The sequence below is a fragment of the Dendrobates tinctorius genome, unplaced genomic scaffold, assembly GCF_039654945.1.
Source record: "Dendrobates tinctorius isolate UK_male_01 unplaced genomic scaffold, ASM3965494v1 ptg000158l, whole genome shotgun sequence".
Lineage (NCBI taxonomy): Eukaryota > Metazoa > Chordata > Amphibia > Anura > Dendrobatidae > Dendrobates > Dendrobates tinctorius.
The window spans coordinates 12,790,502-12,862,590 of NW_027361825.1; the positions used below are offsets into that span (position 1 = coordinate 12,790,502).

General features: G+C 44.8%; 1 protein-coding gene across 1 annotated transcript; it reads left to right on the plus strand.

Annotated features, from left to right (window-relative positions):
* The first annotated feature begins 9,240 nt into the window (after positions 1 to 9,240).
* Positions 9,241 to 51,715, plus strand: SAPCD1 (suppressor APC domain containing 1). The gene is made up of 6 exons (XM_073548982.1): positions 9,241 to 10,286; positions 14,388 to 14,509; positions 49,105 to 49,239; positions 49,390 to 49,488; positions 50,146 to 50,229; positions 51,165 to 51,715. Exons 1-6 carry the CDS (start codon positions 9,914 to 9,916, stop codon positions 51,267 to 51,269), a joined length of 918 nt encoding a protein of 305 aa, XP_073405083.1. The 5' UTR covers positions 9,241 to 9,913; the 3' UTR covers positions 51,270 to 51,715.
* The last annotated feature ends 20,374 nt before the right edge of the window (positions 51,716 to 72,089 follow it).

Genomic DNA, 72,089 nt, shown 5'->3' on the forward strand with positions numbered 1-72,089 from the left:
TTAGCGGCCCAGTTTTGGTCGAGGGATGGTTTTTAAGTAGTGGATGTATGATGGCATGCTTAAATGAGGAGGGAAAGATACCAGAAGAGAGAGAGGTTGAATATTTTAGTTAGGTGAGGGGTGACAGCAGGGGAAAGGGACTGGAGTAGATGTGACGGAAATGGGTCACTGGTGCAAGTGGTTGGGCGAGAAGATGCAAGGAGCCTGCTTACTTCTTCTTCTGTGACTGGTTCAAAATCAGAGAGTAAGCTAGATGCAGTGGGGGAGGGAGGACAGTGCATGGTATGAGGTGGTTGGGAGATAATTTCCTGTCGGATCTGGTCAATTTTTTCTTTGAAGTAATTGGCCAGATCGTCAGCTCGGAGCTCCGTGGTTGGGGCCTGTACTCATGGGTTGAGTAGAGAATGAAAAGTGTCAAAGAGACGTTTAAGGTCATTGGACAGTGAGGTGATTAGGGTGTTGAAATAGGCTTGTTTTGAGAGGTGAAGGACAGTATTGTATGTTCTAAGCATAAACTTATAATGAATGAAATCTTCGCGTAGATTGGATTTTCTCCACAGACGTTCGACGCACCTGGAGCACCGCTGCAGGAAACGTGTTTGCAGGGTGTGCCAGGGTTGTCGCCATCTGTGTTGTGGTGTTCTATGTATAGGAGGTGCAAATTCATCCAGGGCACTTTGAAGTGTTTCATTGTAATGCTTCAATGCAGAATTTGGTAAGCTTGATGTGTATTGCAGGCAGTGAACCCAGAAGCAGATTATGTACCATATTTTGCGGATTATAAGATGCACCGGACCATAAGAGACACTCCAAATTTTGGATGGAAAATAGGAAAACATTTTTTTAAATAAAATAGTAATTGAATTCACAACCTTCAACATTACAGCCAGGAGATAAAGCAGCTGATCCACAATCTCTGGTGATGTAATGTGGAGAATTTTGTGTTCTTGATCTATATTGCAGGCTCTGACTCCACAGGCAGATTATACTGATACATCTCTACGCAGAAGAGTATTTTTATGTCTCTGTATTCTAGAAGGAGAATAAAAGATTTTTTTATCCTATAAAATTGCTAAAAAATAATGAAAAACACTGAAAATATTGTAATTTTTTTAGCGCTTTTTAAAAACAATAATGAACATCACAAATTAGCAAATAACCGACATATTTGGGGTCCCTGTAATTGTAGTGACCTGTACACCACAGTAATTACATTATTTAAGGGGTAAGTTACATAAAAAAGCGGTAAACTACGTAAAAAAAATGGCTCAATTGATAATTTTTCTCTATTAAACCCTTAAAAAACGAATAAAAATGTAACGCTGACGCTGTGATCCCATGCATTTTTTCTGCACCTTTTGTTTCTGCAGATGTCCGCACCGCACAGCGCAATAACTATCTTTTCTGATAATTGGGTGTTTGCTACATTTCTTTTTTGTGTGTTCCCCCATATTTAAAGTGTTTTTCAGGAAGAGGTGAAAAAGCGTTTTTAATGCTTTTCTAATGCTACAGAAAAGCTTTAAGTCTGCGCTTAAAAATCCAACGGCGTTTTTTCAGAAGAAGAAGAGAATTAAAAAAACACCAAAACCGCAGAATTCAGCAGCATCTTTTTTGGCGATCTGATAAGCACGGCAGCTTGTGATAAATGTATCATTGGGGATCCTAGCAATATTCCATTAGATGGGAATACCCCTGTATATTCATTGGTCGGGATTGGGAATAGCCCACACTGCTGACACCCTCAGTTCCAGGCCGCATCGGTGACTTTCTGCCCTCAGTGGTGTTGTGGAGGGAAACAGCTGTTTTGTGAGTTTTTGGGCTGTTTTTACAGAAGCGTCCAAGTGAATGAGGTGTAAATGGAAAATATTCACATTACAGCTATGGGGATTACAGGAGGAGAGAGAAAAGTTTAAGAAATATTTGGGCAGATTTTCCAAATTCCACTTCTCTTTTCCTCTAGAGTCTATTCTCTCACGTGGTTTTTATATTCTGCAGTTTCCCACAGATTTATATTTTCTTTTTTTTTTCATGTTCCTTTATTTTCTATTTAGCTCCCAAGTTACAAAGTACAAGCTGTGTTATTTAGATTTTTTAAGAATATTTTAAAATGTTTTTTTTTTTGGCCCATTGGGGAAACTTGACTTTCTTGATCTTTTACAACTATTGTAAGATTGACCGTCTGGGTGTCCCTGGAGTGCAAACATGGCCATTGCCTTGCAGGGGTTCTGATGGGCAATAGGAGGGGCGCCATGATTAACAATGGCATCTAAGGGGTTAAACTGTTCCAGATCTGAGCTAGAAACTACTTGACTTCCTATTATCCACTGTTCACACACTATATGTCTGCTGTATGATGTGCAGGATTGTTTTATGTCCCTGTCACTCAGATAACAGGGAATTAGAAAGATGCTACAAAGCCTCATCTGCAATATGATTGCAGCTGCACTCCCTGCTGCCTCACAGTACAAAGCCTCATCTGCACTGATTACAGCTGAACCACCTGCTGCCTCACAGTATAAAGCCTCATCTGCACTATGATTGCAGCTGCACCCCCTGCTGCCTCACAATACAAAGCCTCATCTGCACTGATTACAGCTGCAACACCTGCTGCCTCACAGTATGAAGCCTCATCTGCACTGTTTGCAGCTGCACCCCCTGCTGCCTCACAGTATAAGGCTAAGCTCACACGTACCAGAACTCTCGCGGAAATTACCACAAGAATTCTGGAATTCCATTCTGCGGGAAAATCGCATTTTAAATTCCCGCGATTTTCCCCCGTAAAAACTAGCATTTTGCAAGAGTAATTAGCTTGCAGAATTGCTAGCGTTTTCCAAGCGATCTGGAGCATCGCTTGGAGAACTGATTGACAGGTTGGTCACACTCGTCAAACATAGTGTTTGACGAGTGTGACCAACTTTTTACTATTGAGGCCACCTATGCGGCCTCAATAGTAAAAGATAGCATGTAAAAAATAATAATAAAAAAAATATTGTTATTCTCACCTTCCGACGTCCCGTGCTGCCTTCCCGCCTCTCTCCACGCTCCCGGTTCCAGTAGTCCTTTGCGCGAATTACCGCGATGACGTCCGTTCTCGTGGGATCACGACGCCTCGCGGTCATTCGCGATGACCGCGAGACTTCGCGATCCCGCGAGAACGGACGTCATCGCTCGCAAAGGCTGACTGGGAACGAGAGCGTGGAGAGAGGCGGGAAGGCAGCGCGGGACGACGGAAGGTGAGAATAACAATATTTTTTATTTTAAATTCTATTTTTTACAGGGATATGGTACCCAAAGCCCGGAGGACAGTCTCCTCTCCTCCGGACCGTGGGTACCATTTGCAAATGTTCTGCTTACTTTTCGCATGGTGGGCACAGCCACATGCGGAAAGTAAGCAGAACAATGCATTCCTATGGGTGCGGGATCGCCGCGATTCCGCAAAATTAATAAGCATGCTGCGGTTTTTACCGCGAAGCGATTCCGCCGCGGTAAAAACCGCAGCATTAGCACAGCATTGCGGAATCCCATAGGATTGCATGGGATGCTTATTTCTCGCGGCAAAATCGCGTGGTTAAAACCGCCGCGGAAACATGAAAAAAATGCAATGTGTGAACTCAGCCTAAAGCCTCATCTGCACTGATTGCAGCTGCACCCCCTGCTGCCTCACAGTATAAAGCCTCATCTGCACTATGATTTCAGCTGCATCTGCTGCTGCCTCAGAGTATAAAGCCTCATCTGCACTGATTGCAGCTGCATCCCCTGCTACCTCACAGTACAAAGCCTCATCTGCACTGATTACAGCTGCACCACCTGCTGCCTCACAGTATCAAGCCTCATCTGCACTATGATTGCAGCTGCACCCCTTGCTGCCTCACAATACAAAGCCTCATCTGCACTGATTACAGCTGCACCACCTGCTGCCTCACAGTATAAAGCCTCATCTGCACTGATTGCAGCTGCACCCCCTGCTGCCTCACAGTATAAAGCCTCATCTGCACTGATTACAGCTGCACCACCTGCTGCCTCACAGTATAAAGCCTCATCTGCACTGATTGCAGCTGCACCCCCTGCTGCCTCACAGTATAAAGCCTCATCTGCACTGATTGCAGCTGCACCCCCTGCTGCCTCACAGTATAAAGCCTCATCTGCACTATGATTTCAGCTGCATCTGCTGCTGCCTCAGAGTATAAAGCATCATCTGCACTGATTGCAGTTGCATCTGCTGCTGCCTCACAGTACAAAGCCTCATCTGCACTGATTGCTGCTGCACCCCCTGCTGCCTCACAGTATAAAGCCTCATCTGCACTGATTGCAGCTGCATCCCCTGCTACCTCACAGTACAAAGTCTCATCTGCACTATGATTGCAGCTGCACCCCCTGCTGCCTCACAGTACAAAGCCTCATCTGCACTGATTGCTGCCGCACCCCCTGCTGCCTCACAGTATAAAGCCTCATCTGCACTGATTGCAGCTGCATCCCCTGCTGCCTCACATTATAAAGCCTCATCTGCACTTTGATTGCAGCTGCACCCCCTCTGCCTCACATTATAAAGCCTCATCTGCACTGATTGCAGCTGCACCCCTTGCTGCCTCACAGTATAAAGCCTCATCTGCACTATGATTGCAGCTGCATCTACTGCTGCCTCACAGTATAAAACCTCATCTGCACTGATTCCAGCTGCATCCCCTGCTGCCTCACAGTACAAAGCCTCATCTGCACTGATTGCTGCCGCACCCCCTGCTGCCTCACAGTACAAAGCCTCATCTGCACTGATTGCAGCTGCATCCCCTGCTGCCTGACAGTGCAAAGTCTCATCTCCACTATGATTACAGCTGCACCCCCTCTGCCTCACACTATAAAGCCTCGTCTGCACTATGATTGCAGTTGCATCTGCTGCTGCCTCAGAGTATAAAAACTCATCTGCACTGATTGCAACTGCATCCCCTGCTGCCTCACAGTACAAAGTCTCATCTTCACTATGACTGCAGCTACACCCCCGCTGCCTCACAGTATAAAGCCTCATCTGCACTATGATTGCAACTGCATCTGCTTCAGAGTATAAAGCCTCATCTGCATTGATTGCAGCTGCACCCCCTGTTGCCTCACAGTACAAAGCCTCATCTGCACTGATTGCAGCTGCACCCCTTGCTGCCTCACAGTATAAAGCCTCATCTGCACTGATTGCAGCTGCACCCCCTGCTGCCTCACAGTATGAAGCCTCATCTGCACTATGATTGCAGCTGCATTCCCTGCTGCCTCACAGTACAAAGCCTCATCTTCACTATGACAGCAGCTGCATCCCCTGCTGCCTCACTATATGAAGTCTCACCTGCATTGTGACTGCAGCTACATCCCCTGCTGCCACACAGTATAAAGCCTCATCTACACTACGATTGCAGCTGCATCCCATGCTTCCTCTCAGTATAGAGCAGTGTTTCCCAATCTCCAGTCCTCACTGACCTCCAACAGATCATTTACCATATTGTTGCATACATGATACAAAATAAAATGACATAATCTATTCTATTATTTCTAAACACTGTTTTTCGGTGATTCCTTTGTTTTCCCATTCATACTGCACCCACACACACAAATGATACACCATTTGAAAGGTAAACTTGCCCCCATCAGTAAGAAAATAGAACAAACCACACATCCACGATTTGATCACAAAATACAGTTTAAACATTAATTTTCATAAACATGCAGTAAGGAAAAATGACCTGCAGGTGGCACCACAGTACCCCAAAGCACACTACTAACACATTTGTAAACATGCACTGCTTTTTCGCCCCCCACACACACACACGATACACCATTTGAAAGGTAAACTTGCTCCCTTCAGCAGGAAAACAACCAACCAAACAAACCACACATTCACGATTTTATCACTAAATATAGTTTAAACATTTATTTTCATAAACCTGCAGAAAGACACAATGACCTGCAGGTGGCACCTCAACGGGAAGAAATTTTTTGGCCTCTACTTATTAAAACAAGTTATTGGCCTCTTTCACACATCAGTTTTTCGCCGTCAGGAGCGATCCGGCTTTTTTTTGTAAAACCGGATCCTGCAAAATGCAATGCCGGATCCAGTTTTTCCCCATTGACTTGCATTAGCGCCGGATCGCACCGGATGGCATTGCGTTTCGTCCGTTTTTTGCCGGATCCGGCTTCTTGTCTCATTCCGGCGTCTGGAAAAAACGGCTACTGTAACGTTTTTTGTCTCCGGCGAAAAAGCCGGAAGCGCCGGATCTGACGCTTCCGGCTTTTTGCCACAATGAAAGTCTATGGGCGCCGGAATGCGCCGGATCCAGAAAAAGACGGATCCAGCCACCGGATCCGTTTTTTTAAGTCTGCGCATGCTCAGATCCAATTGGCCAGCCCCCAGGAAACAGATATAACCTGCTAGACAGATCCGGCAGAAAAACGGATCCATTTCTACAGTTCTCCAAAATTTATGCCGGATCAGTTTTTTCTAAAAATAGCTGGATCCTGCCTGACGGCAAAAAACTGATGTGTGAAAGTAGCCTTACCAATCTACATATATAAATACTTGTCTATGTTCATCAGCTCATGAAATACATTTACATTTGACCAGCTTGCTTTTGCTGAAATTGCCTGCGCCCCCGATGGCCAATGTGCGAAAATTTTGCACGGGCCAACCTAGCAATTTATATTCTACAGTTGAGAGTTTTTACACGTCCTACTATAATAAAACATAGTAAAGTCTCATAAACTCAAAAACAACATAATAATACCCTTCATCCGGTGTCCTACATTACCACCTGGGATCTTTATTTTCACAGGATATTTGCACGCAGGGAGATTATACATCTGAGAGCTAAACCAACTTGAACTCAAGGCAGCTTTACTTTCTGATATATTTTTGCTTTTCAATTCCTCCCATTTTCAAGATCTCTGCTTACAGTCCATGAATTGTCCACATTCTTTCTTGACCTAACAATACCCATAGCTGAGAATTTGCTGCAATTGCCACCTGTCACTAGGACATACAGTATTATCAGGAGAAGAGAGCTGTAGTGATGATGTGTCATTTGCCATAAATATATATGGGTCGCCCTCCCAGGGCTGTGGGGTACTCGGTACCGGGCCGGTGTCAGGGGGAAAATGTGTCACAGCGGTGGCGGTGACCCGGTCCGTGGCCCTGGGTGCCCAATATCAATGGTGGTGGTGGTTTTTGTGGTTAATGGAATAGTTTGTGACGCCACCTGTGGTGTTTGGCAAGTAAGATGTTAAGCCAACGCTGCTTGCAGATCCGCTGGGACTGATGGTGTGATGCAGCAAAGATGGTGTAGCTCCCCACAGGTGGAGCTGTAGTCCCAGGGCAGTGTAGGTGCAATGGATCTGGAGAAGTGCAGGATGGTTTGGATGCTGGTACCCAGATGTAGAGGTGCTGAAGGTGTTAGCGCACAAATCAATGGAGGACACCAGAGCTGCAGTTTCAAAGCTTTACTCACAGTTCGTGGTACACACTGGTGCCTGCCTCCGCGCCATGTCCTCCGGGGTAAAGACTCAATCAACCTCCCAGGCAAGTCAGGGCTCTTCTCTCCAACACTCCGCCAACATGTACCTTTCCTGAACGACTCCACAAATGTGCCTTGTGGTGTGAAGCACTCCAGTACTTAGTTACCCTGGAGTACCTCCTGTCTAGATGTTCTTAGAACTCTACTTGTATGACAGACAGCTGTAGCCTGCTCGGGGATCCTGGATCCCGGCTCTCTATCCGTGTGTCTGTTGTGTCTCAAGTCTTGGATGGGAGTAGTGCATTTACAGCCAACTACTCCACCGGTGTCTGCTGCAGAACCATAAGTGTCCATACAACCTCGGGGACCGGGCCCCGGCCATGCGCTGAGAACCTATAGGCAGGGTTCCTATCCAACCCACTCCTCCTCTCTGTTCTCTACTCCTTCGTTCCGTACTTGTTTCTCCTTCGTATGGATGCTTAGGTTACAGTTCTACGTCTCTCCACCTTTCTTACTTTCCCGTGCCAGCTGGCTCAGGCCACTGAGGCAGCTGCAGCACTCCTTCCTCCATCCCTTCTTCCAGGGATCCCCACTACTCACTGAGTGGCTTCCTACTCCGCCGACCTTCTGTCAGACTGAACCTGTAATTCTAAGCCTTCCCAATCTTTTATATGAATCTAAACTCCACCCACCTCCCAGCACATCTCGTGTTACGAAGCAAGGACCCACAAAAGGTGCTCTGCTACCCTCTGAGCATGGAGCTGCAATCTGGTCCTTTGCTGAACTATCCTGTGTGCTGGTGCAGGTGTTGGAGTGTGGAAAGGAGCTCCCAACTTTCCAGAATGGTGGGGCACCACACCTTAGGAGAAGGTGCAGTACCTCTGTGGCGACTGAGCCTCAGGGGCGCCACATATACATATTTTTTTACCAGCTGTAAATGGCGCTGTTCTCCTGAATCCGGCGTTTTTTTCTTTTGTTCCTGTGCCTCTCCATTCCTGAGATATGGCCACTTCTTTCTTGTATAATTATCTAGTACTTTTTAGGCAAGTAGGTGTGGTCATCTAGAAAATGCCCACAAAAAGGGTTATGGTCCACTCCCCCTTGGCTAACAAAACTAGATTTATATACTGGAAAAAGAAAGCCATTTCTCAGGAACGGAGAGGCGCAGAAAGAAAAGAAAAACATCACCGGATTCAGGACAACAGCGTCATTTACACTGGGTAGGAAGAATAAATATATATGGCAAGTGATGGAATCACTTTAAACACTCACAGACTGGACACAACTGTAGCAAGCCATGGGAGAAAAATTAGGTCTGTTCATTTTTTTGAGGGGTTAAATTAAAATGGTGTAACCAAAATGCAAAACAGCATTGGACCCAAGTGACTGTATTGTATTTCCAGCTATTTAAGACTGTGTGAGAAGTATGTAAAGTATGCATTGTGTTCGCAGAGTGTTTGCAATGTGTTTTCTCTGCCATCACAAAGTCACATAATTATTACTGAGCCTCGAAAAAAGATGCGGAAGTTGTAACCATCAGAGAAGAGGAGAATGACAGGTGAATTCGGAGAAAACCGGGGCAGAATGGACATGGAGGGACAAAGAGGGGACTGAGACAAAGGGACAGTGAAGTAGGGGGAGGGGAGCGAAAGGACTGAAAGATGAGAAATGTTTCTGATCCCATCTGGTCCAGGGTCCCATGTGTTTAATGAACCCCGTGCACATGTGACAGTCTCTGAAATCACAGGAAGCATCACAAGCTACAAAGAGAAAGAGGTAGAGACTTAGCAAGAATCACAGAGATTATATGGGAAGAGGGAGGGGGAAGAGACAGCAAACTGGCCCATGGACTGACCCAGCAACTGGGCAGAGGAGTAAGGAGAAAGTGCGAGAGACACGCAACCATCATAGCTAATCCTGCAGACGGGGAAAGCAGAGCCAGGAACACAGCTACTGACAGATGAAGAGACTGGCAGGAGACAGAGTGTGAGTAAGAAGAGACAGCTAGAGACAGACTGCAGGGAGATGAGAGCGTATTAGAGACGAGGTCCTGCATCTGTGGGGGAATACGCTGCTTCTAGAGGGCCGACGGGTGGAGCACAGTGTATGGTCATAGCCTTGGGGGGACTTCATGTCATTTATATAAGCAGGGGGTTAGAAATAATGGAAAATGCAGTAATAAGGTGCCTCTAACAACCCGGAGCGGACAGGGATCACAGAGTCACAGAAATAGTCTACATCCAAAATAGAAACAGTATACAAAGAGACCAAAGATCTAAAGACCCTGGACATAAAGGATAGATCTATCGCTTGTCAGAGAAACAGCCTGACATCCAAAATTCGGACAGTAGCCAAAGACAGACAACCATCAGAGACCCAGGACATAAATGATAGATAGGTAGTTTTGATTACGATAACCTCGCATCATCATGAGAGCATCATTTGTGTCCTGCCCTACCTCCCCCCTTTGTCACCCTAGCCCATCTTCTTCCAATGTTGGCCCCTCTCCCCCTGGAGCTTTGGCCCCTGGTTCCGCTGCTTTTCCTTGCCCTTCCCGGGGCTTTCTCCGCAGCCTTCGGATCCTTTACCACATTCTGGAAGAAGAAGGTGGTGGTCGGGTGCACGTGCAGGATATTGAGGGACTTTGGCGAGGACCAAGCATTCTTGCAGGGGTCCCACAGGCTCTTAGAGATGCAACTGCTTCAAGTGGTGGATACCTGAGTTTTCCCAGACTGGTGAAGGGGCTTACCCAAGCGCTGAGAGCAGGAGACCCTCAAAGCACAGCTGCACCAAGGAAGAAGGGTGAGTGTGAGGGATCTGATAGCTATTTCTACCATATTGATCTCTCGTATTTGTCTACATTTATCTTTGAGATTCCTCTCCATCTTCTCATCCATCCACCTGCAGGCCCTCCGTCCCTCTCCTCGCTGTGCCGTCTCTGAGCTGACACTCGTGTATCATAACCCTCCTTAATCTGCTCCATCTGTCCGGGTGTAATCTGTACAATAAAAGAAAAAGGGCTAAGCATGTAGGGGATTATTTCTTCATGTAAAAAATTACTTTACCGGAGCATTGAAGGATTTCTCTATGTGTAGCGGGGGGTCTGACTTCTGTCAATGTCCTGAGAAAGTTTCTGGAATTTGTAATTTCTCCAGTGGGAATGCCATGGGTTACTATGATAAAAAAGATTGTCCCAAAAACAACATATATGACAGTCATGGTTTAGCTGGGTAGCTCGACACTGGGGGGCCCCACTGATCTCATGGGCCAGTGTCACAGAGACTCCTGTATGAATGGAGCAATAGTGAACATGCGTGGTCACTGATCCATTGAAGAGTGGTGGCGGCATCTAGTTATTGACCCACCTATAAATAATCTACCTGCCTGTCTATTTATTTATCTATCATTGATCTATCTGTCTACCTATTATCTTATGTATCTGCAAACTCAATTCTAAAAAAGTTGGGACGCTGTGTAAAATGTAAAGAACGTAAGAATGCGATGATCTGGAAATCTCTACTCACAATATTTTATTAACAACAGGAGACAGATCAGAAGGTGAACGTTGGACATTTCTCCTTTAGGAATTGGTGACCGAGACACATCTAAAAAAAGTTGTGTCTGGGCCGTGTCCATTATTGTGCAGCGCCTCCTCTTCTTTTTACAACTGTCTGTAAAGGTCTGAGAAGTGAGGAAACAATTGCTGCAGCTTTGGAAGAGGATTGTGGTCCCATTCTTATCTGGTGTCGGATACATGTTGCTCCTCAGTTCCGGGTCTTATTTGACGGATTTTTCGTTTCATAATGCACCAGATGTTTTCAACTGGTGAGAGTTCTGAACTGGAGGCAGCCAGATCATCTCCTGAACTCGTCTCCTGCAGAGTCATGCTGTGGTGAAGGATACAGTAAGTGGTTTACCATTGTATTGCTGAAATAAACAAAGTCTTCCCTGAAATAAATGTCATCTGAATGGAGCAGATGTTGTTCTGACATCTTTATATAATGCTTAGCATTGATGGAGTCTTTTATGCTTAAGCTGCTTTTGCCATAGGAACTAATGCGGCCCCAACCATCAGAGATGCAGGAAGTGTGTGTTGATAAAAAGCTGGGTGATCCCTCTCCTCAATAACAAACTGGATGGTCCTTCTCCTCGATAACAAGCAGGGTGGTCCCTCTCCTCAATAAGCTGTATTGTCCCTCTCCTCGATAACAAGCTAGATGGTCCCCCTCCTTGATAACAAGCTGGATGGTCCCTCTCCTTAATAACAAGCTGTATGGTCCCTCTCCTCAATAACAAGCTGGATGGTCCCTCTCCTCGATAACAAGCTGGATGGTCCCTCTCCCTAATAACAAGCTGGGTGGTCCCTCTCGTCTTGAGTCTTAAGGACACAACATCCGTGCTTTCCAAAAAGAATGTTACATTTTGATTCATCAGACTGCAGAACAGTTTTTCATTTTGCCTCTGTCCTTTAGGCCATTTTTGCCCAGAGAAAACGGTAGAGTTTCTAGATTGTGTTGATATTTTGTTTCTTCTTTGCCTGATGGAGATATCACTTGTATTTGTGGATTGTACAGCAAACTGTGTTCACAGACAATGTTTCTGGATGTATTCCGGAGCCTATGCAGTGATTTCCACATCTGAATCATGCCTGTTTCTAATACTGGGCCATATGAGGCCCCATAGATCACGAGCCTTCAATACTGACCTTCGACCTCATCTCTTGTACACATGGATTTCTCCAGAATCTCTGAATTGTTTGATGATATTATATCTTCAGATGGTGGAATATTCAAAGTCTTTGAGATTTTACATTTTTCTAAAATTGTTCCACAATTTGTATATGCTGTATTTCACAAATGGGTGACCTCTGACCATCTTTGCTTCTGAGAGACTCTGCCTCTCTCACATGCTTTTTCTATACAGTCATGGGACTTAGTTTTAAAATCTCCCTCCTGCTGTTTTTCTTTAGCATCACTTACTTTTCCAGCCTTTTCTTATCCATCCTATCTTTTTTGAGATATATTGCTGCATCAATTTCTAATTGCGTTATTATTATTATTATTTATTTATATAGCACCATTGATTCCATGGTGCTGTACATGAGAAGGGGTAACATACAAAGTACAGATATCACTTACAGTAAACAAGCTAACAATCACAGACTGATATAGAGGGGAGAGAGGACCCTGCCCTTTCGGGCTTACATTCTGCAGGATGGTGGGAAAGGAGACAGTAGGTTGGGGGGTTGCAGCAGCTCCAGTGATGGTGAGGTGGTAGCTCCAGTAGTGGTGAGGAGGCAGTGAAGATCATTGCAGGCTGTAACCTTTCCTGAAGAGATGGGTTTTCAGGTTCCGTCTGAAGGATCCGATTGTGGTTGATAGTCGGACATGTTGGGGCAAAGAATTCCAGAGGATGGGGCTATTCGGGAGAAGTCTTGGAGACGATTGGGTGAGGAGCGAATAAGTGTGGAGGAGAGAAGGAGGTCTTGGGAGGACCGGAGATTATGTGAGGGAAGGTATCGGGAGATTAGTTCAGAGATGTATGGGGGAGACAGGTTATAGATGGCCTTGTAGGTCAGTATTAGTAATTTGAATTGGATACGCTGAGGGAATGGGAGCCAGTGAAGAGATTTGCAGAGGGGAGAAGCGGAGGAGTAGCGAGGAGAGATGAATTAGTCGGGCAGCAGAGTTAAGGATGGACTGGAGAAGTGCGAGGGTGTTAGAAGAGAGGCCACAGAAAAGGATGTTGCAGTAGTCGAGGCAGGAGATAATGAGATGATGATGAGCATTTTAGTAGATTGAGGGCTGAGGAAGGGATGGATTCTGGAAATATTTTTGAGCTGGAGGCGGCAGGAGGTGGAGAGAGCTTTGATGTGCGGTTTGAAGGACAGGGCAGAGTCAAGGGTTACTCCGAGGCAGCGGACCTCTGGTACGGGGGGGGAAAGCATGATGTTGTCAATTGTTATAGATAGGTCGGGTGAGGAAGATCTGTGAGATGGGAAAAGATGATCAGTTCAGATTAATTCAGAGTTAATTTTTTCAAATCAGACGTTTAATGTCTAACTTATTCTATGTTCTATTGTGAATAAAATATGGACATAAGAGATTTCAAAATCATTACTTTATTATTTTTCTTTACAATTTACACAGCGGTAAGAATTGGGGTCTTATCTCTATCTGTCTACTTATCTATATATCATCTATCTATTATCTGTCTATCTATTATCTATCTGTCAATTACGGTATCTATCAATAATATACCTATCTATCTATCTTCTATCTATATATCTATTATCTATCTATCATCTATCTATATACTTATTATCTATCATCTATCTACCATCTATCTATTATCTATCTATCTATCATCTATCATTTACCTACTATTATCTATCTATCTATTATTTATCTATTATCTATCTATCTATCTTTCTTTTATCTATCTAGCTATTATCTATCTATCTAAATTTTTAAGGAGATTTTTACTTTTGCATTCAGAAGCAGAAAACTCCTATAGATCTAATACTTCTCACAGATGAGAGTTTGCTACAGTGTAATCCTTTGCTCTCGTCCTAGATGCTCCATATGTGCAGAACGTGCAGGTTTTGTATATAGTCAGACATATATGACGAAGTATGATGATAAAATTACCAGTCCCGGTACCACCGCATCCTAGAGATGAAAATCTGTCTGTACCCAGCCCTGGAGTGAACTCTTAATTTCATCAGAACAGATGCAGGTTCATAAGATGGGAACAGATGGAGAGATCAAAACATTAATTACTGAAAGAGGAATATCAAGCCTCTTATGATAAACGTCCTTCTTAAAAGAACAGCTCTCGGCCTGGTGCCATGGTGGCGGGGGGTGAAAACCCACAAGTAATGCCGTTCTCTCTGTCTGCCAGGGTCTAAGACTGTCACCCGTTCCCAGAGCATCAACAATGACGTTAACTCCACGGTGCGCCTCACACGCCAGGAGCAACGCATACGGCGCCACACGCTGACGAGCGGGATCGATTACAACACGGTAACCAGCAATGCCCATCATTAATGCCCATGTTCCCAGTGTGTTTTGATTATCTAATAAGTGATGTACATACAACAAAAGGGGCCCCACGCAAGAGAAAAGTCTGGAACCCCCATTTTGGTACTCTGTTTGTTTACCCTGTTACAACCTTTCTATGTTCTTATTCTCTAACAATCTGTTCCTCGAGGGATGGCTTATCAGCCAAGCACAAGGAGGATGAGACCAATAAGACTTAGCTTCAGTAGCTGATTGTCTAAATTGATGGTACTGAGTTTATACTACATTAGGATCCAGCAGTCTCTGGGCTCTGGGTGTTCCTCCAGATATAGGGCCAGTCTGTAGACTCAGGTACATGGTCAGTTTCTCGGAGGTGATGATATTGCTCCTCCAGTCACTGATGTACCTCTCCAGGCGCTCGTCTACCATCTTCTTGATTCTGTTTTTGTCAGGCTGCTGTGATTGGTGTTTTGGTCAGGATGGGTTTGGGTGAGCGATTCCGGGAGTCCTGGTTTGTATGGAGCACCTATATGTTGCAGGGCTTTATGGTGATGGGAGCTTGGATTGCTACTCTGTAGGTGAGCCTGGAAGGGCTGTGCCCTCTTTAGAACTGCTAGATGTAGCGGGAATTTGCCAAGCTCAGCCCGGCAGGCACTGTTGGTGGAGCTCCAATGGACCTGGAGAAAGTGTTTACAGAATTCCAGGTGGAACATTTCTATTGGACTGGAATTTCACCTTGACCAGTCTGGGTATGTGTGAGGGCCCCAGACTTCGCTCCGGTCAGGTTTGGGGTGATGATGACATTGAAGATTTTTAGCCAGACCCTCACTGGTGGCTTCTGATGGGAGAGTTTCCTTTAGATTCCATAGAATGTTCTGTAAGCCTCGACTTTAAAGATTTCTATGGTTTGTTTGAAGTTTCCTGATTAATTTCCAGGCCCAGGTAGGTGTATTTGTCCATTCTTGTAAATGCGCAGTTCTTTAGCACAAATGAAGGGTGCTGGGCCGATCTATTATTTATCTATCAGCTATCTACTATCCTACTATCTGTCTCTATATTATCTCTCTCTCTCTTGCTCTCTATCATCACTTTAATAAAGTCCATAAAGACACTTACTAGGGTCACTTATTCCTGGCGGTGACTCTGTAGTTTTCCCTGTTCGCTCTCCCCTGGTTCGCTCAGCTATGTCCTTCTTATACACAGGTGCCATTGCTTGTACACAGTTTTCCATGTGCGGCGGAACATTCTGGACTGTTCTCTGTAGTGTGACGCTTGATCCTTTCCATTTTCTCCTTGTTTTCACCATGGTCCCCCTCATCCCTGAGGCCTGTGTGCGGCACAGAGGGTGGGTGCCGGAGCTGACAGATGAGGGAGGGGTGGGAATGAGCTCTGACTGGGGAGTGTCGGCTCCACGCACATAACTTCTCTATTCACACGGGACGGCTCTTTGGAAGCTCCAGGCGGACAAGTCTGTGCTGCTCCACTGTGGGAGTGGGGAGAGGGGTCACCTGGGGGGACAACACCAAAGCTTCCGCCGGGGGCAGGTGTAGGCACACAGGTAAATAACAGGGGGATGAGGGAGCACAGAGCGGAAAGAGGAGAAGGAAGAACAAAAAGAAGGGAGAGAAGTGGCAACCACACAAAGTCTGTAGAGAGGCGGCGGCTGGGAGGTGCATCCAGGTATATACAGCGGCACGCCTGCAGCTCCGGAGGGAGTGTATACCCACACCCACTGGTGTACAGCTGCCGGGATTGCACATAGGGACATACGTGTATGTGACCGCAGCTCTGTGTGTACGGAGCCCACCGCAGTATACAGACACTTATTACATGTCATCTCCTAACACACCACCTGTATGGCTGCACACGTGGCGTATACCATCCTCATCCTCCCACTGCACGACAGCCGAGAGGCCCTGACCTTCTACCTGTGGGTGAGTCCCTGCGAGTGTCTGGTACGGGTCGGGGGGCAAACTGCAGAGGGGTGTGCGAGATGTCTATCTGTTATGTATCTATTTATTATCTATCTATTGTTTAGCTATTATCTATCTATCTATCTATCTATCTATCTATTATCTATCATATATTTATTTATTATCTATCGATTTGTCTATCTAATCTATCTATTATCTATCTTTTTATCATCCATCTATTATTTATCATCTATCTATTATCTAGCTATTATCTATGTATCATCTATCTATTATCTATCTATCATCCATCTATTTATTATCTATTATCTATCCAATTATCTATTTGTTATCTATCATACATCTATTTATCATCTATCTATTATCTATCTGTTATCTATTTATTATCTATCTATCTATCTATCTATCTATCTATCGATCTATCTATCTATCTATTATCTATCTATCTGTTATCTATCTATTATCTATCTTTCTATCTATCTATCTATTATCTATTGTATCTATTAATTATCTATCTATTATCTATGTATTATCTATGTATCTATTATCTATCTATCTATTATCTATCTATCTGTTATCTATCTATTATCTAACTATCTGTTATCTATCTATTATCTATCTATCTATTATCTATCTATCTATCTATCTATCTATTTATTATCTATCTATCTATTTATTTTCTATCTATCTATCTATTATCTACTGTATCTATTAATTATCTATCTATTATCTATTTATTATCTATCTATGTATCTATTATCTATATATCTATCATCTATCTATCTATCTATCTATCTATTATCTATCTATCTATCTATTTATCTATCTATTATCTATTATCTATCTATTTACTGGTCAACGCAATTTTTCTAGCAAAAGGTTTTAAAACATATTTTAAGTTAGTTTTGGCTGCTGATTATGAATATGAACTCCGTTTTTGGCTATCACAACAGGATTTCGAGATATTTTCAATTTTTGATGAAAATTACTCCTATCGAAGGTTTTTTAATAATAAAAACACGTGATTTTCGGTACTACATTTTGTATATTTTTAATCAAGGAATAACAAAGATTACAAACTCTATGTGCAGCAAATCAAATATACTTACAGAATTAAACTACAAAATATAAAAAGAAATATATATGGCACACAGATGAATGGCAAATGGCAGTTATTTGAACGTTCTTTTCTTGGCTGATCTGTGATGTACAGCTTCTGGGTTGTCTCTCACCAAGCTCCAGCAATAGTCAGCCATCATATGTGAGTCCCATCGGCCTTGATACCGTTCTTCCATTGTTTTAATGTCCTGATGAAAACGCTCCCCTTGTTCCTCGCTCACATCCCCAAGGTTCTCTGGAAAAAAGTCCAAATGGCTGTGTAACTAGTGAATCTTGATACTCATTCTACATCCAAGATTTTGCAGACTCATTAGTAGCTCTTCCACCATCTCTTCATAGTTGTCTGCTTTCTTATTCCCTAGAAAAATCTGCACCACATTACAAAATGCATTCCAAGCTCTTTCTTCTGTCTTATTCATTGATGTGATAAAATTTGGGTCTCTCATAAGTGTTCTTATTTGAGGTCCATCAAATATCCAGCCTTTTTCTTCTCTTCACTAAGGCTAGTTTCACACTAGCGTATCTACACGCAGCGCACGGCGCCGCTAAGCCCCGCCCCCTCCGGTCATCTCCTCCCTACTACCGCACAGCGCTGCATGCGATCTGCGCACCCTATCTTTAGCATAGGGTGCGCTGACCGTGCGCTAGTAGGATTTTTGCGTGTGCTGCACCCTTTTGAAGGTGCGCCGATGTGCTCCGAACACAGCATGTTGCATTTTGGTGCACTCGGCGCACCATCAAAAGTGCACAGTGCACGCAAAAATCCTACTAGCGCATGGCCAGCGCACGGTCTGCACACCCTATGCTAAAGATAGGGTGCGCAGATCGCATGCAGCCGTGTGCAATAGTAGGGAGGATATGACCGGAAGGGGCGGGGCTTAGCGGCGCCGTGCGCTGCGTGTAGATACGCTAGTGTGAAACTAGCCTGAGACCAGGAAAAGTTGAACATATATAGTTAAAGCATTCTTCACTGTGATTGAGAGCTTTGACTTTTTTACTTTCTTATCATAACAAATGGGAATTATGCATGTTCAAAGAAAACAAAGATATTCTCACATTTATTGGGAGACTAAATGAAAACTAAATTTACCTTAGTGAACCGTATAAACCAGCACTTTTCCTACACTACTTATATTTTTCATGGAATTCATGAAAAAGGGCTATATACCTATAGCGGAAAAACGTGATGTGATAAAGAAATTATAAGATCAGATTTGAATTCAGCACCCTCAAATTAGTCTAAAACTGTTCTTAAAGTCCATGCCAGAAATTTTTTTTTTTGTAGACCAATATCTATCTATCTATCTATCTATCTATCTATCTATCTATCTATCTATCTAAATGGAAAAAAATCAGGCAGCACTCCAGTTCAAGGAAAAATTGTGGACTTTAATCCAGCACCAAGTGGTGCAACGTTTCATCCTCACAGCACAGTCTTTGTCAAGTGAACTGGAGCGCTGCCTGATTTTTTTCCATTTATATTTTGTGTTGAACAACTGCATTACTCAGGAAGTATTGCACCCAAAATCTGCTCTAGTTTGTGCTGCTGTCTGTTTTTTCTATCTATCTATCTATTTATCTATCTATCTATCTATCTATCTATCTATCTATTATCTATCTATCTATCTATCTATCTATCTATCTATCTATCTATCTATTATCTATCTATCATCTATCTATCTATCTATCTATCTATCTATCTATCTACTGTATCTATCTATCGATCTCTCCTCTTGTTTCCCATCCTGTCACTTTATTTTCCTGTCTGTCCTTTCATCTCTGACACACGCTGTAAATCAGTTAATCCGATGGGGGTTGTAATAACCCGGTTTGTGGCAGATTCAGTGCCGCCTGCTGTATGTGTCCTCTGATTTATGGTGTCACCCCAGCAGTCGCCTCCCTTCCCCTATAAAATGTCAGATTCTTCTTTTACCGCTGACAGCACCTTACATCTATATCATCATGACTGATAATTAGCGGTGACTGTACTTTATGGAGTGTACGAGCCAGGCTGCACCATCATCATCCTCATCATCATCACACCTGAGTCATGTGTTACTTACTTGTATATACTATCCATCTACTGTATATATTTATTACACACTATTATTACTCTTATATATTCTCCAGAAAGTGCATGGAAATTCCATTATTCATTTTGTATTGAATCACAGACTTGATCCAATGAGAGCAGCGCCGCCCTATCTACTGTAAGATGTTATAGCAACTAAGAATAAAAAAACAGATTCTGAAAAATAGATATATAACTGATGGGATGTTGATGGTGAAGAAAGTAACCTGTCTCCTGGGTATATACTAGGAATTTACTGTCATTACATTTTCTCTATCTATAGATGGAAGTTTATCTGTAGTGAACTTTTTCCTATGATTGTATTTTCCATTGTTAGTTACCACCCCCATCCTGCACAATAACTCCCATCATTCCAGAGGCCTCAACCAACACTTATCATGGAGGATCCTATTAATTTACTAGGGATGAGGCCAAATTGGGGGACAGAAGCAATTTATTACCAATCACAGTTTATCTGCATGAAGGGTCTGATAACACAGAAACACCTACGTCTCACCGGGGTCCGACATTCCTCACTGCTGTGATACTTATGTGTCCAGCCTGACAGATTCCTACTGATACCGCGGCCAAAACACACCTTATATCTATAAACGAAATGCAACAAACACATCACTGCTACATGCACAGTAGATACATTATATGCTGCATGATTAGTACATATAAAGATGTACAGCCAGACAAATAAATATTGAACATGCCACCAATTACTTTAGTAAATATATTTCTAAAGGCGCTATTAAGATGAAATTTCACCATATGTCAGTAACAACCCATCCAAGCCATACAGGCAAAATAAATCATCCATAGAGGTCTGTAAATTAAAGGAGTACTCTGGTGAGATAAAAAAATTCTACTGTCCCTGCCTTCAAATTATAAAGATGAGATGCCCAGTGCAGTTCCATTAACTTTAAAACGCTTGTAGTTCAGTGTGACAGGAGCTGCTCCTCACTGCTCCCCCTCCCGTTTGGGACAATATACCAAGTCATACACCAGTGTTCAGCTACCCACTGTGAGGAACAGCCAGTATGGGAAGAGAATCAGCACTACCAGGAGACTAGGTAATAGTAACAGCATGGCGATGCACTCTGCTGTAATGTCCCTGACGGGAGGAGTGAGCAGTGAAGAGCAGCTGCTGTCATGCTAGTCCCTGATAATGTCTCCCTATCTGCAGTCCGAGGTGGGGGGGCTTGGCCTGCTCACTGCCAGTATCAGCAAGCCTTCTGATAATGTCTCCTTCGCTGCATCATGAGATGAGGGGGCATGGCGGGGACATAGCCTGCCCCCTGGCTTCTAATAGCAGCCAGCCCCGATAATATCTCCTTCGCTGCAGGGCTACTAGCAGGGAACGGGTCATGCATCTTTATAGTTTATGAGGGCAGGGACAGTACGCATTTTTTATCTCCTCAGAGTACCCCTTTAAGTTATGGGTAGTAATGAAAAATGAAATGGGGTAAAAGTATTGAACATATGAAGAAAGAGAGGTGCAAAAACTCCTGGAAAGTCATGACACCAGCTGAAATCTGTCAGTGATTAGAAAACAATCCTGTCACTTAAGGGCCTGTCACACTAAGCGATATCGCTAGCAATATCACTGTAACGTCACTGGTTTTGTGACGTTATAGCGATATCGCTATGTGTGATACTTACCTCCGATCGGCTCCGCCGCTGGTTATCGCTGATCGCGCGAGAACGTCCTGGACCGTTTCTCGTCGTCAGCTTCTTGTGGCGCCGACGAGCGACGCGTGGACGCGGACAGGAGGATGTCAGGATCGCCTCGTCTGACAGGTAAGTAGCCACCCCCGACCCCTGCTATGTCACTGGTGAGATCTGCCTGTGTGGCAGCGCACTAGCAACCACTTAGCGAAGCACCAGCGATCCTGACTGTGTCATATCACTTGTCGGAATTGCTGGTGCATCGCTAAGTGTGACAGATACATTAGTGAAAAATAATATCAGCTAGTTCATCTGATGGCCTATAAAATGGTGTCTCATTATCAAGGTGCCTCACAAAAACATCTCATGATGGGTAAAACCAGGGAGCTGTCTCAAGGCCTTCACAACCTTATTGTTGCAAAACATACTGATGTCATTGGTTACAGAAGAATTTCTAAACTACTGAAGGTTCCAGTGAGCACTGTTGGGGGCCATATTGTGGAAGTGGAAGGAACATAATTTCACCATAACTAGCCACGATCATTTGCTCCCCGCAAGATTTCAGACAGAGGAATGAAAATAATTATCAGAAGAGTTGACCTGTAGTCAGTAACCATCTGTGGAGAGCTATAGCAAGATCTGTAATCAGCTGGTACAATTGTTTCAAAGAAAACTATAAGTAATGCATGTCCAAGCGCATTTACAATATGCTCAACAACATTTAGACAAGGCTGTGAAATACTGTGAGAATATAGTCTGGTCAGATGAGACCAAAATTAAACTCTTTGTATGACATGATACACATCATTTTTGGAGACCAAAAGGCACTACATATCACAACAAAAACACATACCTTTAGTGAAAATTTCAGGTGGGAACATCATGGTGTTGGGATGTTTTTCCAGCATACAGCACTGGCAAACTTCATATAATTGAAAGGATAAATGGATAGATGTACCGATATATTCTTGAGAAAAATCTGCTGCCATCTACCAGGATGATGAAGATGAAGGGAAGGTGGACATATCAGCAAGGCAATGATCCCAAACAAACAGTCAAGAAAACTCTCAATTGGTTTCAGAAAAAGCTGCTAGAAAGGCCGAGCTGATCAACCAGACATGAATCCAATAGAAAATGTATGGAAGAACTAAATCTCAGTTCACAGAATGAGCCCATGGAACCTTCAGGATGTGAAGTGTGTGTGTTTGTGTAAGAATGGGCCAAAATCACACCTGAGCAATATCTGCAACTAGTTTCTCCATAAAAGAGGCGATTTGAATCTCTCATCACCAACAAAGGCTTTTGTACAAAATATTAACTATATTTTCAGTAAGCATGTTTATCCTGGTATTATTTCTCATATAACTTAATTTATGTACATCTAGGGTCTGATTTCTTTGCCTATGTGGATTGGATGGGTTGTTACTGACTTCTTGTAAGAATTTCATGCTAATAGCACCTTCAGAAATAGATTTACTTAGAAAATTAGAGATATGTTCAATACTTATTTCATCCGCTGTACTTACAAGAGCTTCTCACAAAATTAAAATATCATCAAAAAGTTAATTTATTTCATTTCTTCTGTTGGCAGCGGATTATTCAGGATACTCTCCAAGCGTGTGACAACAGAGCTTCTTTATACAAGAACAATCAGTAAAAATATGCTTAATAGATCAGGAATAAATCAGTTGTGTGTCTCTATCTGTGCAGCATCTACAGCAGGCTGTTTCTCTCATACACAGACACAGGATAAACAGGAAATACAGTCACATGCTATCCCTGTGTGAGCCTCTGAGAGTTTTTTGTTCTAACTTTATGAACAGCATACAAATCTAGCAACTAAACGCTCATAGACAGGAATGGAGTTGTTGCACCAAACATATTCCAACACCCCCACTTTACTACATAGTTAGTCCCATTGTGGTTCTGAAGTCCACAAACTTGGCTTTTGATAATGGCTTTGTCATACCATCAGCTATCATCTTGTCAGACTCATAATAAACAAACTCAAGTACACCACGTTCCACTAAGTCACGTAAGTGGTGATGTTTTACATCAATGTGCTTAGTCCTTGCATTAATCTCACTGCTGGCTAGTTTAATGCATCCTTGGTTGTCCTCATAGATAACTGTTGGTTGAGCTAATGGCTTGCTGAAATATTCCAAAAGTTGTTTCAACCAAATTACTTCTTGACTTGCATAAGCAACAGACATATATTCTGCTTCTGTAGAAGATAATGCGACTGACACGTGTTTTCTGCTGGATCTGTGCGGGGCTTTCAGCTGAAAAAGGTATATATAGTGACCTTCTTCTGTTAATGCCACTTCCGTAAAATGCTGGTCTTCTATGTTTAAGTGCCGTGTGCCTTCCCACCCATATGATTGCTGGACTTCTGCACTTCAGTGCTGTGTGCGTGCGCATTCATAATATAGCTGGACTTCCTTATTAAACGCTATGTGCTTACTCTCAAGCTTAGGCCTCATTCACACATCAGTATTTGGTCAGTATTTTTCATCAGGAGTAGACCTAACAGAGAAAAACTATAATTGAAAGACTGACACCTGTTCTGTGTTTTGGAGACACTCCAGGTTTTGGCATACAAATACTGATGAAATACTGATCAAAAATACTGATGTGTGAATGAGGCCTTACTGCTGGACTCCTACGTTTAGTGCCTTGTGCACACCTGCGTCATATTACTGTTGGACTGGTTCATATTAGCGGTCGGGTCCCGCTCTTCAGTTACACTGGACATTTCCATATTGTGCTGTGCATTCATTACTGTTGCAGGAAATGCTCTGTTAGTTTTGCTTTACTTGCATCATTCTATATTGTGCTGTGTTTTCGTTACTATTGCAGGAAGTGCTCTGTTAGTTTTGTTTCTCTCATTAATATACTCATTTGCATTGACTTTGGTCTCAGTTTCGTATTATACCACGCAATCAGATTCCATAGTACCCATATAATTGTTACACATTGCTGGGTAGCATATCTTCTTCTCCTTCCAACTTTTAAGTAGGATGGATCCATTGGTGTTGACGCACCTTTGGCTTCTGACATTCCAAACTGGTTTAGTATTGCAGAAATTTTAGAACTTTTGTTGAGAAGAAAACTCCCATCTTCCTCTCTCTGGATTTCCAAATACTATATCACATTTTCAAGGTCTTTAGTCTCAAATTGCTGGTTGAGAATTTCACCTAGCTTTGCAGTTTCCTTTTCACCTTGATGACACATGATACATCATCTACATATAGGAGAACATACATCCACTCCTTCGCTACATTTTTCGTATACAAACATGGATCAGCTTGAGATCTTTTAAATCCTTCATCCATCAAAACTTTGTTCATTTTTGAGTTCCAAGCTCTTGCCGACTGCATAAGTCCATAGAGAGATTTTTGCATTATACAAACAAAGTGCTCTTCACCCTTTTCAATATAACCCTCAGGTTGCCTCATGTACAACTCTTCTTCAATGTCACCATGTAGGAAGGCTGTTTTGATGTCAAAATGTCTCACTGTCATCTGTTGAACTTCAGCTATGGACATTAAAGTTCTGAATGTGGTTTGCTTCGCAACTGGAGAAAATGTAGCATCATAATGTTCACCATACTTTTGCGAGTACCCATTTGCGACCAATCTTGCCTTCAGCCGGTGAACTTTACCTTCTGAGTCATATTTGTTTTTAAAGACCCACTTACATCCAATAGCTCTTTTTCCTTGTGGTAGCTCAGTAAGCTCCCATGTCTGGAGTTGGTGAAGGGACTCCATCTCCTCATTAGCAGCATTTATCCACTTCTGCTTCTCGTGGACAGGCGGTTTTTGCATCTCTTGCCATGACTGTGGCTCTGGTTCAGGAAATGTTCTGACCATATAAGAAAGGCATCTAGCTGGGATACCTTTGTTTGGCCTTCCTGATCTCCTGACTGGAGGTTGACTTGGTGCTTCTGTGTCTTCCTTGGTGGCTTCGGAGCTTATCCATACTTCACTATAAAGCTAGGAGGGATAGCTAATACTAGAGAAGAGAGAGAGAGGATTCAAAAAGATATAAATAAACTGGAGAAGTGGGCAGCAACTAACAGAATGGTTTTTAACAGGGAGAAATGCAAAGTACTACATCTGAGCAATAAAAATGAAAAAAGCATATATAGAATGGGAGGAATAGGGCTAAGTGACAGCACATGTGAAAAAGACTTGGGTATACTAATAGATCACAGACTGAATATGAGTCAACAGTGTGATGCAGCAGCAAAAAAGGCAAATGCAATTCTAGGATGTATTAACAGAAGCATACAGTCTAGATCACGTGAAGTCATTATTTCCCTCTACTCCTCTTTGGTCAGACCTCATCTGGAATATTGTGTCCAGTTTTGGGCACCACATTTTAAAAAAGACATCAACAAACTGGAGCAAGTTCAGAAAAGAGCGACCAGAATGGTGACCGGTCTGCAAACCCTGTCTTATGAGGAAAGGTTGCAGGATTTGGGAATGTTTAGTTTGCAAAAGAGAAGACTGAGAGGAGACTTAATAGCTGTCTACAAATATCTAAAGGGCTGTCACATTGTAGAAGGATCAACTTTATTCTCATTTGCACAAGGAAAGACTAGAAGCAATGGGATGAAACTGAATGGGAGGAGACACAGATTAGATATTAGAAAAAACATTTTGACAGTTAGAGTAATCAATGTGTGGAACAAGCTGCCACGAGAAGTGGTGAGTTCTCCTTCAATGGAAGTCTTCAAACAGAGGCTGGACAGACATCTGACTGGGATGATTTAGCGAATCCTGCTTTGAGCAGGGGGTTGGACCAGATGGCCCAGGAGGTCCCTTCCAACTCTACCATTCTATGATTCTAAAGAGAAAGGGGACTAAAGCACTCACGATCCAAATAGAAAGTCTGCTGTTTATTAAGCAAAAAAGTTTAAAACTTCATGGCCGGGAGGCTGAAGAAGGGAGTGAGCAAACTCTGATGATGGCCGTTTTGCGCCTATTAGCGCTTCCACGGATCCCTCTTCTCCCCAATACATTGTAGGTGATTCACATAAAACAACATACTTCTTCCACTTTCACAGAGAGTACAATTCTTTCTCTCTGCAATACCATTTTGTTCTGGGTTGTATGGAATGGTAGTCTGGTACACGATTCCATGCTTTTTCAAAATGGTTTGCACCTTACCACTAGTATATTCGGTTCCATTATCTGCACGCAGGGCTTTTGGCATTCATCCAAATTCTTCCAAACACTACAGCAAGATATTCTTCAAGTTTCTGTGGAACTTCATCCTTACTGTGAAGCAGGTAGGCGACAGCATATCTGGAGTAGTCATCAGTAAATGTGAGAAAATATCTCTTCTTGCTAGGAGTTCGAACACTCATTGGACCACAAACATCTGTATGTATCAGATCCAGAGGCTGCGCAGATCTAGTGGTGCTTATTTTAGGAAAGGATTTTCTGGACCTTTTTCCATTAAGACAGCTAGTGCACTTCATCATTTGTCAACATTGGTTGATTTCAATACCATTTGCAAGTTGAGCTAGCTTCCTTACTGCTTCTGGGTCTCTGTGCCCAAGACATCTGTGCCATACATGGATACAGTTCTTATATAGATCTTGTCTAGCACTGTACACTCTTTCTTTGCATTTTAGGTGATAAAGTTCATCTTGAATTTTTCCTTTTGCAAGAGTGTGACTCTTCTTTGAGATGATGTAGCTGTTATCTTTAAAATTAACTACATTCTCCTTTTGCATGAGCTTCTTTACTGACAAAAGATTGCTTTTAAAGCTGGGAACATAGAGAACATCCTTTTTTGGGATCTTTCTGCTTTGTGCTGAGGAAACTGGACAGTGAAGGTAACTGTCTCCTACTCTTTCTGAAGTCCTATAGTGACCATTAGCTAAGATGACCTTTTCTGACTTGCTTTCATTAAGGTCAGAAAAGAAATTCTTGTCATTTGTCATATTACTGCTTGCACCAGCATCTATACACCATATATGCTTTGCAGATGGGGCTGTACTGGCTTTAAATACAGCTTCAGCACATACAAAATCTTCCTTTACAGCTGTTTTAACTGTTTGATGTCTGTTCTGCTTTTTAAGCTGACTCATTCTTGCTTTCCAAATTCTGCAGTCTGCTATAAGGTGTAACAATATGCTTAATAGATCAGGAATAAATCATTAGTGTGTCTCTATCTGTGCATTATCTACAGCAGGCTGCTTCTCTCATACAGACACAGGAAATACAGTCACATGCTCTCCCTGTGTGAGCCTCTGTGAGTTTTTTTTGTTCTAACTTTATGAACAGCATACAAATCTTGCAATGACAGTCTCCAGATCTCAACCCCATAGAAAACCTTTGGAGGGATTTGAAAGTCCGTGTTGCCCAGCGACAGGCCCAAAACATCACTGCTCTAGAGGAGATCTGCATGGAGGAATGGGCCAACATATCACCAACAGTATGTGCCAGCCTTGTGAAGACTTACAGAAAACGTTTGACCTCTGTCATTGCCAACCAAGTATATATAACCAAATATTGAGATGAACTTTTGTTAATGACCAAATACTTATTTTACACCATAATTTGCAAAATAAATGTTGCCAAATCAGACAAGGTGGTTTTCTGGATTTGTTTTCTCATTTTGACTCTCATAGTTGTGGTCTACCTATGATGTCAATTACAGGCCTCTCTCATCTTTTTAAGTGGGAGAACTTGCACAATTGGTGGCTGACTAAATACTTTTTTTCCTTACTGTATCTATCTACAGTATTATCTATCTATCTATCTATCTATTATCTATATAAAACTGTCAGTAGAAACATCAAATAACTTTTAATCTTAAATGTGGCAGCATTATCTTTTACTGGCTCTTCTATTGCTATTCAGCATTCATGCGTACGTCCTTGTTTCATGTATAGACATATTTTAAGAATTTAAGACATTCAAAGATTGTGTAATAAATATGTCACTTCTTACATGGATATAATACTGCTACACTTTAAAAAAAATGGTAATTTCCCATCTGTTGCCAGAGGGAAGATCTATACAAAGCAGTGCACAACCGCCACTGCATATAGGTATAACCGTATATACACTTCTATAGAGAAAGCTTCAGAGGTTTCTCGTTTATAAGTCCAAAATTCGGTACTGATGCATTTCTTATATATTCTCAATGTGATCTGTGCTCTGGTCACCTGATACAGGTACGGTTCTGCAAATGTTTTGTTTTTCTTTTTTTAATTTTTTTGTTGAAATGATAAATTGCTAGACATGTTATGCATGTTCATCCATCTGGAAATATTCTGTTCCTGGATTCCATATTCCCATCAAGTGAATCTTAGGTTGCAACATGCCTATCTATCTGTCTATCTATCTATCTATCTATCTATCTATCTATCTATCTATCTATCTATCTATCTGTCTGTCTACAGTTTTGGTGAACATTATTGGCTCCCCTAAATTATTACCTGAAATAACAAAATAAAAACAGTGACACATAGCAGAAGACCATGTAGAGAAAAGTGCCCCCACCCACAGTGACACATAGTGGAGGATTCTATAGAGAAATGTGTCCCCCACGTACAGTGACACAAAGCGGGGGATCATATAGAAAAAAATGACCCCTATTTACAATAAACCAAGAGGAAAAAAAGCAAAACCATGGTGACAGAAGCAGGACGGGACCATCCAGAGGTATAGATAACAGTCTTTTATTGATGCAATTTGTTTCAAAGTTGATATGACTACTTCATCAGGTATATGGCAGTGCTTCTGTCACTACGGCTTTGATTTTTTTCTTGTTGGTATACTGTTTTCTGTCAGTGAATCCATGGAGATAGCTGCAGCCTTAGGCTGAGTTCACACGTAGCTTTTTTTTTGCGTTTTCGCAGTGGTTGTAAACGCGCGATTTTACCACGAAAACGCAAAAAATAAGCATCCCATGCATTCTTATGGGATTCCGCAATGCTGTGCTAATGCCGCGTTATTTTGCGCGGCAGAATCGCTTTGTGGTAAAAGACGCAGCATGCTCATTAATTTAGCGGAATCGCGGCGATCCTGCACCCATAAGAATGCATTGTTCTGCTTACTTTCCGCATGTGGCTGTGCACACCATGCGAAAAGTAAGCAGAACATTTGCAGTTGGTACCCACGGTCCGGAGGAGAGGAGACTGTCCTCCGGGCTGTGGGTACTATATCCCTGTAAAAAGTAGAATTAAAAATAAAAAATATTGTTACTCTTACCTTCCGGCGTCCCGTGCAGCCTTCCCGCCTCTCTCCACGCTCCCGGTCCCAGTAATCCTTTACGAGAATGACCGCGATGGCGTCCGTTCTCGCGGGATCGCGACATCTCGCGGTCATTCGCGATGACATCGGGAGTAGGCAATAGTGCAGGTGACACGGGGCTGTTACCCATTTCTATATACCGGAGGCTCTGGCACTACTGGAAGCTGGGACACTTACAGCGCAAACACCTGGGAATCATGCTGCAGGAAGCAAGGGGAGGAAGTCCCCCCTGCCTCCCAAGGAAGAAAAAGAAGCAAACACCTGAAGAGGATTACTGTCTTACCCTCCTTATATTTTTTTCCTGGCTATGTACTTTGCACAAAGCCTTTATGAGTGTAGGAGTACACCAACTACACTTTTAAAATATTTGAATGAGGCCTGCCAGTTGTTGCCTTTCAGGGGTCTATGGATGACGGTCCTTATAATTTCTTTCCTGGCTTTGTACTTTGCGCAAAGCCTTTATGAGTGCAGAAGTACTGCAAGTACACGTTTAAAATATTTGAATGAGGCCTAGCAGTTGTTCCCTTTCAGGGGTCTATGGATGACTGTCCTTATAATTTTTTCCTGGCTTTGCACGTTATGAAAAGCTTTTATGAGTGTAGAAGTACATAAACTACACTTTCAAAATATCTATGTATCAAATTTATTTCTGGATTCAATTAGTCATCCATACAGTGTAATGCGGTTATTGGTACATTACAGTGGTATGGAAGAAGGAAGAGTATTTCAAGCATGTCCATCCAATCTAAATAAAATTTCCTTTCATTAGATCAGTTTAAAAACCAATGGTAAAAATGAGAGAGAGACTCTCAGCTTGATACGTTTCTGGCGCACCTCAGCGCCCTTAGTCATAGGATATAGTACAAGACAAATAGGCGAGTATATATATAGCAAGGAACCAATCACAAAAATGGTAATGAATGAGATTAGGAAAACAGCAGCTGAATACATATGGCTTGAATCTCTCATTTCAAAGCATGTAAAAATTACAGAAATTAGTATTTCAGTTTACTGCATGATTTTAACATATGTCTTTCAATTTAATAAATGTAAAACAGGTTATTCCTATAAAGGGTGGGCCATTTATATGGATACACCTAAATAAAATGGGAAAGGTTGGTGATATCAACTTCCTGTTTGTGGCACATTAGTATATGGGAGGGGGAAAACTTTTCAAGATGGGTGGTGACCATGGTGGCCATTTTGAAGTTAGCCATTTTGAATCCAACTTTATTTTTCCAATGGGAAGAGGGTCATGTGACACATCAAACTTATTGAGAATTTCACAAAAAAAACAATAGTGTGCTTGTTTTTAACATAACTTTATTCTTTCATGAGATATTTGCAAGTTTCTCTTTGTTTACAGCCATTGACATGTCACAGAGGTTAACACATGAGGAGCGGATAGAAATTGTGTTGATGTCTGGTGAACGCAGTACCCGGGTCATTGCAGCAGATTTCAATGCAAGACACCCTACGCAGGAAAACTGTCACCATTCCCATTTTATTTAGGTGTATCCATATAAATGGCCCACCCAAAAAAGTTTTCCTCATCACTGAACATAATGTTCTGTGTAAACTGAGGGTCTTGTTCCAATTTTTGTTTTGCCCATTCTGAAAATTCAGCTCGCCGATCTGGGTCACCAACCATTCCCATTTTATTTATGTGTATCCATATAAATGGCCCACCCTGTAGTTCATGCCGTGTGGATGTTTGGTGTCTGAGGTCAGAATCCAAAAGGCTTCTTGCAGCGTTAATTGTTTCTTCCAGTCACCACCACTTAGTGACTGATTAACCCAATGAGAAAATTGATAAAACTCCCTTATGCACAGAGATGAAATGTTTAGTGGCTCCAGAATATCGTGAATTATTACTGTTTATGTTAGCTATGTGTTCTGAGATTCTTTTTTTAATGTTCCTTGTGGTATAACCTATGTAACAAATGTTGCATTCCTGGCTTTCTATGCAATGTATAACATGATCTGAATCACAGTTAATGAATGATTTTATTTTATAAATGGTATTATGACTAGAAGAAAAATCAGTTTTCTTATTGCCTGCAAATTGGCAGACATTACATCTGTTGCCAGCACATTTGTAAAAACCCTTTAGTGATATCCACGATGTGGGAGTTTTGACTTGACGCACCATACTAGGCTATAGTATATTGCCCAGTGTGAAGCCTCTCCTGGCCATTACTGTGCATCCATTCTGAACGATTGTGCAGAAAGATTTATACTGATTGACTACAGGGAGATATTTAAGTATTATCTGCCTAATTTTATTATACTGGCTGCTATAAGCAGTAGAAAAAATGATCTGTTCATCGGGAATGACATTTGAGGATATACAGGTGCTTTCATCCAATCCAACATATTACCCTCTTCAATCAAGGGTCCCTTCCTTAGATCTTTACCAGACTTTAGTCGAGCAAGATTTGAAAAAACTGCATGATGACACTCAGATTACCAACCATCGGAGTAACTTAAGCAGGGATCAATTCCAGGCCATCAAAGACTTACAATTCAATAACAATTTGTCAGTTCGCCAGTCGGACAAAGGGGGTTGTGTGGTAATTCTGGATACTGCCTTGTACTGTAACGTGATATAGTCAATCATATGAGATACCAGCACATATACACCTTTAAGATGTGACCCTACCTTATCTTTCAGATATGACATGACTGTAATCCTATGACTAAGGGCACCAAGGTGTACCAGAAAGGCGTCAGGCTGAGAGTCTCTCTCTCGCTCTCATTTTTGTCATTGGTTTTTAAACTGTTCTAATAAAAGGAAATTAAATTTAGACTGAATGGACGTGTTGGAAACACCCTTCCTGTTTCCTCACTTCAGCTGAAATCACCAACAGGTACGGCACCCACCAGCTATATTCATTTGCAACGGCTCGTGATATATGCCTCAGCCTGTCAAGCTCCAACCTTCTCCCTCTCCCCCCTCTCTCCCACAGACATTAAGGTGGTATGTAAAACTTAAAAAAAAGCGTTAAAAAATTTGGCTGGGTATATATTTCTCACCCATACACTAATCTGTGGTCTGGGTAAATTTCTGTGGTGTCTAACCAACCACAAAAAGGTCAAAAATTTATGTGGATTCAATTAGCCATCCATACACTATTACGTTTTCTTGGGTACATTTCATTGCTATATAACCCTCCAAAAATGTATTAAAATATGTATTGGTATTATATTGCTCTTCCACACAGTATAACGTGTTCTTGGGTACATTTCGTTACTATATAACCCTACAAAAACTTGTATCGGTATTATATTGCTCATCTGGGTCGCCCTCCCAGGGCTGTGTGGTACTCGGTACCGGGCCGGCATCAGTGGGATGTGTCACAGCAGCAGTGACCCGAACCATGGCCCTGGGCGCCCAAGTAATGGGGAAAATGGGAATGGTGGAATATAGTTAGATGAATAATTTGTGACGCCACCCGTGGTGTTCCGCAAGGGAGGTGCTAAGCCGACGCTGCATGCAGATCCACTGGGACTGATGGTATGGTGCAGCAGAGATGTAAAAGCTCCCCACAGGTGAAGCTGTAGTCCCAGGGCAGTTTAGGTGTGGTTGGAACGGGGATGTAGCGGTGCCGGAAAGGACAAGACACAGCGGGGTGCAATTTCTGTACCTTTACTTGATAAACGCAGTCCAGGGTCCTGATTACAGATGGTAACGGAGCAGGCTAGCCTGGAAGCAACTCAGGGATTCTCTCTCAGCAGACGGGCTGTGCAGTCTCCTTCCTAGCGCTTACTTAAGGGATCTCCAGTACTGAGTTACACTGAAGTTCCTCCTGTCAGATGTTCCTAAGAACTCTACTTTTACGGCAGACAACTGTAGCCTGTTCCAGGGACTCCTCACTCCTAAGTCCCGGCTCACTATCCGTGCTGCTGTTGTGCCCTCAAGTCTTAGATGGGAGTATTGCATTTACAGCCTTCTACTCCTCTGGTGTCTGCTGTAGGACCATCAGTGTCCATACAGCCGTGGAGACCAGACTCCAGTTCATGCGCTCCTACGGGAGATGAGCTCTTCCTCTGAGCTCTATCTCAGCGCTCCTTCCACACATCTTCACACTTCACCCTCCGCAGACTAACTGACCACTCCTTCCTCTTGGCCCTCAGAGAGCACTCCTCCCCTTAATTCTGGTTCATAGCTCCCCCTGCTGGCCTGGAGTGGAACTGTGTTGCATGCATAGACTGACTGCGAGAGAGACCCGTCATTGCCTCCAAGCCTGGCATTACCCTCCCTGGAGGAAGGCAAAGCCACTGTGGCGGCCATGCTCCTGGGGGCGCCACACATCCATATAGTATTACGTGTTCTTGGATGCATTTTGGTGGTATACCCAAAAAAAACTTTCATTTTTTTCCTGATTTAATTAGTAATCCATGTAGTTTACAGTGCTTTGTATAAAATTACAGTGGGATAACATTTTTATAACCCGCTTGTCATGGTACAATTAAAATATATATGGTAGGTATAGATTTTTTTTCCATATAACATAGATATTTTGTCACACAGTTTGCTTTTAGAACAATCTTTTCAGTAAAAGATGTTTCATTTATGCAAACTGTATTCTTGAACCCATGTCTGTGGGATCAATGTGCATTTAAGCTGCTGTGTGTACTCTGAAACCCTGCCCGTGGGGGTATTGTGGGCCATTGTCTCCGGAATAGAAACCTGAGTCTCCATTACACGTGTGTACTCTGCCAGCCTGCCTGTGGGTGGATTGAGATTGGGTGGCTGAAAGTGTGCATCCAGTTCCTTCACTTTGTGTGCCACCGGGTCCCCTCTTACTCATGTCCCCAGTTGGAACAAACAAGAAAATAGAAACAGAGTACAATTCCATTATTCCTAGATTAAGTACTCAGGTGTGATTGCCTGCTTTGAACATTAATTTTTTCATGGGAAACACTACGAGCCCCCGAAACCCTAAGGCAAGAGCTTTGGGAGGCATTCCAAGGCTAAAGACCTGGGACTGGCAGTAACAAGCCACCGCTGGACCGTCAGCTGTATGCAGAATCAACTACAAGCTTTTTATCTGCGGCTGCTTGTACGCTACTGGAGGGGAAATTTTGGAGCTGTGTGGGAAATGTGTCAACAACATGCTATATGGGTGAAATTTTTAACTTGACTGCCGGCAGCAAGCCTCGCTGTGGACCGCCACCTCGATCTAAGATCATGCTACCAGCTTTTCATCTGTGGCATTTGTAACATATTTTCTGGAGCAGACATTTTTGAGCTGTGGGTGTACTGTGCTCCATTGTCTAGGTGTGGAATTTTTAGTCAGCTTTCTCAGGGAAATTTGAAATCATTATGAGTGTGTGAAATTTTGTTATCAGGTTCTGTGGGAGAAATGTATCAACAACATGCTCTGTGGGTGAAATTTGTAAGCTGCTAATGTAAGGGTAGTGTGCCCCATGCTCTGTGGCTAAAATTTGTAAGCTGCTAAAGTATTCGTACTTTGCCCCATACTCTGTGGATGAAATTTGTAAGCTGCTAATGTAGGGGTACTATGGCCCATGCTCTGTAGGTGAAATTTGTAAGCTGCTAATCAAAGGGTACTGTGGTCCATGCTATGCAAGGAAAATTTTTACTGGTCTGGAAGTAGCAAGCCTTAAGGGCCCGTTACACACAGCGATCTCACTGGCGAGATCGCTGATTTTGTGACACATCAGTGATCTCTCCAGCGAGATCGCTGTGTGTGACATCCGGCCCCCCCGCGGGGTATCGCTGATCGTGCTGGATCGTCCTGGGCCATTTTTTCATCGCTGGTCTCCCGCTGGCCAGCGCGTATCGCTGCGTGTGGCAGCAGGAGCCAGTGATGAGCGACGCTGAACGCTGGTTACCAATGTAAACATCGGGTTTCTAAGGGCTGTGGGGCCCTTAGAAACCTGATGTTTACTCTAGATACCAGCGTGCACTGCAGGCAGGGCGGGAGGTGGAGGCAGAGCGGCGCACAGACCGGCGTAGCTCTGCTATCTGCTACTCCAGCCTGTCAGACCGGAGTAGCAGATAGCAGAGCTACGCCGGTCTGTCTGTGCGCCGCTCTGCCTCCACCTTCCACCCTGCCTGCAGTGCATGCTGGTATCTAGGGTAAACATCGCGTTTCTAAGGGCCCCGCAGCCCTTAGAAACCCGATGTTTATGTTGGTAACCAGCGTGCTCGCTGGTCCTGATCGCTCGAGGGGCTGTCTATGTGACAGCTCACCAGTGATCAGCTAACAATGTCCCAGTGATCCCATCCACGTTGGATCGTTGGTGGGATTGCTGGGACATCGTTATGTGTAACGGTACCCTTTGTCTTTGTGGAGGCACTGTTAAAATGTTTATGTTATTCATTTACTTCCTATTTTACTATGATTGCTGTGGTGAACGACCCCTTTAAGTCATTTTCCTATCCACATTTGTTTGGAGTGTAATTTTCCTGCTATTACCTCCATTTAGCTTCCTTCTGCACCCCCCATAGCCCTGATTATAACCATTTTACAGCCATTTTAATGACTGAATTGTGCGTCCCCATTGATTTATTCCGACGAACTCATGAATCTGTAACAAGGTGGCACGGGGTGGTAGTCGTGGGCGAGTTCACTAAGCAACAGTCAGTGACCAACTCGGCACCTTGTACATGAAAAGATAAAGTCCTGGTACTGCTATACAGTTGATTACCTCCGTTCCATGTTCACTTCTCTTTCCCAGGGTGGTGAAGAGACAGACAATGATACATCCAATGCTTTTTATAACAGAAACGATTACTTGCAGAATAGATGTGTACAGGCACAGATTACAAGAAGGTTTAGCAGTATCAATATCTTCAGGCACAGATTATAAGTAGCAGTCAGTCCTTCATATTCAGCACACACTCTGTCCTAGTTGCTGAACCTCTAATCTTGTCCTGGGAAGCTGTGCTACTCGGATATGAATTTTATCCCTTTTCCACTACCTCTATTCAGTTCTCAGCCTCAGTTGCTGACTTCTTGTACACGAGTCTGCGCTCCGTCTTGACCCTGTCTTGGTCTCAGGGTGCCGGACTCATGTACTCACATGGATCCTTGACTAAACATGTACTGGCCTCTTGTCTGAGCACTCTGACATCACTGGTCCACACTGTTTCTGTAGTGGTGCTTTGCCTCTATATGTCCATGCCCCTAGTTCCACCATCTTCCTCCCATTCCCATTGTCCAGTTTCCATTGGAAAAAGGTAAAAGGTGCGCCTAGCTCTGCCTAGTCCCGGCCGTTAGCCCGGATCCCCTTTGGAATGGTTACTTCAATAGATGATGACCACTGACATGCTGCTTAGCCTGGGGTCCCTCAGTGCCTCACCAATCTTCACCCCCAGGGCTATCCCTGTGTCCTCTCTCATTGCTACATCACTTCTATTTGCTCTTTGCCCTGGGCATGGCCCTCTGGGCTCTCCCACTGACTTCCTTCTGCTGTTCCCTTATCTACTTGCTCCATCTTCCAAGTTAACCCATGCCTGCTTGTAGTCTACTACTGCTCCCCTTCTAGTGCTTTCTGCTGCTGCCACCTAGTGACCATCCTGTCACAACATTCACTCACATGCACAACACATCTGCAGTATATATTAGAACACACATGTGGGGATGAGTAGCAAGAGAAGAAGAGGTACCATACTACCCCCCCACAAATCCACGGTTCGCTCTTCTCTACTTGTGAGATATACTGTCGAACTTAGTTCGTGTGAAATATTGTTGGTTTGAAATTAAAAAAAAATTGGCTTGGTACAGGTGTAGAAATGTGATTGTTCAAAAATTTATTATTGTCACTTATACTGTAGAACTTGGATTGTGTGAAATTTCAATAATTGGCCTTCTATGGGTGTCGAAAAGTGTTTGTTTCAAAATTACCTATTTTCAGAAATTCTCTAGACTTTGGTTTGTGTGAAATTTCATCTCTTTCAAATAAAAATAAAACTTGGCCTGGTACAGGTGTAGAAATTTGGCCCCTCGATACTCGGTCCCCAGCCACGACAATTTTTCCCGTTGTGACATCCCCACCTTGTACCAGCACGTGTCCAGGAACATCACCAGTGCCCTTACCAATGCGGTTTCTGACATTGTACATTTAATGACTGAATTGTGTACAATTGCTTGTGGCCAGGGACACTATATTTTCCTGATGGCACACTGTGTGAACATTGTGGAATCCGGGGGCGAGTCCCATCCTGGTGTAAGCAGGTTGCAGGATGCAGTGACGCAAGAATGGCAGAGCAAGGCTTAACAATTTAATTGAACAGTAAAGATACTCCTCGCAGGGAGATGAACAGTTAAATTTCAAATGATAGGGCAATAAACAACAACAATGTGATATCCATCAACTCAATAAACTTATCGTGTTTGTGGCTTCCTCAGCCGCAGATGATCCGATGAGGGTTGTAGTTCCAGTAACAGCCGGTGCAAGGTCCTCAGGGAATATTCCACAACTCACGGTATATCTTCTGGCGGCAACGGGCGGTCTCTGGTTTTACCCGTTGAGCCAAATAGTCCATAAACTTGTGCAGCCAAAGTAAAGGGAGCTGCGTACAGTCAATTAACAAGGGAGGTCTGCAGTGTGCTGTCCTGCAAAGAGGGCCACAACGAACAGTTCTGAACACGGCCCCCGTTCCTATGCTCGCACATGGCATTGAACTTAACAGAGCCCACGACTCTTTCTCTGCTGCTGGGCTCAGCAGTGTGCTCTTGTACAGCTGACCGTGGTACGTTGCAGGGCTGCTGCACACCCAGCGGAGCACACTGGGCACACACCTGCTTAGTCACCCCCGGCGGGAAACTGCCCGTTGCTGAACGCGCTTTTTCGTTTGCCATGCCCCCTGCTTCTGGGTGACAATGTATTTCCAGTCTCCTATTCTTTCCCTCTGACAACCTGGGACGCAGCCTTGACAGTTCCGGACCCGGCGCAGTACAGGTGCCCGCAGCCCGGTCTTCCTCCTTACACTGGCATGGCACATGTTCTTCCGACGCAAAGGACTGCTGCTCCTACTTCTATTGTAGGGAAGGTGACTTGAGGGACAGACGTGACTGGCAGTAGGAGGGGACAGTTTGTACAGGGGAGACGGAGATTGACAGGATAGAAGGGCGACAGCTAGAAAAGGCAGGATAGAAGGGTGTAGTACTGGAAAGTGACCACAAGATGGCAGGGGAGAGTAGTGTAGGACTGAATAACAGCTTATGGCTCAGATATGCTTAGTCATTGGGGCAGGGAGATAGGAGCCCGGGTGGGAAATTCCCCTGTGAGAGAGGGGAGAAATAGAGGAAGGCGGGGCTCCAGATGAGATTAGTCCTGGGAGGAGCTCAGCAGAGGAAAACAGAAGACGAAGACAGAGAAGAGCTCGACCAGGGGACTGATCGGAGAGGACCGTCAGGGGGGTGGCCCTGACCCGACGGACCGCAGGACAGACGAGGAGAAGAGACAGTCAGGGGTGACCCTGACCCAACGGACCGCAGGACAGACGAGGCCCCGGAGGTACCGATTGGAAGACGACCTCGGGCAGGTGAAGCGCTGGGGATAGATTGGTCTAGGACAGCCCCCAGTGAAAGATCCGCGAGGTGTGTTACTGCGACTGGAGCTAAGGAATAGGTACCCAGGCCTGGAAACAGAGTGGTGTAAAGAAGCTGCGGTGCGTGTTTGGTGGTCGTCAGGAGGACGACGAATAAATCTGGTACTGTTACAAGTTGAATCGGTCTCCGTCTCGTCTGTGCCTCGTCTGGTAAGCTGTGGTCCACCCCCCAAGCCTGGCCCCCTACCACATTTGGCGTAGTCGGCAGGATCGCCGCCGCTAATACGACACCTTCCACGGCAGGCCTGCGTCTGAAGAACCAAGAAGGACTTGGACTGCTCCTTTGTGGATTACAAGTGCCTGTGGATTACAAACACCTGTGGATTACAAATTGCTGACCTGTGGATTACAAATTGGGGACGCTGTTGTGGATCTGCGTTGACATCAGAGGATCTGATGCGGCACCAGTTTCTGTCCAAGATGTCGGTGGTACTCCAGCGCTGGGAAGAGTCCCGGGCATTTGCAGTCGTTCAGGACGGACTGGGGCCCCCTCCAACGTACCCCTGGGGGGAGCAGTGTGTGCCTGGAGACCGCCGCCCCCTCATACTGGACCTGAAATCACGGACAGTCCTCAAGACATGGGGCGGAGAAGAGGAGCGACTGCGGGCCCCGCGGATGCGGCCGCCGAAGAAATCATCGGGGAGCCTCCTTGTGGGATCCCCGAGCCTGGAGGCTAGCCCCGCCAGACGGCGGGGTGAAGAACAGAGGCTGCGGGAGGAGCCGCGGGATGACGTGTCGGAGGCCGCGGCGCCGGGGAAGGTGAGATTTCCTCTGGCTCTGCCGGCGGCTCCGCAAGCGGCCCCCATCACCCGACTGCACCGCGCGGCCTTCTGCGCTTCTGGAAGCCCGGCTGCATCGGCCGCGGGCTCCCGTCCCCGAGCCGCCTCGCCCGGCGGCGCCATGTCCGGTGTCGCAGCCCACGGCCGACGATGCTGCGTTCCACCTGGAAGCGGCGGCCCCGTCCCTGATGCCGATTGCTACTCCGGCCCCGTCTGCAACTCCGGTTGCGGCCCGCCCAGCGGCCGCATCTGAATCATCACCGGAACCCGCCGCGGCCTGCTTGTCGGGCTCTGCGGCCTATCAGGAACTACGGCTGCCCCTGCCCGCCGCCTGGCCCCAGCAGCTGCTGGGCCGCCGACATCTACGGCCGCCTCTGCCCCGCTCTCAACCTTGGCTGTGTCCCGCCCACCGGACTCCGGGGCCTACACCGGACCCTCCGTCTGGGTCGCGGAGGTCATCCGGAAGAAAAAGGCCAGGGAGCAGGAGGTCTGGAACCTGCTCCATGAGAGGGGGGAGGCTGGCATGGCAGCGGCACGATCTATGGGACGGCTCGTATACACTAACTTGGCTAAAGGATACGGGTTCATCCGAGACCTCGCAAACGGCCAGAAAGTATATATCAACATGACTTCCATTCGTCACGGCCGAGCATTGCGAGAGGGGGACATGGTGTCATACTACAAGGAATACTGTCCCCGCGGCTACTACGCGGTAGCCGTAATCGCTGAACCCGAAGCTCACGAGCCCCCGTAGAAAGGACCCCTAAAGACACTCCCTGCATCCTGGGAGCTCCACGGCTGTGGGGCCCCTTGCTACCGACCACCAGGAGATGGCTTGGACTGTCGGGATTTCGCTGCACCGTTGTGCAGGCCACGAGGACAGTTTGCGTCCAGGCTGAAAGAAAAATGTTTTTTATATTAAGTTTGTTTTTCCTGACATAGCGGGGATGCGAAAAAGGGGAGTAATAACGTTAAAGGGAGGGGGAGTCGTTATTCTAAGAACGCTGTATGGAAAGTATTGTGGAAAAAATATGTTAACGTGTTTTGAAAAAAAGAGAAAAACCAAAAAAAAAGGAAAAGGGATTACTCCAGTTGAGTAACTCCTTATGTTATTAAAGTAAGAGTAATAGTCTGTTAAGAGTTGATTTAGTTGACAGAGAAGAGCTCGACCAGGGGACTGATCGGAGAGGACCGTCAGGGGGGTGGCCCTGACCCGACGAACCGCAGGACAGACGAGGAGAAGAGACAGTCAGGGGTGGCCCTGACCCAACCGACCGCAGGACAGACGAGGCCCCGGAGGTACCGATTGGAAGACGACCTCGGGCAGGTGCAGCGCTGGGGGTAGATTGGTCTAGGACAGCCCCCAGTGAAAGATCCGCGAGGTGCATTACTGCGACTGGAGCTAAGGAATAGGTACCCGGGCCTGGAAACAGAGTGGTGTAAAGAAGCTGCGGTGCGTGTTTGGTGGTCGTCAGGAGGACGACGAATAAATCTGGTACTGTTACAAGTGGAATCGGTCTCCATCTCGTCTGTGCCTTGTCTGGTAAGCAGTGGCCCACCCCCAAGCCCGGCCCCCTACCACACTATCAGGGTTTCAAACACCTCCTACACCAGTTCCTGCAGCTCATCCTGCTCCTTCTCATCCTCCATCTCCGATGTGCTATCTCAGAACACATCGTCCACATCAGTCAGAAGCTGGAAGCTCGGCAGCACTGCCTCAGCGAAGCGGCAACAGACTCTACTGAAGCTAATTTGTCTAGGAGACAAACCGCACACCGCGGCAGAGTTATCTAAAGGAATAAAAAACAAGACAGATCTGTGTCTTTTGGTGATGAACCTCCAATCAGGCATGGTCATGTTTTGTAATGGGCGTAACCTGCTGGTGGCTGTGAAGCTTGGCAATCTCACACACGTACCATACTTGGCACATGTGCTCAACTTGGTAGTTCAGCGGTTTCTGAAAACATACCATACCCAGATTTGACAGAGATTCTGGTAAAGGTACGTCGCATCAGCATCCATATCCACAAGTCGCCTACAGCTGCCGCCAATCCAGCACAACTACGGCAGCGCATGCAAATGCCAGCTCACTGACTCGTGTGCGACATGTCCATGTACTGGAATTACACACTGCACATGCAGGCAAGGCTTGTGAGCAGCAGAGGCCAGTTGTGCAATCCCAGCTTCAACAAGCCTCTTGGTATTCTGGTCAGCCTCCACACATAACAACTGAAAAGTGTCCATGGATGTCTGACACTTGTGTTCTCCAAGACTTTGAGGACTCCACAAAGATGGTGAGCAGTGAAGATGCCATAATCAGTGCAACAATCCCTCTTCTGTGCCTACTTAAACAGTTGCTGCTGACAAAAAAACATGAAGCTCTGTATGCCAACCAGGTGGAGACGGAGGAAGACATGAGACATGGAGATACTGCCCAGCCTTATCTCATCTCAACTACTCAGAGCAGATTGGGTAATAATGAGGTGATGGAGGCTAAAGAAGAGTAGGAGGAACAGTAGCTGGATGAATGCAAAAGAGGCTAGTACTCACACATGCTTTGCCCCATCTCTCTTATGTGGATTGGCTGAGGAGGGAAATGAGGAGGAATAGATAGAGTAGGAGATGGAGAGTAGTCATCATGGTGGAGACAGGAAAGTGTTGGCTTTAGGGACCTTGGCACATATGACAGATTTTATGTACTGCTGCCTTTCTGGTGACCCTCTCGTTACATTCATCTTAGCCAAAAAAGAGTACTGGTTTTTCACCCTGCTACACCCACACTTCAAGGAGAACTTTGCTTGTCTTCTTCTTGAGGCGGAGAGGTCTTCTAAAATGGTGCTATACCAGAAGGCCATTGTGGAAAATATGTTAAAAAAAATTCCCATCACACATGTTAGCTGCAGGAGGCAAGCTTCTTTGCCAAACCAAGGAGGAAAGGTGAGGGTGAGACACACCAGGTACAGCAGAGGCAGGAGTACACTGTTAAAGGCCATGACCAATTTCATGACACCCTCCCAGCATCCATGCCCTCAAGATATTTTTGACAAGAAGAGAAAAGTTTTAAAAGATGATCAAGCAATACCTTGGCGACCAAACCAGCGAACACCCTGATTACTTTGCGACCTTCAGTTATTGGGTTTTAAAGCTCGACACCTGGCAAGAGTTGTCCCTCTATGACTTGGTGTTGTGCTGCCTTGCCGCTAGCGTCTTGTCTGAGCGTATTTTTAGTGCTACGGGGATGTGTGTGTGTGTTCATAACAGACAGGCACTTTCGCCTGTCAACAGAAAGTGCTGATAGGCTTACTCTGATAACAATGAACAAAGCCTGGCTTAGACCTGATTTTTTACACACTACCAGATAATAGCAGCCACATCATATAAAGTGTTTTTAATGTTCTATATTTGAATGAGGCTGGCCAGTTGTTGCCTTCTAGGGTCTATGAATGACCCTACTTATTCTTTTTTTCCTGGCTTTGCACTTTGTGTAAAGCCTTAATAAGTGTAGGAGTACCACAACTACACTTTATTCACAATATTTGAGTGAGGCAGTACAGTTGGTGCATCGAAGAGAGTATGGATGACCCTGCTTGTAATTTTTGTTAGGATTTGAAATTAGTGCATAGAATTAAGAATCTAGGATTACCACTGCATGACAATTTGAACAGAATTTGTATGAGACCCTCCTTTATGTCTAATACAGGGTCTATCTAATAAGTTATGGTTTACTTTAATTATATAATTTTTTAAAATTATTTTTAAAATTTTGCCTTACACTGTGTTCCAAATTATTATGCAAATATAAGTGTCATAAAGATGTAATTTTTTGTTTTTCAAATAAACTCATAGATGGTATTGTGTATCAGGGCTCTTTGGATCACTGAAATCAATCTCAAACGCCTGTGATAATTAGTTTACCAGGTGAGCCCAATTAAAGGAAAACTACTTAAGAATGATGTTCCACATTATTAAGCAAGGCACAGGTTTCAAGGAATTTAGGAAAGAAAAAGGATCTCTCTGCTGCTGAAAAGCATCAAATAGTGCAATGCCTTGGTCAAGAGATGAAAACATTAGATATTTCCCAAAAATTTAAACGTGATCATCGTACTGTTAAGAGATTTGTGGTTGATTCTGAGCACAGACATGTTTGTGCTGATAAAGGCAGAATGAGGAAGGTTTCTGCCAGGCAAGTTCATCGGATTAAGAGAGCGGCTGCTAAAAAGCCATTACAAACCAGCAAAGAGATACTTAAAGCTGCTAGTGCCTCTGGAGTCCCTCGAACCTCAAGGTGTAGGATCCTTCAAAGGCTTGCTGTGGTGCATAAACCTACTATTCAGCCACCCCTAAACAGTATTCATAAGCAGAAATGGTTGCAGTGGGCCCAGACATACATGAAGACTAATTTTCATACAGTCTTGTTTACTGATGAGTGTCGAGCAACCCTGGATGGTCCAGATGGATGGAGTAGTGGATGGTTGGTGGATGGCCACCATGTCCCAACAAGGCTGCGACATCAGCAAGGAGGTGGAAGAGTCATGTTTTGGGCCGGAATCATGGGGCAACAGCTGGTTGCTCTTTAAGGTTCCTGAAGGTGTGAAAATGACCTCTGCAAAGTATATCGAGTTTCTGATTGACAGCTGTCTTCCATGGTATAAGAAGCAGAAATGTGCCTTCAGGAGCAAAATCATTTTCATGCATGACAATGCACCATCTCATGCTGTAAAGAATACCTCTGAGTCATTGACTGCTATGGGCATAAAAGGAGATAAACTCATGGTGGGGCCACCATCTTCCCCTGACCTCATCCCTATAGAGAACCTTTGGAGTATCATCAAGCAAAAGATCTATGAGGGTGGGAGGCAGTTCACATCAAAACAGCAGCTCTGGGAGGCTATTCTGACTCCATGTAAAGAAATACAAGCAGAAACTCTCCAAAAACTTCCAAGTTCAATGGATGCAAGAATTGTGAAGGTGATATCAAAGAAGGGTTCCTATGTTAACATATAACTTGACCTGTTAGGATGTTTTGGAGTTAAATATCTTTTTTGTTCAGTGAATGTGACCTCCTAATGCTGCAAATTCCACAAATGAGCATTTTCAGTTCTTTAAAACATATCAAATGTTTAGAAATTCTACTGTGCCTAATAATTTGGAACAGTGCAATTTGAGTTTTTATTCATTTTGGAGATTATACTGCTATCATTGGGAGGTTTCTTCAATAAAATTCGATGTATAATCTAACAGGTGATGACTTTTATTAGACTGACTGTCATTGGTACCGACTATTTAGGAAAATCATAGAAAAATATCATTTGCATAATAATTTGGAATACAGTGTATATACAATGGATACAGAAAGTATTCAGACCCCTTTACATTTTTCACTCTTTCTTTCATTGCAGGCATTTGGTAAATTCAATAAAGTTCATTTTTTTCTCATTAATGTACACTCTCCAGAATCCGACCTTTTCTAACCTTTGAAACTGCTAAGACTCTTACTGTCGCTCTTATTCATTCTCGTCTGGACTACTGCAACTCTCTTCTGATCGGTCTCCCTCTTACCAAACCTTCTCCTCTCCAATCCATCTTGAATGCGGCAGCCAGGGTCATATTTCTGTCCAGCCTCTTCACCGATGCCTCCATCTTGTGCCAGTCATTACACTGGCTACCTATTCGCTACAGGGTCCAGTATAAACTCATCTCTCTCACCCACAAAGCTCTCCACTGTTCTGCACCGCCTTATATCTCCTCTCTCATCTCTGTCTATCGCCCTACACGTGCCCTTCGTTCTACAAATGACCTAAGACTAACATCCCCCGTAATCCGAACCTCGCACCTCCGTCTCCAAGACTTCTCTCGTGCTGCTCCAGCTCTCTGGAATGCACTTCCCCAGGCGATCAGACTGATACCTAGCCCCGACCTATTCAAGCGCGCTTTGAAAACCCATCTCTTCAAACAAGCCTACCACATCAACTACTCAGTAAACTAACTTTGCCCTGTTCCCTCCTTCCAAATATTATTCTGAATCTGCACCCTACTATTCATCTGTCTCCACACCCTGCATGCACACGATAACTGCACTTGATACTTGACTATTGCACTTAAACACACGGGCTGATGACCGGATCATGCAGCTTTATATGAAAATCCCTATTTATTATAATTGCGAGACCTGAAATAACAAGCACTTCTCACCTACTGTGTCTCCCCCATTTCCTTGTAGATTGTAAGCTTGCGAGCAGGGACCTCACTCCTAATGTCACTGTATAAATTGTCTTAACTTGTATTGAATTTATTGTCTGTACATGTCCCCGCTTAATTGTAAAGTGCTGCGGAATATGTTGGCGCTATATAAATAAAAATTATTATTATTATTATTACTCTGCACCCCATCTTGACTGAAAAAAACCCCAGAAATGTAGAAATTTTTGCAAATTTATTAAAAAAAAGAAAAACTGAAATATCACATGGTCATAAGTATTCAGACCCTTTGCTCAGTATTGAGTAGAACCACCCTTTTGGCCTAGTACAGCCATGAGTCTTCTTGGGAATGATGTAACAAGTTTTACACACCTGGATTTGGGGATCCTCTGCCATTCTTCCTCGCAGATCATCTCCAGTTCCGTCAGGTTGGATGGTGAACTTTGGTGGACAGCCTTTTTCAGGTCTCTCCAGAGATGCTGAATTGGGGCTTAGGTCAGGGCTCTGGCAGTGCCAGTCAAGAATGGTCACAGAGTTGTTGTGAAGCCACTCCTTTTCTATTTTAGCTGTATGCTTAGGGTCATTGTCTTGCTGGAAAGTGAACCTTGAAGCCTGAGGTCCAGAGCACTCTGGAAGAGGTTTTCATCCAGGATATCTCTGTACTTGGCCGCATTCATATTTCCTTCAATTGCAACCAGTTGTCCTGTCCCTGAAGCTGAACCCATAGCATGATGCTGCCACCACCATGTTTCACTGTTGGGATTGTATTTGGCAGGGATGAGCAGTGCCTGGTTTTCTCCACATATACCGCTTAGAATTATCACCAAAAAGTTCTATCTTCGTCTCATTAGACCAGAGAATTTTATTTCTCATAGTCTGGGAGTCGTTCATGTGTTTTTTAGCAAACTCTATACGGGCTTTCATATGTCTAGCACTGAGGAGAGGCTTCCGTCGGGCCACTCTGCCATAAAGGCCCGACTGGAGGAGGGCTGTAAGGATAGTTGACTTTGTGGAACTTTCTCCCATCTCCCTACTGCATCTGTGGAGCTCAGGCACAGTGATCTTGGGGCTCTTCTTTACCTCTCTCACCAAGGCTCCCATGATTGCTCAGTTTGACTGGATGACCAGATCTAGGAAGACTTCTGGTGGTCCCAAACTTCTTCTATTCAAGGATTAAGGAGGACACTGTGCGCTTAGGAACCTTGAGTACTGCAGAAATTCTTTTGTAAACTTGGCCATATCTGTGCCTTGCCACAATTCTGTCTCTGAGGTCCTTGGCCAGTTCCTTTGACCTCATGATTCTCATTAGATCTATTATGCACTGTGAGCTGTGAGGTCTTATATAGACAGGTGTGCGCCTTTAAAAATCAAGTTTTATCAGTTTAATTAAACACAACTGGACTGCAATGAAGGAGTAGAGCCATCTCAAGGAGGATCACAAGGAAATGGACAGCATGTGACTTAGATATGAGTGTCTGAGCAAAGGGTCTGAATACTTAAGAGATTTCAGTTTTTCTTTTTTAATAAATTTGCAAAAATATGTACATTTCCAGTTATTTTTCAGTCAAAATGGGGTGCAGAGTGTACATTAATGAAAAAAAAAACAAACTTTTTTGAATTTACCAAATGGCTGCAATGAAACAAAGAGTGAAAAATGTAAAGGGGCCTGAATATTTTCCGTACCCACTGTGCAAGTCAATATACAGAAATAATTGTTTCTTAACATTTTTTTCCTGTATAATGCAATTTCTCGTTGATTTAGAATGTTTCATTATCACTCCTTAAAGTGGAGTAAAAGTGTAACACCATTGTTCTCAGCAGTGATCTGGAAGTCATAGATGCTTCAAGGGGTCTTCCCCATGCTGTTCTTCAATTCAGTACTTTTCCCATTCATTTCAACATTTTCACTGCCCCAGAAGACCTCTTTGTAGGGAATAAAACTTGGCTTTCCCATCGACTCCTATTATACTCGTTACGCAAAACGAGCATCCGTGTATTAGGAATTGCTGCCATGCATTTTGGTGCTTGCTCATCTCTATCATCTATCTATCTATCTATCTATCTATCTATCCATCTATTATCTGTCTATCTATCTATTAGAAAAAAAGAAAATAGAGAACAGCACTTGAAATAATAGTAAAAAGTTGGGTGCAAACCAGACTTTATAGTAGAGAAAAATGAGGAAGAAACACCATAAAATATTGCAAAAAAGCTGTTTTAATGGCCCATTTGTGCAACATGTCAGTTCTGTGTGTGAGCCTTCTTCTTCTATTATCTATTTATCTATCTATCTATCCATTATCTATTATCTATCTATTATCTATCATCTATCTATCATCTATCTATTATCTATCATCTATCTATCTATCATCTTTCTATCCCATATGTATTATCTATCTATCTATCTATCTATTATCTATTAATCTATTTATCTTTCTCTCCATCTATTTATCTATGTTATAGATAATAGAGAGATAGATAAATAGATGGAGAGAAAGATAGATAATAGATTAATAGATAATAGAGAATCTATTATCGATTATCTATTTATATCTCTATTATCTATCTATCTATCTATCTATCTATCTATCTATCTATCTATCTATCTATCTATCCACTATCTATCTATCTATCTATCTATCTATCTATCTAATATCTCTCTATTATCTATCTATTATCTATTTATTCTCTTTTTAGCTATCTCTATCTATCTATCCATCATCTGATTCCATCTATCTTATATTTGTATTGTTACTTATTTATTATCTGTAGTATTATATCTGTCTGTTTCTGTATTACTGGGAATTTCATTGCTAGAACTACAGATTAATGATCCTGTTATTCCTCCTGCCTGCCCATTCTGTTTTCTCTCCTCTCTGTAGAACATTCCTCATCCGCCCATTCACTCCCTGTCCTGTAATGTCACGAGAAGTTGTGAAAACTCTTTATTTTTTCCTACAGTTGCGTCGTATGAAAGAATTGGAGCAAGAGCGAGACGCTCTTCTAGACGGTGTCCAACTGGTGGATCGGGCCCGGGACTGGTACAGGGAGCGTCTACAGGTCTCCGAGCAGCAGAGGGACTGGCCGGGCACCTTGGTATGGACATCACCATTTATGTCTTTGTATTGATGTGATGGACTCCCACCAGTTATTTTACCCCGCACCACTGTCCCCTTGCCCCCTATTGTCAATGCCCAGTAGCTTAGTACGGTATAAACTTGACACTATTCTGCTTCTTCTTCCTAGGACCAGATCCCGCCGCCTCCCCTCCTCGGCTCCACGCTTTTGGTGCAGATCCAAGAAGTTAACAGATTCTTGAGTGACCTCGTCTCACCTCCTGAAAAGGTGGCAGACACTAATACTTACTCATTTACCTGTCACGTGGCATAAATATGTGTTTTCTTACCTGGTGTAAGTTCCGCTGTTCTCCTGAATCCAGTGTTGTTTTTCTTGTGTTCCTGCGCCTCTCCATTCCTGAGATATGGCCTCCTCTTCCTTACATATAGAAATACTCCTTTTATCCAAAAGGGTGTGGTTCCCAACACTTCTCCACGGGAGTCCTCTTGAAGGTCAAGCCCATTTGGCTAACAAGACTTCATTTATGTACAAGGAAGGGGAGGTTATATCTCAAGAGCAGAGAGGCGAAGGAACAAAAGAGAAACATTACCGGATTCAGGAGAAGAGTGACATTTACATCAGGTAAAAACATTACATCATTATTGCAAATGACAGTGCCTATTTAAAGGGGTTGTCCAGTATTACACTAATAAAGCTTAAAGGGGTATTCCCACAGTATAAGCCATAAATGCCAGATAGGTCCAAATTACATCTCTGGAACCCTCACCAGAGTATCGAAGCTACGACAAGAGTTGGGAGGTGGGCCCTACACCTATCACAGATTTATGCCTTACTCTGTGGATGCTGTTTTGTTTTCCCCCATGATTTATACCTCAGCTCTATGTGCTAACATGTCTTGACCATATATCGCCTATGTATTTTTAGGTCAATCGGAGACAAGCCCCTTATTCAACCAAGCATCCAGACCCCATCACCACTCTGAAGTTCCAGAACCAACTGCTGACCAGGGTGAGTGAGCAATGGCAATAAATGGCAGAGCTTCCTATATGCTTGATGGAGGGGAGATTTTTAAAAAAAATTTTTTCTTAAAGGCAACTTATACTCTTGGAAATGCTCTGCAATCTATGTGCAGCATTTTATAGAGCTGGAGATGCTGAGCAGATTGATATATAGTTTTGTGGGAAAATATTCTGTATAATATGTATTTTTTATTTCACACCCTGCTTTCTAGTCTTAAAAGTTCAGTGGGCGGTCTTATTGACTTAATAGGAACACCCACTGGACTCCTAAGCATAGAAAAAGCAGGAATTAAAAAATAAGTTCTAATGAATATTTTCCCATTAATCCTTATATTAATCTGCTCAGCTTCTCCAGCTCTATAAGATGCTGCCTGCGGATCAGACTTTTTATTTAGTTTTAGGGTTTTTTTTCTTCTTTTTTTTAATTCCTTTTTTTATATCTTGTTCAAAATGGCAGTTTGTTTTAACTACCTGTGTATGAAGCACTATCAGTGATTATTGTCTTCTAACCTTCCTCTGCTCTTCTGATTATTATGTTTTTTTTTAATTCGTTAAGCTGTTCCAGAGATATGGTCTTCTTATTTAGTGCTAATTTATATGGGTCTTTCCAAGGGGGCGTGGTTCATAGAATCCTCTGGGGTGGGTCTTTAGACTGCTATGCATAATTACCCTGTGAACCACGCCCCTTTAGTAAAAAAAACCCCAAAATAGACAAAATATCACTAAATTAAAAGGTTCATATCTCTGGAACCATATGCCGGATTAAAAAAAAAGGTAATGGAATAGTCAGGGGACCCGCAGGAATAAAATATAAGCAAAGTGAACACCTTTGACCTGGTGACAGAAACCCTTTGTCTGCGATGGGGGTTCTATAGACATAATGAGAAAATGTGATTGTCCTGACAGGCGGATCTGTCCTTACAGGAACTTTCCATGCAGAATGAAAGGATATGGAAGCTGCAGAGAGAGAATGAGGCACTGTACAGAGAGCTGGAGGAGAGGCACATACACAGAGCCACCTTCATCTGACACTGGACGGGCCCATGGCCGCTGTGCTGGAGGACTGCGAATACTGCGGCCATTCGTGGTGGACCTAACACTATCTGGCCATCAGCTTCTATAGCGGGAGCATCATTCCTGGCCGGTGTCTGATCTGCTGTCCAGGACTACATGGTGCTTTGTAATATACCGTCCTGCAGAGCATCGCTCCTCGCCCGACATGGGCCATGCAGACTGTCACTAACAGCAGAGACTTGAGCTATAATGCACAGGACGTGTCTGCAGAGTATCCTGCACAGAACTGCTCCTGTGGGACTCCGGGGCCTTACAATTCGGTGGCCCTACGTAGGGTTGTGTGTAGCCCACCTATGGTTTGTACTAGAAATATAATGACTTGTTTACAGTATGGAATGATTTGTGATGGGAATAAAGGCAAGGAAGGTTCCAGGGACCGATCCAGTAGGTCCTGATCATCATGATTGTCTGTTTGCTTTCCAGGCACAGCGCCATACATTACGAAGTGGTTGCTCTGTCCATTTTACCTTAAAAGGACGATTATTTTAATCTGGTTTTTATGTTAAATGTATCATCGTAATTTCAAATATATATTGCAGAGAACTTGCAGTTTCTACACTGTACACTAGGTTGAACACGGGACTCGTACTTACATTTCTTTTCAGCAGCAATAGACTGTCTCTGAGCAGGTGAGCTGCAATATCCCTTAATGTGTATGGTGGATCCTATAATATCTACTGTATAGAGAGGTGTTATCAGTCATTGTACAGGAGGGGAGGAGGTGAGCTGTGGCATCACCTATTGTGTATGGTGGATCCTGTGCTACCTACTGTATATAGAGATGTTATCAGTCATTGTACAGGAGGAGGAGGTGAGCTGTGACAGCACCTACTGTGAATGGTGGATCCTGTGTTATCTACTGTATATAGAGGTGTTATCAGTCATTGTACAGGAGGAGGAGGTGAGCTGTGACATCACCTATTGTGTATGGTGGATCCTATAATATCTACTGTATAGAGAGGTGTTATCAGTCATTGTACAGGAGGAGGAGGTGAGCTGTGACAGCACCTACTGTGAATGGTGGATCCTGTGTTATCTACTGTATATAGAGGTGTTATCAGTCATTGTACAGGAGGAGGTGACCTGTGACATCACCTATTGTGAATGGTGGATCCTGTGTTATCTACTGTATATAGAGGTGTTATCAGTCATTGTACAGGAGGAGGTGAGCTGTGACAGCACCTATTGTGTATGGTGGATCCTGTGCTACCTACTGTATATAGAGGTGTTATCAGTCATTGTACAGGAGGAGGTGAGCTGTGACAGCACCTATTGTGTATGGTGGATCCTGTGCTACCTACTGTATACAGAGATGTTATCAGTCATTGTACAGGAGGAGGTGACCTGTGACATCACCTATTGTGAATGGTGGATCCTGTGTTATATACTGTATATAGAGGGGTTATAAGTCATTGTACAGGAAGAGGAGGTGAATTGTGATATCACCTATTGTAAATGGTGGATCCTGTGTTATCTATTGTATTTAGAGGTGTTTTCAGTCATTGTACAAGAGGAGGAGGTGAGCTGTGACATCACCTACTGTGAAAGCTGGATCCTGAGTAATTTACTGTATATAGAGGTGTTATCAGTCATTGTACAGAAGGAGGAGGTGAGCTGTGACATCCCCTATTGTGATGGTGGATCCTGTGCTACCTACTGTATATAGAGTTCTTATCAGTCATTGTACAGGAGGAGGTGACCTGTGACATCACCTATTGTGAATGGTGGATCCTGTGTTATCTACTGTATATAGAGATGTTATCAGTCATTGAACAGGAGGAGGTGAGCTGTGACAGCACCTATTGTGTATGGTGGATCCTGTGCTACCTACTGTATATAGAGGTGTTATCAGTCATTGTACAGGAGGAGGTGAGCTGTGACAGCACCTATTGTGTATGGTGGATCCTGTGCTACCTACTGTATACAGAGATGTTATCAGTCATTGTACAGGAGGAGGTGACCTGTGACATCACCTATTGTGAATGGTGGATCCTGTGTTATATACTGTATATAGAGGGGTTATAAGTCATTGTACAGGAAGAGGAGGTGAATTGTGATATCACCTATTGTAAATGGTGGATCCTGTGTTATCTATTGTGTTTAGAGGTGTTTTCAGTCATTGTACAAGAGGAGGAGGTGAGCTGTGACATCACCTACTGTGAACGCTGGATCCTGAGTAATTTACTGTATATAGAGGTGTTATCAGTCATTGTACAGAAGGAGGAGGTGAGCTGTGACATCCCCTATTGTGATGGTGGATCCTGTGCTACCTACTGTATATAGAGTTCTTATCAGTCATTGTACAGGAGGAGGTGAGCTGTGGCAGCACCTATTGTGTATGGTGGATCCTGTGCTACCTACTGTATATAGAGATGTTATCAGTCATTGTACAGGAGGAGGTGAGCTGTTACATCCCCTATTGTGATGGTGGATCCTGTGTTATCAACTTTATATAGAGGTGTTATCTGTCATTATACAGGATGAGGCGAGGTGTGATATCACCTATTGTGAATAGAGGATCATGTGATATCTACTTTATATAGAGGTGTTATCAGTTATTCTAAACCTGTCTGTCATGATAATGAGACAGCTGTACAGAGTAAAAAGTGTGAGTCTAAAGGCCCCATCACACACAGTGATCTCGCTAGCGAGATCGCTGATTTTGTGACACATCAGCGAGATCGCTGTGTGTGATGGGGATCAGCGACCAGCCCCCCTGCCGGTTATCGCTGATTGTGCAGCATCAGCCAGGGCCGTTTTTCAATCGCTGGTCTCCTGCTGGCCAGCGCGCATCGCTGCGTGTGGCAGCGAGAGACCAGCGACGCTGGACGCTGGTTTCTAATGTAAATATCCTGAATACCCGCTGTTTACCCTGGAAACCGGCGTACACGCTGGTTTCTAAGGTAAACAGCGGGTATCCAGGAGTCGCGCGGCTCTTAGTTACCTGATGTTTACCTTGGAAACCAGCATGTACGCCGGTTTCCAAGGTAAACAGCGGGTATCCAGGAGCCTAACAATGTCCCAGCGATCCCATCATGTCGGATCGTTGGTGGGATCGCTGGGACATTGTGGTAATGGCCCGGATTGGGGGGTGGTCCACTGCTTACCACGTCCAGACGACCCCAGGTCCAGTATGAGGTGGTGGAGGTCACCAGATATACTCCGCTTCCCCCAGGAGTGAATTTGAGATGGCCTCAGTCCGTCCAAAGCAGCGGCAAACACCTGGGCCTCTTCCTGGCCTTGAAGTACCACGGCCATGTTGTCCGGCTTCTGGTACCGCCCCGGATCTTCTGATGACAGCCCAGGATCCGTAACCAAGTCTCAAATTTGTAATCCACAGGCAGGTAAATTTGTAATCCACAGGTGAGCAAATTTGTAATCCACAGGAGGGCAGCTCAAGTCCTTTTAATTCTCCTGATGCAGGCTTGCCGCAGAAGTTGTAGTATTGGCGGTGGCAATCCTGCCGACTACGCCAAATGTGGTAATGGCCCGGATTGGAGGGTGGTCCACTGCTTACCACGTCCAGACGACAAAGACACCAGGCGATGCAAAGACGAGACGGTGGCAGATTTCAGTTGTAACAGATCCGGGTTTATTGGCCGTCATCCTGACGACCATAGCCATGCACCGCAGTTCCTTTACAGTTCTCCGTTTCCAGGCCCGGGTACCTTCACCTTTCCTTCCTTCGAAGTGACGTCCCTCGCGGATCTTTCGCTGGGGCTGTCCTAGACCAATCTGCCGCCAGCGCTTCACCTGCCCGAGGTTGTCATCCAAACGGTACCCCCGGGGCCTCGTCTGTCCTGCGGTCCGTCGTGTCAGGGCCACCCCCCTGACTGTCTTTTCCTGTCAGTCCCCTGGTCGAACTCTTCCACCAGTCTCAGTCTTCTGTCCTGAGTCTTCTCCTCCTGAGCTCCTCCCGGGACAAGCCTAGCCTGGAACCCTATCCTGTCCTATTTATCCCCTCTCTCACTGGGAATTTCCCTCCTGGGTTCCTATCTCCCCGCCCCCCATAACTAAGCGGTTTCTTAAGCCCTAAGCTGATGTCAAGTCCTGAACTACACTCCCCCCTGCCATCTTGTGGTCAATTCTAGGTACTGCACTCCCTTTTCTACCTTTCCCAGCTGTTACCCTTCTGTCATTGCCAATCTCCCTCTATATTGCACAAACCGTCCCCTCCTACTTCCAGTCAAGTCTGTCCGTCAAGTCACCTTCCCCACAACATCGTTATGTGTAACGGGGGCTTTAGGCCTCATACCCATTGGCGATTAAAAAACGGTCCGATTTCTGGACTGTAAAAAAGGGTGGAGTGTTATGCGAGTGTCATGTGATTTCTAATCTTTCCATCCGTTTTCCATCCGTTTGCAATCCATTTTTTTTCCCAGTAACTTTTTTTCTGCAGTCATTTACAGGACCATTTACAGGGTTCTATACCACAGAATGGTAATGTATCCGTTTAAAATGGATGGAAAACGGATGGTCCGTTTTTGGTCCATTTTTTAAATCGCACCCATTGACTTGTATTGGTGAAAATCGCTGCAAATCGCAGCATGCTGCGATTTTTTTCTCAGACCAATTTTGGATGAGAAAAAAATCGCAAGTGAGATGTCACCCATTCACTAACATTGGTCAGACTGCAATCCGATTTAGGCTATGTGCCCACGTAGCGCTTTAAAACACACAGTGAAAACCGGACTCCTTTCCAAAAAAAACGCGTGATTTCACCGCGATTCTGTTCGTGATTTTGCCGCGATTTTCTCAAGCACTTTCCAAGCGATTTGAAGCATCGCTTGGAAAGTGATTGACAGGTTGGTCACACTCGTCAAACATAGTGTTTGACAAGTGTGAGCAGTTTTTTACTATTGAGGCCGCCTATGCGGCCTCAATAGTAAAAGATAAAATGTTAAAAATGATAAAAAAATAAAATATCGGGGTATATTTACCTTCCGACGTCCCGCGCTGCCATCCCGGGCCTCAGCGTTCCCAGTAATGCCTTGCGAGACCTGTGATGACGTAGTCTCGCGTTGCTATAGCGATCTCGCGAGACTACGTCATCACAGGACCTTGCCGCAAGGCATTACTGGGAACGCTGAGGCCGGGAATGCAGCGCGGGACGTCGGAAGGTAAATATACCCCGATTTTTTATTTTTTATTCTTTTTTTTACAGGGGTATGGTACCCAGGGCCTGGAGGACAGTCTCCTCTCCTTCACACCGTGGGTACCAACCGCACATGAGACGCTTAACTTCCCGCATGGTGGGCATAGCCACATGCGGGAAGCGATTCTCATGCATTCCTATGGGTGCGGAATCGCGGCAATTCTTTGCGATTCTGCACAAAAGAATGATCATGCTGCGATTTTTTCCGCGACGCGATTCCGCTGCGGAAAAAAGCGCAACATTAGCACAGCATGTGCGGAATGCCATAGGAATGCATGGGGGGCATTCTGTGCACGATTTTTAAACGTTTTTGCAGCGTTTTTGCGCCGAAAATTGCGGCAAAAACGCTTAAAAATCGCATCGTGGGCACACAGCCTTAAAATCGAATTGCAATCGTCCGATTTTATAGCCAGTGAGTATGAAGCCTTAGGGCTAATACGGACGAGTGTAATCTGATAAAAAATCTGATTGCACTCGGACCAATGTTATTCAATGGGTGACATCTCATCTGCGATTTTTATCTCAGCTGAAATCAGACTGAGAAAAAAGTTGCAGCATGCTGCGTATCTCAGACGAAACTCGGCAATGCAAGTCAAAGGGTGTGAGAAAAAACTTGCACAGCACTCGCATCATGCGAGTGCCGTCTGAGTTTTACGCATCGGTGTCCTTTGAAAAGCCGGCAATTCATGTCCGGCTACTGTAAAATCACACTGACAGCTTACAAAACACTAGATATATACACATAGGATTGAATACATACTGTATAAGTATATATATATATATATATATATATATATATACTAGCTATTGAACCCGTTCTACGCCCGGATGGTGAGCAGTTATATTGGCATATGGTCTCCATCCTAGTATGTGCTGCTTCCATCCTGCGCCCTGATCATGTCATGTGCTGCTACCATCATTCGCCCCCATCCTGTCATATGCTGCTCCTGTCCTGCGCCCCCTTCCTGTCATGCGCAGCCCCCATCCTGCGCCCTCATCCTCTTTTGGGCGCCTCCATTTTGTCATGTGCTACTCTCTTCCTGTGCCCTCATCCTGTCATGTTCTCCCATCCTGCGCCCCAATCCTGTCATGTGCTCCCATCCTGCGCCCCAATCCTGTCATGTGGTGCTCCCATCCTGGTATGTGCTACTACAATTCTGCACCCCCATCCTGTCATGTGGTGCTCTCATCCTGCATCCCCATTCTGTCATGTGGTGCTCTCGTCCTGCATCCTCATTCTGTCATGTGCTGCTCCCATCCTGCACCCCCATCCTGTCATGTGCTGCTCTGATCCTGCGCCCCCATCCTGTCATGTGGTGCTCCCATCTTGCACCCCCAATCTGGTATGTGCTACCCCCATCCTGGTATGTGCTACTATAATTCTGCACCCCATCCTGTCATCTGGTGCTCTCATCCTGCATCCCCATTCTGTCATGTGGTGCTGACATCCTGCATCCCTATTCTGTCATGTGGTGCTCACATCCTGTCATGTGCTGCTCCCATCCTGCACTCACATTCTGTCATGTGCTGCTCTGATCCTGCGCCCCCATTCTGTCATGTGCTGCTCCCATCCTGCACTCACATTCTGTCATGTGCTGCTCCGATCCTGCGCCCCCATCCTGTCATGTGCTGCTCTGATCCTGCGCCCCCATCCCGTCATGTGCTGCTCTGATCCTGCGCCCCCATCCTGTCATGTGGTGCTCCCATCTTGCACCCCCAATCTGGTATGTGCTACCCCCATCCTGGTATGTGCTACTCCAGTTCTGCGCCCCCATCCTGCCATGTGGTGCTCTCATCCTGCATCCCCATCCTGTCTTGTGGTGCTCTCATCCTGCGTCCCCATCCTGTTATGTGGTGCTCTCATCCTGCGTCCCCATCCTGTCTTGTGGTGCTCTCATCCTGCGTCCCCATCCTGTTATGTGGTGCTCTCATCCTGCATCCCCATTCTGTCATGTGGTGCTCTCGTCCTGCATCCTCATTCTGTCATGTGCTGCTCCCATCCTGCGCACCCATTCTGTAAAGGCTCCGGAAAGAGTGACTCTCCTAGCATTCTATTATTTCAATAATTTCCGCCCACCAACAAAATGGCGCCTAAAGTGCGCTATACGCATGTGCCATTTCCAACAAAGGATTCATGTCCCGGCCTCCGATCCGAAGAGACCCCGCAGCAATACCCAATAGGTAAGTTGTTGTGCCAGAGATCGCGTATCCGTTCAGTGCTTACACATACCGTGATCTCCTGGGCCACAATCCTCATCCCTGGATGCGTAACTCTGGGGGGTCCAGACTGCGTAGGCGCGTTGCACTTGTGCAGTCCATAAAGGCTTCGGACAGAGTGACGCTCCTAGCATTATATTATAGATAATATATACTTACCTTGTAATGTCTTCACATCCTGTTCCGTCCAGATGTGCCCGGATCCCAGAATTCCAAGTGGCGGGAGTTCACCGACTGCCATACTGGGACACCCAAGTGATGGGTGTCTCAATATGGAAACTGCTGGTGGTATCAGCCTCTTGCGCGGTTCCACCAGCGGAACACAGTCACACCACACACACACACACACACACACACACTCTGTATATGCCGTACGCACAACACACACTGTATACATCGTACACAGCCACTTACGCGGTACCACCAGCGGAACACGGTCGCGAACATGAAACCGCCGGGATCAGCCGAATGATTCACTGACTGCCGCCATCTTCGTACAGGAGGAGTGCATGCGCAGTTTTACTATGACCGCCGCTATCTGTCTGCACAAAGATGGCGGTGGTCTGATTTATTGCGCCTGCGTGAATTCCACGCAGGTGCAGTAAATCATTCGTCTGATCCCGGCGGCAGATGCGCGACATGTCTTTAGGCAGAGGAAGCCGGTCACATTAAAGTGTTTTTCCCACGAACGAAAGTTCATTTTAAAAATTGTCTGTGTCTGACCGTGTACAGAGCCAGCGTCGGACTGGAGCACCTTGGGCCCACCAGAGAAAATCATTCTTGGGGCCCACTATGTAGCTACATAGAAATAAATACAAGACCACCAATTGTGTGGTAAAACACGCTATTATCAGGGTATAATATAAGGTAGGACAGGTCTTAATTATGTAGCAGGGGTTGGGGTAGCCCCCTCATAGAATATAATGTAGCCCCCTCATAGAATATAATGTAGCCTTCCTCATAGAATATAATGTAGCCCCCCTCATAGAATATCATGTAGCCCCCTCATAGAATACAATGTGCACCCCTCATAGAATACATTGTAGCCCCCTCATAGAATATAATGTATCCCCCTCTCATAGAATATAATGCAGCCCACCTCATAGAATATAATGCAGCACCCCACAAAATATGCAACCCTCTCATAAGGTATAATGTAGTCCCCACCATAAAATATAATGCAGCCCCCCTCATATAGTATAATGCAGCCCCACCACAGAATATATTGCAGCCCCACCATAGAGTATACTGTAGCCCCTTCATAGAGCATAATTTTGCCCCCTTCATATACAGTAGTATGATGTAGCCCCCCAGAATATAATGTAGTCCCCTGAGAGAATAATGCAGCCCCCCATAGAGTATACTGTAGCCCCTCAGAATACAATGTAGTTCCCTGAGAGAAAAATGCAGCTCCCCCACAGAATATAAAGTAGCCCCCTCATAAAGTATAATGCAGCCTCCCTCATAGGGTATAATGCAGCCCCTCTCCACCTCCACCCCATCATTGTCCTCATCACCACCTCCATCATTGCCTTCTCCTCCACCTCCCCTATCATTCTCCCCCACCACCCCCATCATTGCACATTCCACCACCTCAATCATTGCCTCCTCCCCCACCACCATCATTGTCCTTTACACCACAACCATCATTGGTTTCTCTCCCACCACCCCCATCATTGCCCATTTCAACACCTCCATCATTGCCTCCCCCCACCCCCATCATTGCCCATTTCATCACCTCCATCATTGCCTCCCCCCACCCCATCATTGCCCATTTCATCACCTCCATCATTGCCTTCCCCCATCCCCATCATTGCCCATTTCATTACCTCCATCATTGCCTCCCCCACCACCATCATTGCCCATTTCATCACCTCCATCATTGCCTCCCCCACCCCCATCATTGTCCATTTCAGTACTTCCATCATTGCCTCCTCCCACCACCATCACTGTCCTTCCACACCACCCCATCATTGCCAACACACACACACAGCACCTCTCTCACACTCACACACAAAGCACCGCACCACATACACGCACGCACACACGCACACAGCACCACTCCCCTCTTGGCAAGTTCCCCACAACACATCCTGGCAGCCTCTTCCACGCCCACGGCTTTCTGTCTGAAACAGCGCACTGGATGATGACGTACAGGGTAGGGCAGAGTACAGAGTACAGGGGGGAGACAGCTCAAATGGGACAGCACATGAGGGGAGAACACAGCACAGGAAGGAGAGAGACAGCAGACAAGGGGGATAGCACATGTTGTAGACAGGTCAAAGAACAGAGCACAGACAGGAGAAGTCAGCACATGGGGAAAGAGAGTGGATAGGTGGGTGAGCACATGGGAGGAGAGATTCTCAATGCTGCAAAGCCTGCCCCCATGGTGACATTACTGCCCTCCCGATGCGATACACGTGTTCACATTAGGAGGTGTTGATCTTTTTTTTGGCTTATTTAATTACTAGATGCTGGCTACCTTCAGTCTGATCTTGCACTCCTCCCATTGGCCTTGCAGGTGCCGTTATCAGCTCTACCTGCCCATAAATTGTAGGATTAGCCGGGTAGTGACATGTTTGTCCAAAATTGTAGGCTGGTTGTCCAGAAGTGGCTTATATTGTAGAGCAGCGACCCATCAGAGGGAGGTCACCTTGCTGTGGTTGATGGGCTTACATGAATTGGCCAATTTGTGCACTAAAAACCTTCATTTTTCATCTATTACTGTAAGTAAAATTTAAAAAAAAAAAATGTTTTGGAAAATTTTGAGAAGTTCTCTAAATTGAATGTTTTTAATGTTTTTCTGTGTTTTCACATGCCTAGATTCATGCACATGTGCTGCTGTGTGTATATATATATATATATTGTCCCCAATGTCTGCTGCTTGACCTTGTGGTAATGGACTGCTCTCTTAGAAATTTTAAGGATGGAGGGCAACATGACGCTCACTGTATCCCTCTGCTAGGAAAGCCAGAATTGAGCCCTTCTTTTCCTCACTCAAGACTTTTCTTTTCAACTCCTTTGGCATGGTAAAAAGTTATTTTTCCATTCCTATTACTTTTGGGATATTACTAGCACTTGTTTTTGCCATCCAGCTTGTCCTATTGCAAGAGGATTGTGAACACCACAGCAGGGTTTGTTATATTTTCCTTCGTTAAATAAGATTTGGTTCAGGTGATCACCTAATCAGAAGCACATTAAGTAGAATGAGGTGTTCTCTGGTTGGAATTCAACTGACACTGGAATGGAATGACTGTCAGACATGGAGAGAAGCTGATTTTTATAAAACTGTGCAGTCGTCTCTTAATTTTTGCCAAAGCTGTATATATATATATATAGTCAGTGACACACACATATATAAATAATATGTAATACATATACAGTATATACACATATTATATATATACATACATGTCAGTGACAAATACAATTAGTATAGTGTGTGTGCAAAATTCTGGACATGCATTTAATTAATAAATGATTATTTCACAGAAAAAAATGGCGTGGGGTCCCTCTATAATTAATAGTCAGAAAATGCTATGCAGACAGCTGAGGGCTGATGTTAATATAGAAGGGACCATGGATAGTGGCCCCCTGGCTAAAAACATCAGCTCTCAGGCTACTTTCACACTTGCGTTTTTTTGCTGCACGTTTTTTGCGCACACAAACGCATGAAAAAAACGCATCATGCGTTTGTGTGCGATTTTTGCGGGTTTTGTTGCATTTTTTTAAAAAACCGCATGCTTTTTTTGCGCATACGTGCACATTACAATGCGCACGTATGCGCACCCATAGACTTTAATGGGTGTTTTGCTGTAAAAAAACGCATTGCATGCGCATGCGTTTTTTAGGGCAAGTCGGACGCACAAAAAATGCAACAGGATGTATTTTGCGCCCAAGCGCACACTGCAAAAAAACATATGCGCACCCATGTTAAAGTATAGGGGAAAAACACATGCGTTTTTTGGCGCTAAAAAGCAGCGCAAAAAAATGCAAGTGTGAAACTAGCCTTTGCCGCCCCATAAAAGGCCCATCTGTAACATGCGACAATTCTGGCATATAGCCTTTCTCATCCCACTGCCCTGTAGTGGTGGCATATGGGGTAATAGTTGGGGGGGGGTTGATATCACTTTCCATCCCTGGCATTTTCCCACGGTCCTGAGGTCACAGCTGATCAGCCCGGCTGCGATAACAACTTCAGTGAATAGCGGTGATGTCACTGATGCTGCGCTCCCTCACAGCCTGACCCGCGCTGAATTTTGGAGTGTGGGAAAATAATCAACTTGCATTTTCCCACGTTCAAGAGCTCATCGCAGTTCAGGCAGTGAGGGAGCGCAGACTCAGTGATGTCACTGCTAGTCACTGATTCTGCGCTGGCAGCACCTTATTCATTCACCAGTAGTTTGCAGCCGGGGCGGTAACATCTTAGCACCGTCCTGGTTGCAAACTGTATATCCCGCAGATATGGATTATGGCGTGGGACACAACGACTGTCAGGTATGGTATATTGTTGGTTTATTATTTTATGTTTATTACAGGAGAATGAGGGCTTCACATGGATTAGATGTGTTGGTAAGTATGGTTTAATTAAGAATAATAAAGGAGTCTGTGTCTTTATTTCAACTAAAGGATTTTTAAGGGGTGTTTGTGTTACAAATTTTACTATAAGGGGTTAGTAATAGGGGCGTATTATTGACGCCTCTCCATTACTATCCTCGGGGCTTGATGTCACCTAAAAGGTGACCTCAACCCCCTCACTATTACCCCATATGCCACCATTACAGGGCAATGGGATGAGCCATTCTATGTGCCAGAATTGGCGCATCTTTGGCTGGTTTCACACTTGCGTTTTTTTGCGCTGCTTTTTAGCGCAAAAAAAACGCATGCGTTTTCCCCCTTATACTTTAACATGGGTGCGCATATCTGCGCATACATATGCGCATGTACGCATTTGTATGCACATGCGTTTTTTTGCAGTGTGCGCTCGGGCGCACAAAATGCATCCTGTTGCATTTTTTGTGCGTCCCACTTGCCCCCCAAAAATGCATGCGCATGCAATGCGTTTTTTTTTACAGCACAACACCCATTAAAGTCTATGGGTGTTTGCACGTATGCGCAAAAAACCCATGCGTTTTTTAAAAATGCATCACAACCCGCAAAAAACGCACATGATGCGTTTTTCATGCGTTTGTGTGCGCCAAAAACGCGCAGCAAAAAAACGCAAGTGTGAAAGTAGCCTGAGAGATGCGCCATTTCTGGGGCGGCTGAGAGCTGATGTTTTCAGCCAGGTGGATGGCCAGGATCCATGGTCCCTTCTTTGGCTATTAACATCAGCCCGCAGCTGTCTGCATAGCCATTGCTGACTATTAATTATAGGGGTACCCCACGCCATTTTTTTCCTTGAAATAATCATTTATTAATACATGTCCAGAATTTTCACACACACACTATACTAATTGTATTTGTCACTGACATGTATTTGTGTGTGTTTTGAAGAATATTTTGTTTTAAAACGATGTGTAAGGCCGGTTTCACATTAGCGCTTTTTCAGCGCGCGCACGGCCGGGGGTAGCTCCGCCCCCGAGCCGGCTCTCTGCCCGGCGTGCCCGCCCCTTGCTTGTAGCGCCGCCTACTAGCGGACAGCGGCGCCTGCGATCGGCGCACCCTATCTTTAGCATAGGGTGCGCAGATCGTGCGCAGGCCGTGCGCTAGTTGCGCTTTGACCTGCGCTGCGCACTTTTGACGGTGCGCCGTGCGCGTCAAAATCAAACTTTTCGGATTTTGGCGCGCACGGCGCACCGTCAAAAGTGCGCAGCGCAGGTCAAAGCGCAACTAGCGCACGGCCTGCGCACGATCTGCGCACCCTATGCTAAAGATAGGGTGCGCCGATCGCAGGCGCCGCTGTCCGCTAGTAGGCGGCGCTACAAGCAAGGGGCGGGCACGCCGGCAGAGAGCCGGCTCGGGGGCGGAGCTACCCCCGGCCGTGCGCGCGCTGAAAAAGCGCTAATGCGAAACCGGCCTTAAGGACAGAGAACTGCTGTATGTAAAAGCTCATGTTAAAATCGCATTGCATATGGATTGCATACGCATAGCAAATGGATGTTCCGTTTAAAAAAATCACACAGAAATCGCATGACACTCGCATGGCACTCGTCCGTTTTTTCGGTCCGGAAATCGGACGTTTTTTTTCTCGCATATGGGTATGAGCCCTAAATCTAAGCTTAGTGGCCGGTTTAAAAATGGCAAAATTTGATTGGTGGGAGTGCTGGGAATTGAGTTGGACACCCATCAATCTGATAAAGATATGACAATCTTTTAAAATCTATGTTTGCCACCACTAGGGGGCGCTCACTGCATGTGGTTTTGTACGGATGCTGCAGATCCCAGTGGTGGCAGTATAAATACTGATGTGATGGATGTGCACATAATATTAGAGAAGTAGGAGCCTGAGGTCATGATATTCACATAAACTGCTTAGCAGATACATGGAATTTAACTCTCATGTTTCTGCTTCAATGTGCAGAGCTGCCTGAAATGTTTATTGACTTTCTAGTATTTGTGTTACCTGAAATTCTTCCTTCTAACACTAGATGGCAGCACCTGTCATATCATTATTGCACACATCTGGGACAACCCCCTAAGGGCTCTGAAGGGTCCGCTGGTATCATTGTTTTGCATGCAGTTCTGATTACTATTTGGCAAAGTTTGATAATGAGGAAGAAACTAATTTCAAGGATATCTACATCCAGTAGGTGGTACTAGAGCGTCTTCTTTCCTCTTTCTCTAATTTGCCAAACTTTTTGCACGATTTAGGATATGACAGCTCAAAATATTTTTTTTTCTCGAATTGCTGTAAAACGTGCTAGTGATTTGCGCTCTGCAACCAAAAATCCCATCAGACTTAGATTTTTGAAGCCATTTATTCGGCTCGGCTTGTATGCAACTTGGCTTCACCAAAGTAGCTTTAGCCTAAATATTGTATTTCTCATGAAAGTTTAGGATCTTTCAAAACTATGCATCTACCACAAGTTGGCAATATAACATCACAATTCATAAAACACTATTACAAAATGGTGTTACATCCTAAATGAAAGTGTCATATTGATCAGATGCCCAATGAGTATTATTTTTAATACTCATTGGGCATCTGACTAATACTTCAACAATTGTGCAGCCCAGAAGGCATAGGGGTCTCTTCACCTCCATTACAGAAATTACAAAACACCATTCATTTAGAATGTAAACCCTTTTATTGACTTGTTTTATGAATTGTGATGTCACTATACTGCCCTCATGTGGCACAATCAGTGTACTGCAGAATTCTAAATTTGCATGAGAAAAGCCGATGCTGCAGAGCATAGATACCAGCGCAGTCCTGTAATAGGAGCCATCGGGGCAACAAGTCCATACATGATATTTCTTCCTCTTATATTACTGAGAAGTGGAATGAACTGTACCAATGAAGTGGTGACCCCACAATTTTACAGAGCAGGGGGCCGAGTGCTGAGGAGCAGAGAGCAGAAAAGTCACCAACACTTTGCTGACTCCATAACTGCAGAGCCCAGACCTCCTCTGGTATAAAATCAGCACAAACACTGCGCCCTCACCAAAAGCTTCATGGTGGAGCAGCTGCATGCAACCGTACATCACCAAGCACCAGGGGCGGACATTCCGCCGATCAGCCGGTGCAACTGCACTGGAGCCCAGAGGTGGAGGGGGGGTCCTTGCAGGCAACAGCGTACTGCCCATAGTGGCAAACCATGCAGCCACTATGGGACCACTAAGTCAAGATTATGGGCGGGAGTGAGAGGGGCCCGGTGTCAAGTAGCACCGGGCCCCGCTCACTCCCTCCCGAAATGAAGTGAATACCCAGAGCCGGGGAGAGACAGTGGTGCCCAGAGTGCAGAGATGCTGGCCAATGAACACTTTCCCCACCAGACTGGTGAGAGCGCTCACTGGCTGCTGTTTATGTCCTCCTGCACGGCGCGTCCCAATAGTGAGTGCTCACCTGTATTCAGGGGTCCAAGCCGCACAGCACATAGGGGACAACAGTGGAGGAAGAGCAGGACTTACAGTGAGTCTTTTGCTGTCTCCACTGTTAACTTCCAAGCAGCTTCTCCTCACAGAGAAGAGGTCGGGGAGGAGGCTCACTGCAAGGGGCAGGGGGCTGATATCAGTCCTCTCTACTGTGTCCCTATCCCCCACAGTGGGTTCTGCAGCCCTCTCCATCTGATCTATGAACTATGAGGCCGAGCTTCTCCACAGCTCATCTGAACACCTGATGTCATAGATTAGTATGTGGGTATACGTACATATGTGCGTGTGTGTATGCATGTACTGTATGTGTGCATCTGTGTATCTGTGTATCTATATGGCTATGGTGAAACGTTGAGTATTTTACCTCAGAATTTATAAGCCAAAACCAGGAGTGGAACTGTGGCACCCCAGGAGTCCGGTTGCCATAGTGGCATTGTCTCCATCCTGGGGGGGTGGATGATGACATGCCTGGAAGCAGAGAGGAGTTCCCTGATCAGGTAACCACTTCACACAACACTTTTCCTACTTCAGACCAGAAGGGGGAGCTCTGAACTGTGTTTTATGGGAGCTTCTGGCAAGTTCTGGGCTGGGGCAGGAGTTAGTTAGTTGAGTCTGGGAGTGAGAAAGAGCAGGAAGCATTAAGGAGCTGATCCCCAGACTAAAGTAGAGAGAGGAAAGGAGAAAGAGCTAAAAAAAAGCCTGGGGAAGTGGAGTTGTAAAGAAGCTCACCCCAGGTCAGTGCGTTAGACACTGTACATCGGAGTCTATGGCTGTCTGGGAACGACAGTCTCAGTAACCAAATCTGGAGAACAGGAGACTACAGGCCTCCTGGCCTCACCAAAACCCCAGAGGCACAGCAGCATACGAGATCCTGGTGCTGCCACAGAGGACGAGGCTCGAGTTGCCTGCCATAAGGGCAAGTACTAAGGACTATAGAGAACAGAGGACCGAGTATAGCTTCAAGCTGCAGGGACCTCAGACACTAGCGCAGAAAGGAGGCCTCCAACAACACTTGTTCAAGGGACTCTGATCTGCTTTCAGGCTGAAGGATCTCCATTTCCATCTGTACCAATGCTTCGGTCTGCACCTCAAGCCTTCAGTAAAAGGTAAAAGGAACAGTAACTCTTGTGTCTGCAGTTATTGATCACACACGCAGACCTGCACTACAGTTATCCACCATCCTGCACCTACAACTGCCCTGGGGTTAAGCTCTGCCTGTGGTGATCTGAACCAACTCTGCTGCATCACCACCAGCCCCAGCGGTCTGTACAAACAGCGTCCGCTAACACCTTTGTTGCCGAGTACCACAGGTGGCGTCACAAACTTATCTACACATAGACTTTATTCCTCCTCAGTTCTTATTTTACATGGACACATAGGGCCTCAGACCGGGTCCCTGCTGCTGTGACACATCCCTTTAAGACTCCGGCTTGGTACCGAGTAACCCACGGCCCTAGGGGCGCTCCAGAACAATCAGAGGAAAAGTATAATAGAAACACGTCACCACTTCTGGAGTTTTCACCCACTCCTGGTTTTGGCTTACAAGTACTGATGTAAAATACTGACCAAATACTGAGCGTGTGACTGTAGCCTATGGGTGTATCTGTGTATGTGTGTGTATGAACAGTTGAAACCAGAAGTTTACATTCGCCATATAGAAAGACACATATGCATGTTTTTCTCAATATCTGACATGAAATTAGAATAAACTTTTCCCTTTTTAGGTCAATTAGGATTACCATAATTATTAATATTTGCCAAATGCCAGAATAATGAGAGAGAGAGAATGTTTTAGGCATTTTTGATTTTTTTTATTGCTTACTGCAAAGTCAAAAGTTTACATACACTAAGATTACTATGCCTTTAGACAATTCTGGACTGCCCATATGATCACGTGTTTGGAAGCTTCAAGGCAACACTTAAGTTAGATAGAGACACACCTGTGGATGAATTTTAATGCACACCTGAAACACACTGCTTCTTTGTGCGGCATCATGGGAAAGTCTAAAGACATCAGTCAAGATATCAGGAAGAGAATTGTGGATTTGCATATGTCTGGCTCATCCTTGAGTACAATTTCAAGATACCTGAAGGTGCCTCATTCATCTCTACAAACAATTATACACAAGTACGAATAAGATGGGAATGTCCAGCCCAGAGGCATACCTAGGGTTTTAGCTGGGGGGGCAAACATCTGAGTGGGCCCCTAACCAGGTAAACATGATTATAGCTATGGTGGCACCCCCTAATTGTTGGTATAGGTGAATCTCAGCAGGTGACCATGCTGTTATTGAAAATAAATCTATATACAAAAGCGAGTAGAAATATTACTACTGTATCGTGGCCATGTACGATTACAGTATAGTTACAGATAGTGACTTCCAGCTGATGTTCTTTCTTATGAAATCGTTCATTTTTGCGGTCTATTCCATCTGGACCAAACCGACATAACAACTTCTCCAGCCTTGACTCATCTGCAGAGATTACAGCACAGACATATCAGACTTCTCACATTTCCAGCCCCGTCTCCATCTATTCCCAACATGCACAAACTCCTCATCCTGCGGATACCCCAATACTGAGCCGTTGCTGCTGTATGTGTCCCTATTACTGCACCTGCAACGCCCACCAGGGCCGTGAGGTACTCAGTCCGGGCCAGTCAGTTCTTCAGGGGATGTCACGGCAGCAGTGACCCAGTCCGTGGCCCTGGGCGTGCAATGAATTAAAGATGGGAAAGTTTATAGGGGATTAAGTCGTGACACCACCCATGGTGTTCGGCAATAAGAAGATGGCCGACACTGCGATTTAGATCAACTGGGACGGTTGGTGACGTAGCAGAGATGTTACAGTTCTCCACGGGTAGAGCTAGGCCCCAGGGCAGATACAAGATAGTAGATGATGGTAAGGATCGAAGTGCAGGGCAGATGACGCAATAAATAAATCTGAGGACACAGTGGAGTGCAGTCTTCACACTTTTACTCACGGTCTTTCAAGTTACAATCCCCAGCCGGGGTGCTGTGTCCTCCGGGTCGGTGGTCCAGCCAACTCTCAGGTAGTTTGGGGTACACTTTGCCAGAACCCTCTTCTTATGTTCCTTCTCTGGTCGTCTCACTGAGCTGGCTCCCACCTCTCTTGCCCTGCGCCTCACACACAGTGTCCCAAGCCAGCAGCCTCGGATCCTCTCAGGCGACGTCCTCCTGGTCCCCTTGATCCTATGTGGCTGCCTTTTCAGCGAATGTGTGTGGATTTGGCTGTCACACATACAGATACTACAGCCTCCGGTTAGCTAGCTGAGTCTTACAGTCTCTCAATTAGTCAGGGGCTGGTCCCCCACTGCAGCCTGGTCCCTCCACCCGACTACGGTCAGTGTGGATTTGGGTGCCACAGGTGGATTCCTCACTTCCCTGGCCCCTAGGAACCCTTCACTCCACTCAACTCTCCAGTGCTGGGATGAGCTCCTCACTCCTTCAGTCCCCTAAACAAACTGTCTTCTCTTCCTGACTCCTCCTCCGACTGTCACTCCTGTTTCCATGACAACTCTCCACTACCAACTGTCAGCTTTCTCTCTAGCTGTCCTACCCTTATCTACTTCCTCCACCCACACCCTCTACCTAGTTCCTCCCTGGCCTAAAGAGGTCTAGTGTTGGATGCTAGTGAGTGGGTCCTGGGTAGTGCCCCCTCCTTACACAAGAGCGGAGTACCACACCTCTGGCTGAGGTGCACTACCCCTGTGGCGACTGGACCCTCAGGGGCGCCACACACCTGCTGTGTGGTACAATAACGACTCCTCTTACCGCCCCACTTTGTAATACTGCCACCACTGTGCTACTTAGTAATAATGACTCCTTTGTGCTCTCTAGATAGTAAAATTGCCCCCTAGTAAATATTAATGCCCTGTGCTAGTGCCCTCCACATTTTGTCCCTAGAAAGTAATAATGCCCCATACGCAACTTTGATGGTCACAATATTGAGAGCCACTATAACAATAACGCTTAAGTGCCCACTTAACAATTAATAATGTCTCCTAAGTTCCTCCATGTACAGTTCCACTATACACAGTATGGTGGGGCCCACAGCTTCTCTATACACAGTAAAATTACTCCACATCTCCTCTATACACAGAATGATGATTTCACTACTTCCCTATACACCGTATGATGTCCGCATTGCTACGCTATACACAGCAGAAAACAGATGAAAACGCCAGAAGGTGAGTATCAGACCGAGAGCAGGGGACTTGAATTTTAAGCACCACTCCAGCAGTGAAATAACAAAAAAATGCTGGAGTGGTGCTTTAAATGTGATGCAGCTCATAGTTACTGAATTGAGGCTTGTTATACTTATACTGGTAAAAGAGACAGCTGGTAAGTATAAAAATCCCCCTATCTCCTCATCTCCAGCCCCCCAGACAACTATTATATGTGATGGAGTGCATATAATCTCCTAACAAAACAGTATAATAATCAGCCCCCAGTGCCCTGTCCCCTCTCCTCCACCTCAGCTCCCACAATATCCCCATCGTCTCACATTCACTCCCAGTGCCCTTTCCCCCCCTCCTCCACCTCCACTTCAGTCCCCACAATGCCCCCATGGTATAACAATCACCCCTGAGTGCCCTGTGCCCCCTCCCCTACTTCAGCCCAAATGATGCCCACATCCTCTCACATTCACCCCACAGTGACCATGACATGCCTGAATTTAGGAAACCTAATAAATTACATCCCCACTTACCTATGAAGTTTGCAGGCAGTGAGGCAGGACCAGGAAGTGTCTGAGTGAGTTGCAATGTGGGCACTAGGACCGAGCGAGCCTGAGCCAATCCAAGCATGCACAGAGTGAAAAAAATGAAGCCTTGGAGAAGCTCCATCATCAGGTCAGACAGTACGGTGCACTGCAGGAGTGAGACTCTGCAACTGGCCATTGTGCTACCAGCGTGCAGAGTCTCCGTCAGATAGGAGCAGGCATTATACTGCTCTCCTCTTGTGCTGTGTTCTGCCTCATTACAGAGCTGGCAGTGGCTCCTATTCAGCCCCTTCATGTGACATGGCCTGGGGCAACGGCTCCCTCTGCCCTCCCATTATCTATGCTACTGGTCCAGCCATCATACCACTCAGGAAGGAGATGGGTTCTGTGTCTCAGAGATGAACATGCTTTGGTCAGACATGTGCATATCAACAGGACAACAGCAAAAGACCTTGTGAAGATGATGGTGGAAGCTGGTAAGATTGTGTCAAACGTGTACTGTATCAACATGGTCTGAAAGGCCACTCTGCCAGGAAGAAGCCAATACTCCAAAAGAAACATAAAAAAAGCCAGATTAATGTTTCCAAATGCACACAGGAACACAGACCTTAATTTCTGAAGAC

What these genes read in the sequence shown, in the direction of transcription:
- SAPCD1 (XM_073548982.1), top strand. Translation starts at nt 9,914, where the DNA reads ATGAGAGCATCATTTGTGTCCTGCCCTACCTCCCCCCTTTGTCACCCT. An exon ending in GGGACTGGCCGGGCACCTTG is followed by an intron (nt 49,240 to 49,389) that starts GTATGGACATCA and finishes TCTTCTTCCTAG; the next exon opens with GACCAGATCCCGCCGCCTCC. An exon ending in AGAACCAACTGCTGACCAGG is followed by an intron (nt 50,230 to 51,164) that starts GTGAGTGAGCAA and finishes CTGTCCTTACAG; the next exon opens with GAACTTTCCATGCAGAATGA.